At 31.6% G+C, this 72,089-nt stretch overlaps 1 protein-coding gene and 1 long non-coding RNA gene across 2 annotated transcripts; one reads left to right on the top strand and one right to left on the bottom strand.

The window, feature by feature from the left end:
- Positions 1-8,874: 8,874 nt before the first annotated feature.
- On the bottom strand, positions 8,875-17,341 carry LOC139528199 (uncharacterized). The gene is made up of 2 exons (XR_011665543.1): positions 17,104-17,341; positions 8,875-9,693 (listed from the first exon to the last, which is right to left on the bottom strand). It is a non-coding gene; the product is annotated as an uncharacterized lncRNA (long non-coding RNA).
- A 13,579-nt stretch (positions 17,342-30,920) lies between these two features.
- Positions 30,921-57,244, top strand: LOC139528203 (uncharacterized). Its single transcript, XM_071324079.1, has 6 exons — positions 30,921-31,020; positions 34,600-36,707; positions 45,139-45,269; positions 46,009-46,105; positions 47,459-47,623; positions 56,678-57,244. The coding sequence occupies exons 2-6, from the start codon at positions 34,604-34,606 to the stop codon at positions 56,905-56,907; spliced, it is 2,727 nt and encodes a 908-aa protein (XP_071180180.1). The 5' UTR covers positions 30,921-31,020; positions 34,600-34,603; the 3' UTR covers positions 56,908-57,244.
- The last annotated feature ends 14,845 nt before the right edge of the window (positions 57,245-72,089 follow it).

The raw sequence follows: 72,089 nt of genomic DNA, 5'->3' as shown, positions 1-72,089 counted from the left end.
ACCATTTCAATTTTCATTTTCTCCATCTCTAGCCTTTCCCTCATTTCAAGTTCTGCCTATTTTAATTTAAGTTCATCTTGTTTTAATTTAAATTCATCTTTTTTTTCTTTCTCTTTCTTTAAATTATCAATCCCTCCAGGTCTGGCGTTTTCAAAAATTTACCGGCATCAAATGCCATTTCGTAGAATTTTGTTGGCTAAATCTAACAAAAAATACTGAAGAAATTTTAATAAAATATTTACGTTTCCTCGGAGTAGCCCCCAATTTCTGTTACGGCCAGAATCACCTTTAAATTGTAGCCAACAAATGTAAAAGACACAAATCAATAATAAAATTAATCAAGATTTATCATACACAAGTTTACAAGAAGTAAGTACTAGTATGATGTTGTTTGTAAAATAAAAGTATCAATCCAAATGCTAAGAATATTAATGTTTATCAAATGTCTGAAAGTTTAACTTTAGTGGCTGTATATATATATATATATATAGTTGTCACGGAAATCTCTAGAACACTGTAGAAAGGAAAGTTTTAGAACCATGTTAGAAGTTTAAATAACGCATCTTTTATTAGACATGTTACGAAAAGGTATATTCATGACGCTGAGGTTGACAATTTACACTTTAAATGTGGGGACTATGTCAAAACACAAAAGAGATTAGCTATGTATACATTGGATATTATTTTAAAACTGTATTTATTCTTTAGAAACAATTTATTATAAATATTTCGTATGGAACGATTATTCACTAACATTTGAATCATAAGAAACATAAGAAATAGATATTCATACATTCTTTAATATTTCAAAGTTTAAGAATCTCTATAAATGCGAAAAGTTGAGGAGGGGGAGGTGGACAGGTAGATGTGGTAGATGTGCAGAGCAGCGGAGACACGGGTACATACTTGTGTTAATTCTTACGAAAATGTGTCATCTCTAATAGATCCTTAATAGACCTTACAAATAACGTATGATGAAATTTGAAAAGGCAGAACTAGCAACTTGGCCCCAAAAAAGGCAGGATGAACTAATTAAAAAGGACGGACCAAAAAGAGTGATAAATAAAAAGGTGGACATTGAGAGATTACAAAAATAAAACCAAATGCAGAACAAAATTTTTCATCTTATTCGCCATTCCAAACCCAAATAAAAATCAAATGGTAATCTCTTAGTCTGAGTGAACATGTTTTGCATATTAGTTTAAATTGTCTTTGAACTAGCGTGCAGTATATGCGAGTACTTTTGTTTTACTTCGGCACTTTGTAATAGTATGTTTGTTGTTTATAAGCCTCGTGTCGAGCTTATGAATTAAGCCACTTAGATCTTATTTTAATTTGTAGTTTGTCCTAATGTTGAACTGTGACATTGAGCGCTCACAAACATGTTTAACCCTGTCATAGTTTTAATTTGACCAGGTTTAGAGTTAGATTTCCCCCAGAACTTTTGTCATCTTATCGGATAAAATTTATCCATTTCGATCGCCCCTCGTTACCCCCACTCAATCCTACACGCGTACACCTTTCACGTCTTAAAATCTCCAGCATGATAGCAAAAAAGCAATTGTAATATTCGATGTTACACTATGATGTTCTAGATAATGTGATTTAAATTTACCAAGAAGCACATGATTTAAAGTTACCTGTTTAAATCTATAATCAAGGTTTTGACACCTTCCCCACATTTAAAATCTAATTTGTCAACCTTAGTGTCGAAAATATACCTTTTCGTAACATGTCTAATAAGATCATTCTGAAATCGCTATGTAAGTCAAATTGAAAGTTCCAATCATTCCATCAGTATCGTATCTATGATTGTTCCAGTGATTTCTAAACTGCACAGTTATAAGAGTTTTTTGTAAACAGCTATCAGGCCCCACAAAACAAACTAGACCAACATAAATAAATATAATAATAACAATATCATAACATTGGGTACCACACATATATCTCTTGAAAGCGTTGCCCGTTGGCGGACTTTTTTTGCGTATTGCTGTTGACGCGAGCTCTGTGGCCTTTTGTGACCTCAGAATGTGATTGCAGTCGCATTCCAATGAAGTAATGACATATTGTTCCGTCTGTGAATGTTCAAGTCGCCGATTCGGAACACACTTTCTGCTCATCGAAAAACAGTTGGATTAACTCCATTTTCTACGGTGCCAATCTTCACGTTCAAAACACACACAATCTAATCATGCAACAATATCAATAATCAGTGAAAGTCATAAATAGTTCGATTTTCTGTAGAGTAGAACAAACCAGACACTGTTGAATTGGACAATGTTTTGTTATATCTTTTCACAGAAATATTTTGATATTTTATAATTAGATATTTGATAACTTTTAGCGATTTATTATTGTTGATCATAACAGATGCTTTTTGGTGTCCCGGTCCTCGGTCACGATATTAAAACGCGGGCCTCAAATAAATAAACTAATACTAATATATTTTAAATCGAATATAGGTGCAATAAATGTGACTTTTTTCGTCTTTGAAAGCAAAATCAATGTACAAAATTAATTGAAGGATAAACTGTTAAGAAGAGACGGATACAGATATCTGATGATACGGAACCGCTGATTTTAACTGGTTGAACTGGTGATTTTGCCATATTTAAAAAAACTAAAGTTGCTTCATTTAAGTTTTGTACATTAAGCAATTTCCAGTTCACAATTAATGTTCCTTCATCCAAGCATATCTTGGATGTGCAGGATGCAGGTCATTCTTAGAATATGAGCCTGAGGCTCGAAAGTAATAAATTAGCTTAACTTCTCTATGAGGGGTGAAGCTTACATGTAATATCTCTGTTTAAAGAAACAAACTATAACCACCAGACCATAGCTGGCCAGTGACCTTGACCCTAGTATATAAGCACCTGTTCCATAATAACTTGTCATAATTTAAAGCAAGTTTGTGTCGACCAAATATAAAACCCATTGGAAAAAGGGTGGGTCTGACTGATAATCCCTAGGGTGGGAATTAATTACTTTCGAGCCTCAGGCTCATATTCTAAGAATGACCTTCATCCTGCACATCCAAGATATGCTTGGATGAAGGAACATTCTTATTCATATTTCGCCTTCGGTCTCAAGTAATAAATTAGCTTGTTTAAAGTGTAGACACAAACTAAAAACAATTTTTATATAAATGCCAAAATTTAATAAAGCATAGAAATCACAAGATCATCCAGTAACTACAACTGAAGAAAAGTGTTTTAGTACTGATATTATTCACTTTCCCTTTTATAGAACTTATAAAAAGTTTTACCATATGTTCAGACTAAGCTGTTGCCATAATGTCTTTAATAGAACATCCTGAAGCTAAATGCACTTATGAAGAGGTTCCTCTAAATGAGTAAACCTTAAAACCTCGGCTAAAATTAGAACTCTCTCTAACTATCTAAACTTTACGAAAAGACTTAGATGAATTCTCTCACATATTTTGTACACAAAACATGATAAATCATTGTCTTAACAACACAAAGTTTTGGTTTATCAAAACCCTTGATCACCTCAGTAGGGAGACTAACTAACAGATCTAGTATTTTTCAAAAACTCATGTACATGTATATGAAAAAATAAAGTGCCATGTCTCTGAATGAAAGACATAGAATGTAAATCTACAGCTGATAAAGATTGTACTTTGGCAGTTGTAGTCAAGGCAAATAAAGACACAAGTATAAAAGACAGTCTTCAATGTAAAATCCTCTAATGAATATAAAGAACTTAAAAAGATAGCACTAAATTCATCTCCACAGTGAAGGAGTATCTAACTCTTCAATTGCAGATTCAAGCTTAAGCAACCTTTCACATATGCATGTAGTAAACAAACAAATTTAGTAACATCTAGCTACTTCTTAAATGATCAAGGCTGTTTCAACATAAAACAAGTAAAATTCACATTAAACATGCTGAATATGAAAAGCTTGTGTTTTACAAAAAAAAATTAATAATCAATAACATCCTTTTTAGATGGTGATAAGGAATTGGTTCTCTTTGAACACACCAAATAATGAAATTTCTCAAAAAATATTGATAATGCTTGATCATAGATGCATGATCTCCAAAAGAAATGTGTAAATATATTTTACAAATGATTCTGAAATCTCCTGTTTATATTAAAGTGATTTCTGAATATAATACACACGTTTTTACCCTACCGCACAATCAACCATTCAGGTGTTGGTTCACTTATATTTTTTACAATACACAGTTAAATCAAATCTCTTCCTGACGGAAAGGCATTCTTCAGTATGTAACATTGTTACTAACTTTTATGTTTAGCAGAACTTTTAACTGTCAAATAAATTAAAATTGGTCTTAGCAAAGAAAACCAACTCTGAGCAGACCAAAAGGAATAATCAAAAGAGCCTTCTGAACTTTATCACTAATATATCCCCAACAATGAAAAAGATGGGAAAATATATATAAGGTCTTAAATCTGACCATGAAAAGTACAAACATCTCTGAAAGGAGCTTGTTGGTCAAAAGACAACGAATCAATTATCTACAGATTTGAAAATGAAAACGTGATAACAACAAAACAAATATATCTTCTTTCAATTGCCATCCTGTTGAATCTGTAAATTTTTTAGACAAATGATAAGCTTCAAAATTTTCTTACCAAGAATATAAAGAGCTGTGATAAAAATGTTCTTTCTTAAACACCAAGCCCAAATAATGAAATATTTGTAGTAAGCATGTTTTAAAAGTGACAAAGAGGTTATACCTCCTATTGCATAATAAATGCTGCTGAAATTGTATTTTCTGATTGTAAAACTCTCTGTGACTAAAAATTTCTCTCCAAAAGAAAAATATAGCCAACAATTCTAAGAAATCTATATGAAATGAGCGCATGTTCTTAAAGAAGCTCCATCTACCAACAGAAAAATTTTCTTCAAATTTGGATCCCAAATCCTTCTAATGAGGCATCTGGTCCAAACCAAAAACTTATTTGGATGGGTCTAAAAATCAATTCTTAATTTCTGATTTAAATTGTTAAAAATTTCACCTATAGATTGATGATAATAAACACTGTAACAACTATACAGTGTTTCAACATTATTTCTCGCCATGTTTCTGCAACATTCCCACAGATACTGCATTAAAAGCATGTGCCACAAGACCAAAATATGATGCAAATCATCTATAATACAGTTACACAATTCTATTTAAGAAGAATTTCCCAAGGGAGATAATTTTACCATTTTTCATCTGTCAGAAAAAACTTAAATAGCTCAGTATCAATAATGAGACAAAGGAAAACAATGTGCTTCCAAGGAATGAGTACCAACTTCTCAAAATTTATTCCGAAGCACAGCTTATCAAGCATTTGCACCACTTCTTCTGTATTCACAATACAATCATCTAAATTCTGATCCATAATAAAAGAATCATCAATGTATAAACTATTGCATGTATATACTTCAAGTGACATTATTTCATAAAAATACATAGACAGGGTGTAAAACCTTTGTAAAAACTCGTGATGCAGAAGCCAATCCAAAACAAAGAACATAAATATCATATCAATGTCCTTTCCACATGAATCAGGAAATTGTGATATAATCATAAATGATACTTAAATATGCATCTGTGAGATCTAAAGATGTTAGCTCTCTCTCTCTATATATATATATATATAGAGATAATCATCCCTAAGAATTACATCTAAACAAAAGATAAATGGTCCTGCTCCAAATGCTGATTAGCCACAAGCTAAGTTTGTTTGAATTTTTCAAATAGGTTACAGGCCTTGAAGACCCATCTTTCTTAGGAACTAAGAAAATATAGGAAATAAACTGATTTTCCAATGATCGATCAACCTCTTAAATAGCTCCCTTAGCTATCAATTTTTGGACTTCTGAAATTATTTCATCCTTATGAAAGGTGAAATGTATTTTATTCAAATATGTGGTACATCATTAAAAATAATTCTATAACCATTTCTTATTAAATCTAATATCAATAGATCATTAGTAACATTTTCCAAATCATAATATTTAAGTTATCTACTGTATATAGCAACTGGTTGAGAAATGTGACCTCTTTGAGATTCTCTGTTCCCTTTTGGGAAACCTCTCCCTCTCAATGAAGGGAATTGCCTACTAGTATACGCCCTGTTAACCAACAGAGCCTCCGCAGTTAAAAGACTGATATTGCCTTTCCCATGACAGCTGGGAGTAAAATAATTGCTAGACCTGGAACCTCTTCCAAGGAATCTAGAATTTGCTTTAGAATCTTTGTATAATCACCAAGTTTGCTTCATGCAATCATAACTAAAAACATAATAAATCAACTATCACATCAGAATTACAAATAAGTTTTATCATCTAGATATTTCTGAGCATCTCCTATGCGTTTAAATAGAAACCCATGGTCAAACAAACAAATAGAATTTTACAATAAAATCCTCAACAATAGGGGTGATGATCAACCCCTTAATAAAGTATCTCTGGGTTTCCTGCATCTTTGAAACCACATAGTGGGCCTGTCTAGGCAGTGCCATTTCAATCTTGTTATTTATCCTAGACACACTAGGATTTTCACAGTTTTCAGGGTGATAGTATTACTCCTCTATGAACTTGATATTTTCCTGATTTGATATTTACTGACATGGTAGTAATATTAACAGTCACAGAAAGTCCAGAAGAAAACTTAGACACAGTTTTCTGCCTTTTTAAACAATTTTGGGATTTTCCAAGCAAAATCATGATTAAACTGTTCAACAAACAGGATGGGATAATGGACCATTAATCTCACTAAGAGAAGCCTTAAAGGCTTCTGAAAACCTTAATGCAGGATCAAAAGACGTATCAAAATTCAGTTCCGGCTGGACTATCGTCAGCCATGGCACAAACTCCAAAAAGGAGGTACATGAACAGTATCATTACAGTAGTTCAGATCAAAATTAGAACTAAATCTTCATTAAAGTAAGCCTCTAATGGCAAAATTCGAATAAAGCAGCAGGTTTCTCTACAAACTCTGCTTGAGTTAAAGGCAGAGAAACTGTCTCAAACCTCATGATTCATACATGTTCTTTACTACATTAATAAAAATGAGTCAATGCATCAATATATGCTTATCATAAATCTCAACAGCACTATCTTAAGAAAAATTCACAAATCAAGGAGATTTTGAAGCTATACAAGTAGCACTAGATTTTAAAAACTTACTTTTGACTCGTTCTGTTGCTTTGTCAATTATTTCCAATTGCAATGCCATTATGATCTTTTATAAAACTACTAGGTTTTATAACTGTTTAAGAAGAGGATTTATTCAAAATACCTCTTGTTTTCCTATTAAATTTATCATCTTTAATTTCTAAAACAACTCAGAGGTGATGAAAATTATAGCCATCACCCTTGTAAGTGTAAACATAATTCTATACATCTTGCACAAGCAATACATTTGCTTAATCAAATTCAGCTATTGTAATAAAATAATGTGTACCTGTGCAGGTAAAACACGTGTAAATTCTGAAGAGTACTCACGACCTTCAGGTGAATAGAAATACTTTTAAATATCTACCTGTTTAACAAACAGGAGTATGAATTAAGTAACAAATGTGTTGTACATCGTACTAAGGCAAAAACTTAATGAATATATAAAATTGTCATACATCGTAGACAATAAAAAATTTAATTAATTTCCATCGACACTTGTCATACATCGTAGACAAGAAATTTTTAAATTCATTTCCATCAACACTTGTCATACATCGTAGACAATTGAGGAATTATTATTTCTAATTAACAAAATAACATTAGAACTTGTCGTACATCGTAGACAAGTTAAACGTAACTTTAGTAACTTTCCCCTAAATCTTAGATAAAAATAAAATAACTAAAAAGAATACAAGTGAAGTGTTCACTTCACACCCTCTAGAAAAATAATGACAAGTTATTATGGAACAGGTGCTTATATACTAGGGTCAAGGTCACTGGCCAGCTATGGTCTGGTGGTTATAGTTTGTTTCTTTAAACAGAGATATTACATGTAAGCTTCACCCCTCATAGAGAAGTTAAGCTAATTTATTACTTGAGACCGAAGGCGAAACCATGAAAACTAACTTATGAATATCCAATAATATGCCAAAAATAGTGATCCTATACATGTCTTGCATGTACATGTAGTTTATACTGTAGCATCTGAGAAACATTTGGAAATAGATCAAACCACAAAAACTAAGCATTGTTCAATGAACCATGACATTTTCATTGGGGTCAAAGTCTGATGTAAGTCTTGCAATTAGACATATTCACCTTACACTCATTTCATAAACCAAATATAGTTGACCTACTTTTCCTACTGCTTGTAGTATTTTTAAACATGTGTGAGAAACAAACTTGACAAATTACATGTAACTGAAGTAACCTTAATCACTGATCCATGAAATGAAGTCAGGATCAGGCCAACCCTGCCTGACAGACACTGAGACATGTACACCTTTCAAAATACCATAATAATTAATCCAGTAACTCAATTAATATACATACGTTATACATTTAAGACTTCAAGTGTATTTCACTGTGACTGTTCAAACAGTAATATTTTTTTGTAAACAGTTACATGTACATGTAGTGTACCATGAAAACTAGGTGAAGTGCAATGGACAAATCAATAACAGAAACTTCATAACATAAGGAACATGAGGAAGTATCCAGGCATTTCAGCTTCTAAAATGTATCTGGTAAAGCTTAAATACAAAACGGTACGCTGTAGCCACTGCCAGATTGTAATACATATTTCTTGGCTTGCATGCATGTACTTCAACTTTTGTTGCAGGAGGGATAATAAAATTATACTTTAATGTACGTGCATGTTTTATTTGTTTCAAAAACCATGAACACTTGGCCACTAACATGACTAATCATGCTAATTAAGATTTTTATTTAATTCTAATTCAGACTTTAATAATTTAAGTACAGCAAGCAGTCATTTGACTCTAAACAATTGACACGGACTGCACGAGACCCTCATAGTTGGTTAAGATCTTTTTACACACCCTGGACATGCTGGCGGTAGTTAACAATTGCAATGCCAACATAAACTTCAGATGTGATATACATGTACTGTTTTGTTAATTTCACTGAAACTAGAAATTCACATTATCCATATTGTTATTATATTAAAATGACTGATTATCCACTAATTAAAAGTATTCATGAATTCAGATATGATGCACTATTATTAGTAGTATTCACTGAAACTATGCATTTTCATTATTCCAAATTGCTATTTCAAATGAATAGTTATCCTGGGTATTCATGGAATTCAGAAATAATGTACATGTATGATTGCACTATTAATATTCACTGCAACTACGAAATTTTGTTATTCCAAATTCACAATTGATCATGATAATCCAAGGTAATTAGTCCTCCAGTAATGTGGTCCTCCTTTAATACAATTTGTAATTTTCCTATTTGTACAAGGCACAATTTTCTTCATGTCCAATTTAATCAGAACATCACATTATCATCATGGAATAATGCTGCACGCCATATTCATAATTTCCAAAAACAATAGATAACTAGCATTAAATAATGAATTAATCCATTGTTTCACAATTTGCAGCTATACAGCGACTCAGTGACATCTATATTTTCTATGCATCAAAGTGCACATGTACTAGCAGGTGTCATTCTATTAAAGTGGGAATCATGGTCAAACCAATACATATTCAGTATGATTCTACAAAATAAAATATACATTTAGACTCAAGTGCAGTAAATGTTTAACTAATAATAAATATATAATACTACATGTATATACATTGTGCAATAATAAGAAAGTTAATTACAATAACTGTATTTACCTAGATAAAACTAGCACTTCTCATTTGATTGACCAAAAAATTCTAGCACTTATACAATTCTATTTTCAAGTCCCTATTAACAAGAAAAATAAATCTTTTAAGGGGGTCTAAATTCTATATAGTGTTGTCTTTTTTCCTGCATTAATGTCATTAATGATTTGTTAAGTGTGATTGTGTACTTTCATTGAAGGGTTACTGTCTCATTGAGGCTCACACCATACTTTTGTTCATCAATTCTTTAAAGTCAGACATCATGGACATAGTTATTCCTCTCTAAAACACAACAGGTTATTTCTTTTGTTTATTTTAATTATGTTTATGATTTAATATGAAATATATTGATACTACAAACATGACAAAGAAAAGTTTAAGGAACGAAAAAATAAAATAAATAAATGCCCTGTTACTATATACATGTAGATGATATTGACTTTACCTTTGTCCAGTGCATATAACATGTATAATGAATAAACCTTTGTGATGTAAAAATATTGTTACAAGACTTAACCATCCCAGATAATGTTTTAAATCCTTGAGTTTAATAATTTTTACATCTTTTGTGTTACCCTGAATACTTTTTACTTATTCATTTGTTGTAACAGCTTGCATTAAATAATGCTTTGCAGCTCACTTTTTTATTTAATTTAGTTATTTACCCAATTTTATTTTAATAAATCAATATTCACATTACTTTTAAAATTTGCATTTTAATATCCAAAATAATATATATATATCCTGCTGTTTCATATTTTTCTTAAATTATAATTTGTTTTGAAAAAGTTATCAAAATTTTGAAGAGGACAATTTTAATCATGATAATTTGTGAACATTATTATAAAATTGTATCATTATACCAATGACAGATTAAATATCATCCCCCAGGGCAATAAACTATTGTGTCTTAATTTGTATATTAGCTAGATCATGTATATAAGAATTTCTGATTATTACCTATCGCATATCCAGTGTTAACATCCTGATTATTACCTATTTTAATGTCACATTTGCATGGTCATATTCAGTAAATACAAATATTTTAATTGTTAATTTTGAATTTGAAGTAAAAAAAAATGTTTTAGACTAAATTAGTAGATACAACACATACAATGCAGTTAACACAGTAAATTTTATGAGAACTTACTGGATAATACTATATCTATAAAAAATATTTTGAGCTTCATAAAATACTTTAAAAAAGTTTATACCATGTTAACATAAAAAAATATGCATACAGATAGATTTTTTTGTTATGTTTTCCTGACATATTGAATGTTTACATAAAATAATTATGATTATGTAAAAAATGCAAAAAATCTGCAGTCGTATGTGAATGCACATGATCAAAGAAGATGTGGGATATATCAATGATGCATCAACCCAACAGTTTAATAGGCAACAATAAAGTAACCAAAACACAATTGAATGCGTGTCGAAAAATATATATGAATTATGATTAGAAGGTCCTTAATCATTGCGGAATAAATATAATGACCATTGAATGGTACTACTTGTAAGTTAGATAACATGTATGGCACAAATGAATTTTAAAAAACAATGCTAACAGGGCACAATTTATATAAAAATTTCACATGAAAATATATAGTTTGGGTTCAAAGTATTAACAAATTATAGTGATTTAATATAAATTCTATGTTAAATCTAAAAAGAATAAAATTATGATGCTAGCTTTGCTCTTTTAATATGTGTTTTTTAAACAATATAGTACATGATAAAACAATTACTAATTGAATTAGCACAATTTGTTTAATCAACTGTGTTTAAATGGCAACTGTTTATGACTCTGTGCCTTGTTTCAGGAACATTAATTTAATAATATTGTTTTATTTTGATGATTAATGCTATTTTAAACCATTTTAAAAATATTTATTCAATTTCAATGCCTGGCATATGCATGCTATTATCAAATATATTAATGTTTTGTTGTCCATGATTTGAGAATTATTTAAAATCTAAATGAAAATGGACGCTTGCTAAATAAGTCACTATTTAATCTTAAAGTTAATAATTTTCTTAACATTTTATGATCAAATCATATGTGTTTGTACTATGCATGTTTTTTTTTATCGAAATCGTGACGTCACAATGCATTCTAAATAGAACAAAAACTATCAGCTGATAAAGCAAAACTAGGGAAATACTAGTAATCCAGCATAAGCATGATAAGAAATACATTTATATGGATACGTACATGTAAAGATCGGTTGGTTGTTGGTTATAAAATGTCCAGTGACATTAACAGGGGTTAAGAAATTTTGTTAAAGCTCACTAGCCCAGGGCTCATTGGTAGCAGGATTTTACTAGCCCTCTTGAAAGAATTAATAGCCCAACAAAACTGACCTACTAGCCCGAGTATGCCGTTTCCTGCAATAAACAAGAACTCTATAAACTTGACAATTTTTATCCACTTGTACAGTGGATTGATTTGCAAATTGGATACCCAAAACTTACAGCAACAAATATCCCATTAGCAGATATTATATTCAATTCGCTAATTGAATACTCATTAAATATACTGTAATAATGACTTGCTCAAATCTCGAGATGGTACAAGTCTTGACCACTTCTATACATGGTAATATAAAAGCATGCCTGGCATAAAAGGATTGGAGTAATTTTTATCAGATACATCATCATTTTTGTGTAAAAGAAATATCAGCTGGTTACATTTTATGATCATACTTGTTTTCAGTTTTAAAAATTCGATTTATTAAAATAAATCAAATGACCATAAATATATATGTGAATAAATATCACCATCCATACTTTGTGTCTCTTATTTAGTTGTATAAACGAAGTACAGTAATATCCATGGTAAGCTAATTGTGCGCTATTAATACTCCAAACTGAGCACAGTCGCTAAACTGAAATTGTATTTGTTGTAAATTCTATTTCATTTGAATATCAATGAAGATAATCATAATCATAATGATGAAATATTATTGCATCAAGTTTAAGTTTTCTGAAGACTGTCAATGTATAGGTCATGGTTCTAGAGGCTTCTTCACAGTATGTAAAAACAACAAAATGGCTACCATAACATGCGCACATTTTACAAATTTATATCTGACAAAAGTCAGGTGTCTGCTGTTAAAAGGGGTTCACATTTATAATTCAATAAATTATTCAGAAGGAGGTACAATCTGGTTACATTATATTTCTCTGGTTGCATAAGCAATGTACAATACCCCTGTACAGAAAAATCGATATTGAAAGTACGGGATCCTGCAAAATCAGTTCAAATTCTGAGATTCCCAGATGACGTAGTCGAATCTGATTGGCTAAGATATAATAGTGATAAGGGGATTTTCCACTTTATATTTTGGAAACGCCAAGAAATTTTTGTTACTAGTCCGTCGGGCATATTGGGTTACACGTTTTGGTTGCCCGAGGCCTCAATGTTGTAGTCCCGGGCGTCGGGCTAGTGGATTTTTTAACCCCTGGACAAGTATTTCATGCAAATTTATGACCCGAGTTAGCAATACATTAACATACAATATGTACACTACATGATGTATAGGTCAGCATGGTCAGTGGCAGATCCAGAACTTTTCATAAGGGACAGGGCCCCTGACTGCCCTTAGGGGCACGGATCCAGTCATGCTTGAGTGATTCCCTATATAATCGACCAAATTATTCCCACAAAAAAGGGGAAGATATAGAGTAACCTTATGTATTCCACTCAGGGTGATGTATGCAAAATAATTAAGGGAATAAATGACATACACAAGATAATAGCGGGGGGGGGGGGGGGGGGGTACGGTGTCCTTCATGACTTTCAATGATTTATTATGAAGCACAACTTTAACATTGAAGCTTAAAGGTGGCTCAAAGCTTATATTTTCCCTGGAACATGCAACTATGCACGAGTGTGGCAATATAGAACGTCGATTCATAGCTATATATAGCCTATCGGAGTATCTCAATATAGATTCCGTAGGATCAGTGGCGGATCCAGACATTCTAAAAAAGGGGGGGGGGTCCAACCCAGAACGAAACAGGGGGAGGGGGGGGGTCCAACTATATGTCCCCATTTAAATGCATTGAGCGGCCAAAACAAAGGAGGTTCGAACTCTTGGAACCCCCCCCCCCTTTTGGATCCGCCAATGAGAACACATTGTAAGGTCTGTAAGCCGACAAATGTGGGTTACACTAATGTCCTGACAATGTCCTGACAATGTCCTGACAAAGTCCTGACAGAAATGTAAATGCTTAATACTTTTTTGTTATTTAAAGGATTTACTTGAAATTTGGAATCAAGCACGATGAGAACTTATATTTAATAAATAGAATTAAAAAAATAAAAAAAAATTAATTTAATACTTAGAAAATTTGACCTGACCAACTTGACCTCGAAAATACTATTGTCCTGACCGATATGAAACGGCTAAAAAATAATTTGTTATTGACAGGATAGACTTCAAATTCGATACCAAGGAAGATTAAAACATTTAATACAAAAATATAAGAAAAAAAAATTAAAAAAATAATTTTAAGAGTTAGAAAACTTGACCTGACCAACTACACATTTGCCGTGACTCATGTCCGGATCGATATAAAATGCTTCTATCTATTTTGTTATTGTAATGAATGAATTCAAATTGAGTAGTAAAGAAGATTGCAACATTTAACAAAGAAATTAAAAGAAATAAAAAGAAAAAAAATGTTGAAAAGACCAAAAAAACTTGACCTGACCAACATAGGCTATTCACCGAAAAAAGGCATGTATCTTTAAAAAATAGAATGACTATCTTAATTACTTAAATAAATGTCTTTAAGTTTGAAAACTATCATTATCTTATTAAATTTTTAAATGACTAAAAGAAATAAGTGAAAAATTATTACAAGGGTAAATAATATTGACCTGACCACTGTAGGACTTGATAAATTTTCTAACTTGTTAACCTCTTACCTTAAATTAGTGAAATTAAAATATCCGATCACAATAATATTAAAAACGACATTGAACACGAAAGATACAGTTGAAATGAAGGAAAGAAAAGTGTTAGGCCCAATCCCAGTTGCTGAATGTGTGTATTGTTTATTCATGTTAACATTCTCTTATTGCTCTATTAGTTAATCTGATTAGGGGCTTGTGATGATTAGATTAACCACCTATTTGTTAATCCAATTAATTAATTATGAACTTGAACTTGTGGAGTGTATGCTATTGCCAACTTGGTGGAATATTGTCATAAAGAAAAACTCAACACTCAAAGACGTACGAAGTTTATTGAAAAATACATGCGACCACATTTGATATCGTGTTTGGAAAAGGGCCATTTAACACCATTTTCTCAAAATACAACATCAAGTACAGACTTTGTTAGGATTTATGCAAGAAGAATTGAGTGTAGTTGTCAGTGTGGTAAACCAGATGTTTTTGAGAACATGATTGGATGTGAAGCGAAAAGAGGACGGATAAGCTGTACTAAGTGGGTTCATCAAACATGTTCAGGAGTTTCAGAAGATTGGTACTGTGATGAACATCGCGATGCTTGAACATTGTATTATATTATTGTATTGTAGTGAATTGTGTTGTGTTGTGTATTGTATTGTAATTGAAATTTGTATTGTTATAAACATTTGTATTGTAATTGAAATTTGTATTTGTCATTGAAATTTGTATTGTAATTGAAATGTGTTGTATTGTGTATTGTTTATTGTGTTGTAATGTGTATTGTATTGTAATTCAAATTTATATTGTGTATTCTGTATTTAAGTTTGTGTTGTATAGTGTATTGTGTTGTATTGTGTTGTATTGTATATTGTGTTGTATTATGTATTGTAATATAATTATTCTTTGTATTGTACTTGTTAACGGTATTGTGTATTTTATTGAAATTATTATTGTGTATTGTTTATTGTATTTCTTTGTGATTCCAATATAATCTTAATGTATATGCTTGTATACACATCCTTTTCAAACAAAACGAAGCCCATTTCCTGCTTTTATATGACATGTATAATCACTCAACAACTAGATAAAACAAAATTTATTGATTGTAAAGAAAACATTCCAAATTGTGATTATAGTAATTAATGTAGGTATGTTTTAATTTTATTGATTCTTGTCACCTTCCTTTGCCTTTATTTTAATACATTTTTTTTAACTTAGTTATTGCACCAAAAAGAAAAAGAAAACTTTCAATTAACTTAGTTATTAAAATCAGTAGGTAGCTAGCTAATCACTATACATTTTTATAGTTTTTAATTGAGGTTAATAATTCAATAATTAGTTTCATTAGTCAATCTGAATTATTAATCAAATTAAGTAGATTTGTGTTACAAAGGGGTAAACAATACTCACAGTCACTCAGCAACTCATATTTCCCCTATCTTTTCATTTAACAAAATTTATTTGCTTTGGATGTTGTATTTTATGAATAGGAAATATATAAATTCAATTACAATATAAGGTAAGAACTAAAAATGTTATTGTTTGTGTATTAAGTTTAAGGGGTTAAGTCAAGTATTTATTTCCTTTGAAATATTTTGTTTCCAATTTATTGCAGCAAGTACAAAAATAAAAACGTTACAATTTGACTTGGTTTCAATTAAAAACTCAATCATACCAACAATGTTGCAAGTATTAGCACTTTTATATCGGTCAGGACATTTACTGACAACAAAGTCGATGTTCATCAGGTCAAGTTTTTTTACCCTTTAAGTATTTTCCCCCTAATTTTTTTCAAATGAGTATTTACTCAATGTTACTTTCTTGTCTTATGTCAAATTTGAAGTCAATCCGACCGAATTTGAGAAATAAATTACCAGTTTTATATCGGTCAGGACATTTGTCACGGCTGGACGTGGTTGGTCAGGTCAAGTTTTCTAACTCTTAAAATATTTTTTTTCTTTTCTTCTTCTTATATTTTTGTAATAAATGATTTAATCTTCCTTGATATCGAATTTGAAGTCTATCCTGTCAATAATAAATTATTTTTTAGCCGTTTCATATCGGTCAGGACAATAGTATTTTCGAGGTCAAGTTGGTCAGGTCAAATTTTCTAAGTCTTAAATTATTTATTTTTTATTTTTTTTATTTTATTTATTAAATATAAGTTCTCATCGTGTTTGATTCCAAATTTCAAGTAAATCCTTCCAATAACAAAAAAGTATTAAGCATTTACATTTCTGTCAGGACTTTGTCAGGACATTGTCAGGACATTAGTGTAACCCGACAAATGTGCACATTTTCCCTTCAAAATTATGAATCCATGATTATTCGATAGACATGCTTTAAAATATTGATAATTTCTACTCACCGATTGTATTTTCCAGCTCAGATTATTGAACATGTGGTCTAACATCTGTAGTTACCTGTGTAAAAATATAGTTTGCCGACCTGAGGTCCCGGTTTTTTTGTTTTTTTGCCGACAAGAAATTAAAGTGGATAAATCGTTTACGGTGAAGAATTGTTTTCCGTTTTTAAAGAAACTTGACAGATTTTACTAATTATTTTTTTAATCATCGGAAATGTCCCTCTTGGTGTAATTCGAATTAAAACGGGTTTATTATGCTGTACAATATTGGTAACTTAGTCATAATAATTAAATTTATTTCAGGTATACCCTTGTACATTTTTCTATCGCGCAGAATTTATCAAATATGAATTTGAATGAATCCATTATCATCTTCTCATTCTTCTGCAATAATATTAAAACTCTATTTTAAACGAAAGCTTCTGGTTTTTAAAACCAGTTATGAACGAAAATGTTATAAAACAGATATTATAAAATAAAAAGTAAGGATATCAAAAGGATTATTTAAAGTCAAACGCACATGACTGTCAAAAATGAACGGACAATGCTACGGCAATAAATGGAAAACGACAAAAGACAAACAACGATCGCAAAATAAGTGAATAAACAGCAAAACAAGTTTACAATCGCACGATAGACGATAATAGTATAAGTAATGGACTATTTTACAACAAAATAAAATCTTGAGAGCCGGGTGAGACGTGATTTTTTTTTTACATTGATGGACTACCGTTACGCTAAACTATTTGTATTAAAACATTTACCGACTGTATCAACCTATGAAGTGTTTGTTTTAAACATTTAACGACTGTGTCAACCTTTTATAAGTTGTACTAAACATTTAATGACTGTGCCAACCTTTAGAAAGTTGTAACAAACATTTAACGACTGTCCCAACTCTAAAAACGTTGTGACAAACATTTTTTGGCTGCATCAACGTCTGAAAAGTTGACACAAACAAATCTTAACTGTCCCAACTATTAAAAGGTTGGGACGGACATTATGCAACTGCCACAACTATTAGAAAGACTGTAATAAATATATTTTGACTGTGACAACACCGTAAACCACTGCAACAGTTCTGAAATGACTGATGGTAGCATTTTTTGACTTTCACAACCCGTAGAAAAGTTGGGACAGACAAAAATGAACTGTTGCAACGAAATATGACAGATTTGACAGTCATTACTTGTCTTTTACAAAGTACAACGACTGTTACTGGTATGGACAGTTGTTTTTTCGTCCAGTAGTGTTAGGCTATATCTTTCATCATAAATTAGTTCAGTCAAAAATACCTCTTGATTTTAAAGATCAGTCTGTACCAATAATTTCTTATACCTATACCAAACAAATTGCAACTACAATTTTCAAATACAAACACGGTCTGCAGGATCTCAACATTAACGACTTCAAGTATAAACCTCATAATGGCGTGCCACGTCATTACCGGAGACCTTAGCATTGTCAATAGCACTTCCCTGCGAAATTTGTTATCCAAAGGTCCGAAATATCGTGGGTCTAAATCCATCAATTGGAAATACAACATCAAATGGATTCAGTAGAGGATTTTGCCAGGCAATGGGCTAAACGCCAGAAAAAAGCCGTAGATACTTTTTCCGAAAAGATTTAAGGCTGTGAGGTCGTTGATACAAATCCGAATTAAGATACTAAATAGGTCTATCAATACCCACGCTACGTCAATTTTTAAAAACCCAAATGTTGCAAAACACTTGTCCTACCTCTATAACAAATATGTTGTTGTCCCCGCAGATAAAGCCCCAAACAACATCATCGTTTTTGTGTTTGAATAGTATTACATAAACTGCTTGATAAATGAATTAGATATTGACAATTAACTTGGAAACTCAACATATACCCTCACGACACTTACCAAAGACGAAATCCGCGATAATCATAGGTCTGTTCTATTTATCTTTGGAATTGCAACCAAAGACGAAGAACTGGATCTTCCATCACTGTATTAGATACATAAACTACATAAGTATCCATTCAAACAACGGTATATTACTGGGTCTTCAAAGTGCTTTACAAAATCTCTTTCTAAATTATTAACATCTCTTTTATCAGCAATCAAAGCCGGGCTCCAACGTTATTGTGAAACTGCTTATTCTAGAGGTGGCGTGAATCAGATGTAGATGCTAAAAAATCCAAAAGTCGTTAGAGTACGTACAATCTAAGACTCTCTCATCTTGCAATAGTATTTAAACATTTGACTTTTCTACACTTTACACAAGTATTCCCTATTTTAAACTAAAAGACACATTGAAAGAGTTGGTATTACATTGTTTCATTAAAAAGAATGGCGAAAGTAGATACATGTATATTGTCTTGGTGAGGGATAAATTCTACTTTGTAAAGAATCAATCTGATTCAAATAAAAAATTCTCTGAAACTGACATTATCAAGATGCTTTGTTTCTTGATTAACAACATATTTGATTCGTTTGGAGGACGTGTTTTTCAACAGACTGTTGGAATTCCAATGCAAACCAATTGTGCCCCTCTTGTTGCCGACTTGTTTCTAAATTATTATTTGGCTGATAAGATAAGAAGTTAGCAATATCCTTTAACTTTACTTTCCGCTATATAGATGATGTTCGCTCACTAAATAATACAAAAGTTGGTGACAATGTTAAACGAATCTATCCCATCGAACTGGAGATAAAGGATACTACAGAAACGGTTAAGTCTGTCTCATATCCTGAGTAAACCACTAGAAATTGACAATGAGGGTCGGTTGAAAACAAAACTTTATAGCATATTTTTTTTCGTGAAACATCATATTATCAAATATTATGTTGAATTACCCTTAAAAGTCTTAATAAATTCAAGGTGCAAGATCATTTCTAAAGTAAAATTAACAATGGTTGCAAAATCTATGTTACTTACATTCCATAACTTTTTAAAAGTATAATGTGAGAGGAAAATAGTTTAACTAACATATTGTAGGAATTGGTAAGCATCTTGAAAATCGTAGAAAAGTAGCAAACGATCGGATGTGAAAATTTGTAAACATTGAAGCATAATGTTATTTCTTTGTTAGTCTTTTAAGCCAATTTTTAAACTTACGTCAGTTAATCTGATTGTTGAAATATTAATAAATTATTTCCTCACAATCTGATAAAAAAAAAATAATAGAGGAATGTATATTAACTTAAATTTTGCTGTATTTTATTATAGAAAGCAAAAAACTGTAAGGTGATTTCATTTATAGTATTCAAAGTTTCTAAAGATATTTTGCATTTAAATTGAGTTATTTAGTGATATTTTATTCCATTGCATTCAATGATGCCTTTTTATCTTTTTTATCCTCACAAAATGTGTCAATTTTTCAAAAGTTTCCACAACTTTGACTTTTAATATAGACCAATTAAGTTTGCTGAAATATTAAAAATTCTATTCAATTTGTCAAATTACTGTAAAAAGAGAATTTTACAAACAATACCAATTAAAGCCTGAATTAAACTGTTGTTCATGGCTCTTTTAAGTTACACCAATTTGATTCCTTGTTCGATGGACCCGCCTGCACCTTTTTTTTTCAACACAGAATTGTTTTTATTTTTTTTTATATTCCCGCTTCCCGCATCCGGAAATGTAATCATGTCCATTTCCCGCACCGTTTTTTTTTTGTAAATATTATAAAAAGATATCAACATTTGTTTTTAAAATCACAGTCTAACCTGTATATAAAAATATAAAAGCACCCCACCACACTGTGTAAATATCTGAGATTATTTGTTTCAGCATGAAACCTATTTATCCAAAGTTTATACTGGTTCGCCTGTCTAGATCAATGTGCATATTACATATTCATATATCAAAAATTTTTATAGAACAAGGTGATTATATAATAGCGGGATCCCAGTCTATCCAAAGTGGTGCCCCGAAAATTTATAACAGCGGAAATACCTGTCAAGAACAAAAAATTGGTTTCTTTCCCCCGTACTTATATTCCCTATCAAAAAATGTTCGTTGTTAGAATAAAGTACAAAGAACTTCTGAAAGATTTGCCTTGAACTGCAATCATATTGTATGCTGGCGAAACAAAACTATCCATGTTTATGCACCTGTCCTGATTGATTCAGGGGCCTGTCGTTCAGCAGTTATCGTTTGTTGATGTTGTTCATTGGTATTTTCCTGTTTGGATAAATAAATTAGATCGTTGGTTTTCCTGTTCGAATTGTGTACGCTAATAATTTTAGGGTCCTTTATAGCTTGCTGTTTGGTCTGTATCAAAGCCCTGTGTTTATTATTATCAGGTTGAGAACAACCCTCCCTCAGACAAGGGGTCATTTTACTGATGTAGAAAAGAAAATAGAAATACCAAGGATTTGTATAGTTCTTCTATACAAAACCTTTGAAAACTTAGAATTTTGTACTCTAAAAGAGGAGAGTTACATCATATTTTAAACAACTTTTTCTGAAAGAGGGGTCCACTTATTTTGAATAATATTAAACTGTTAAAGTAAATGTGTTAATTTAACATGGTTAAAGTCCAGAAATATAACAAAATTCTTGGACATGTTTTGACCGTTTAAAACCAGATAGATATATAGTTCTTTAAGAAAATATGAGCCCTTTTGTACAAACAAATATATTATAACTTATATTGATCCCTCATAAAACATGTAAAAGGGATATTTATAACATTAAGGAGTTACCCCCAAACTGATTATGACTTGGATTGAGAATTGTCTCATTGTCAGTCACACATACATAGACCAGATTTAATTATTTCTTGGTGAACAGGGAAAAAATACTTCAGAAATTAAATAAATGTCAAAGTACACATGGTACAAGTGATAAATCAAGTTTAAATATTGTCAAAACCTACTATTTTATGTTAACAAAAAAAAAATATAATCGCTCGCTTTTACTTTTCAAGCTTCACTTCAAAAAATTGCAAATTAAATATTTTTTTATTAAAATTTTCAAATCGCTCGCTCGCCCCAAATTTTGTCCAAAAATCCGTAGAACAAGAAATTAAATTGGTGTGGCCTTAAGTAAATTTGTTTTCTCTTACTTTTTAAATTTTGATTTTCTTTCTGAAACTAAACAAATATTCTCTATTATGGGATCCATACAATATATATAGAGATAATTCTGAAAAAATCATCTCAACGTTTTAATCAGGTACTATTGTTAAATGAATATTTAGCTTTTCAATTATTAAAACTAGTGTTTCTCAAACTGCTTTACATCCAATGATTTTTTTCCGATTAAGAAACTGTGTGGTTGAAGTTTTTTTGCAAAAGGTCACATTAAATACTTTATGATATCAAAATGTTCTGAAAAATAAACAAGCAAAATTTATTTTTGACCAGGTGTTTGGTAAAATCATAAGGTTTCCGGCTGAAACTAAGCACATACACAACAAGCAAAATGAATTGCATTTTTGTAAAGGGTTCATACTATTTACTATAAAATAAACATCCGCAAAATATTAGATGTTTTACAAAAAAAACAATTAAACACAAATGTAATTAACTATTCTAATTTTAGTAACAAGTAGTAAAAACTATAAATAGAAAAAGGAGCACAGTAAAAATTTGTTAAATTGTATAACTATATGAGATCAGTTTTAGAAAGGGCAGTGGCTACAAGATAATAAAAAAATCTTAAGTATGTTTTTTTTTGTTTTATCATTAAAGCAACAGAAATAGTGAAAGAATAACATGCTTTTAGCAGCCAATACGATCCAATTTTGTCAAAATAAGTTAAGACACATTGATGATGACTTATTCACTTGACCTCATTAGATCTGTATTCATTTCAACTTTTTGAACTTCAATTTGACCCCTTACATAGAGAGTGTTGGCGCATTTAGTGTGTGTGTTTGGAAATGTAAAGGAAATAATGGCAACATTGAAAGTTAAACAATGGGAAATCATTTGTATCGATCCACGAAAACTCATTCTTATACAGATAGAAACAATCATAAATATTTATTTTTAATCTTTTTTATGAAATCAAACACACTTAAAAAAATCCAATTGCACGAGGTCGCTTTCTACTTATATCTATATTTATGTTTATGTCAATAACATGATTATTTTATTATATAAAAATATGGTGTTTTTTTGCACCTTTTATAGTTTGGATAAATGTTTTACATGGTTATAAATTAAATATGAGAATTTGAGTCAAGTTTTTCGATTAAGGCAAACATGAATATAGTGTCATTATCTTAATCTCATGTGAAACTAAATATACATTTTTATGATATTAAGGTGATAGCTTATCCCAGCATAACGGCATGATGTTCACTACAAAGGATAACGACAATGACAGGTATTCCAGAAACTGTGCAGTTCTATTTACAGCAAGTTGGTGGTATAATGACTGTTTTCTTACTAGTTGAAATGGTCAGTAGAATGGATATAGAGGACGCGGAATATCTTGGTACCACTGGAGGAAAAAAGATGGTGGTATTAAGACATCAACAATGATGATACGGAAGTGAAATTGTATAATTATTTCACAATACATAAATTTTCCATCGATCATTTTATCAATATAAAGTGGAAGAAATCAATGCTCAATTTATTATATCATATTTCTGTAGATATGTGTCAAATGTCAAATGATTTTTACATGGTTGGTCTGATAATGTGGTGTCGATGGGAACTATGGCATACCAAGCAGAAATCATCATTTAACAGCTTCGTTGATTAAAAGTTTAAAGTTATGGTTTATTCCTTAAATTGCTTATTCACATTACTGGACTCAAGCTAGAAAACAGTTGTAGCGAACAATAAGCTAGCGAAAATTAAGAGATATAACTGAAAATCACAATTTCACATACGAATTGAAAATCACGTATTTTTCGAACTAGCGAATAATTACAGAGACCTAACGAACAGTAATGAAAATTCATGCAATCTTAAACAAAAAAAACAAAAATAACAAAAAAAAATTAAACAAAAATATAAGGACCCAATATTTTTTTCTCTCCGAACTAAAGAAATCTATTTAGCGTATTCAATCGACAGCTGGATTACAATAACCATAAGGTAACATATTTTACAAGACTTTAAAGGAGGTGCAGGTGAAAATTGGCGCATCGTTTAGAATAAATTCTAGAATGGTTTATGTTTTAAAATATGTAGTTACAGTTAGAAACCGACATTGACAAAATAGGATTAAGGGGTTTGGGATATTAAAGTTAATTCTTGCACCAATTCATATAGATTGTGATTGACAAACAACGTTAAAGGTGATGTAGGGAAAACATTAGTCTTAGATGCATGATTTTTCTATTAGTTGTTAGAAGCTTTGAACTAGCTGTCAGTTAATTGCGAGTACTCTTAAATCTGTACCTAGTGTCTTTTGGTTGTTGGGATGTACAAGTACCATGCCACGTCCCCTTTTATTTTTGTCCATCTGATGAGTTTAACCTTTTTCAACTGATTTTTATAGTTCGTTCTAATGTTATACTGTTATATCAATGTCCCAGGTTAGGGGGGGGCTTTGGATCCCGCTAACATGTTTAACCCCGCCACATTATGTATGTATGTGCCTTTCCCAAGTCAGGAGCCTGTAAATCAGTGCTTGTCGTTTGTTCATGTGTTGCATATTTGTTTTTCGTTCATTTTTTGGACACAAATATGGCCATTAGTTTTCTCGTTTGAATTGTTTTACACTGTCATTTCGGGGCCTTTTTAGCTGACTATGCGGTATGAGCTTTGCTCATTATTGGAAGCCGTACGGTGACCTATAGTTGTTAATTTTTGTGTCATTTTGGTCTATTGTGGAGAGTTGTCGTATTGGCAATACTATCACATCTTTTTTTTTATATATAATTAGTGTATTGTGTACGAAAACACCAGAATGGTTTGTAAAATTGAAAATGGAAATGGGGAGTGTGTCAAAGAGACAAGAACCCGACCATAGAACAAATTTTAAACAACATCAGAAGGTCACCAATAGGTCTTGAATGCAGCGAGAAATTCCCACACCGGAGGCGTCCTTCAGCTGGCCCCTAAACAAATATATATACTAGTTCAGTGATAATGAACGCCATACTAAACTCCCAAATTGTACACAAGAAACTAAAATTAAAAATAATAAGACAAACAAAGGCAAAAGGCTCCTGACTTGGGACAGACGCAAAAATGCGGCGGAGTTAAACATGTTTATGAGATCTCAACCCTCCCCTATACCTCTAGCCAATGTAGAAAAGTAAACGCATACCAATACGCACATTAAAATTCAGTTCAAGAGAAGTCCGAGTCTGATGTCAGAAGAGGTAACCAAAGAAGATAAACAAAATGACAATAATACATAAATAACAACAGACTACTAGCAATTAACTGACATGCCAGCTCCAGACTTCAATCAAACTGATTGAAAGATTATGTCTTCATCATATAAATATCAGGCACAATCTTTCCCGTTAGGGGTTTAGTATCATACCATCATAACATGTTCGAATATCTGATGTTATGCTAAAAAAAAATTGAGCATACAATAAATGGAGGCACGTTTAGTTGATTTTAGACCCATTTATAGAAGTTGTTTAAAAAAGAATGGCCAACCAAGATACAAGTATCTTGTCTTAGGAAGGGATAAATCCTACTTTGTAAAGGATCACTCTGATTCAAACAAAACATCCTCCGAACGTAACAAATATGTTGTCGCATCTTGATAATGTCAGTTTTAGAGAATTTTTTGTTTGAATCAAAGTGATCCTTCACAAAGTATGATTTACCCCTATCTGAGACAAGGTACTTGTATCTTCGTTGGTCATTCTGTTTTGTGAAACAAAGCAATACCAACTCTTGCAATTTGTCTTTTAGTTAAGAATAGGGAATACTTGTATAAAGTGTAGAAAAGTCAAATGTTTTAATACTATTACAAGATGAAAGAGAGTTAGATTGTACATACTCTAAAAGATCTTTGGATTTTTTAAGTATCCACATCTGAATCACACCTACTCCAGAATAGGCAGTTTTACAATAACTCTGAAGCCCGTCTTTGATTGCTGATAAAATAGATGTTAATAATTTAGAAAGAGGTTTCATGGAGCACTTGGAAGACCCAGCAAATTACCGTTGTTTTTAAGGACACCTATGCAGTTTAGGTATCCAATACAGTGCTGGAAGATCCAGTTCATCATCTTTGGTTGAAATTCCAAAGGAACATAGAACAGACCTACATGTATGATTATCCAGGATTTCCTCTTCGGTAAGTGTTGTGAGAGTATATGTTGGGTTTCCAAGTGAATTGTAAATACCGTATTCGTTTATCAAGCAGTTAATGTAATGAGTGTTACACCCCAAAACGATGTTTTTTGGAGCTTTATCTGCGGGGACAACAACATATTTGTCATGGAGGTAGGATAAGTGTTTTGCTACATTAGAGTCTTTAAAGATTAGCGTAGTATGGGCATTGATAGACCAATTCAGTTTCTTAATTCTGATTTGTATCAACGACCTCACTGCCTTAATCTATTCGGAAAGAGTGTCTACGTCTTCCTTCTCACGCTTAGCCCATTGCCTGGCATAATCCTCGACTGAATCTATCAAAATTTTAAAGTTGTATTTCCAATAGATGGATTTTGGCTCACGATATTTTGGACCTTTCGATAACACATTTCGGAGGGAAGTGTTATTAACAATTTTGAGGTCACCGGTAATAACGTGGTCAGCCGCATTATATGTGAATTGGGAACTAGCACAAATGCAATCAGGAGTTTTAGACTTGATGTCGTCAATACTGAGATCCTGCAAAACGTGTTTGTAATTGAAAATTGTAGTTGCAATAGGTTGTATGAAGTGTAGGTAAAAGAAATGAAATTGACAAAACGAAAGCATGCCTTAAGTTGGGCCCATTTTGACCCAGAGATAGATTATGTGGGCAACGACTAAATCGGTAATGTAGAATATACATCGCCTACTTGTTAAGAAAAAATACAGAATGACTTTTGTACATATGTCTTATGTTAGGCTGAGAAAACAGAATTAAGGAAACGGATATAAGGTGGGATGGCATAACTTCAATTGATTTTGAATTCATAAAGATTGTCATAGGCAACGAATTCATACGTGATGTGACAACTGTATATCTGTTAGGAAAGACTACATAATGACATAGGTTCGAAAATCTGAAATGAGGTTTAGTTTAATTAATTGAGAATACGAAAATGAATGGGTGAGGCATACCTTAAGTTGATTATGGACCCATATATATATATTGTTACAGACAGCGACTTTATCGGTAATATTGAAAGGATATCGGCGTGTCTGTGAAGAACAAAACTTAATAATGGTTTTTTTTTCAAAAAGCTGAAGTTTGGTGAAACAAAAATAAAATTGACAAAATGAAAATAGGGGGGGACGTACATAAAAGTAAATGTTTGACCAATTTATAGAGATTGTGATGGGCAACAACTACATACGTAATGTGGAGTATACACTGGCGTATCTTTTAGGAAAAACTCCAGAATGGTTCATATCTAAACATCTTATGTTAGGCTAAAATAGTTGAAATTTACCAAACAAAAAAAAACACTTTCAGGGCAACTAACACACTACATTCATTTAATTCAAACTGCAACAGGCAGATTTAGTGTTCATGTCTTCGCATACAATAACAGAACAGAGTGTCCGTACTGTACGACAACAAACTATCCATCTTTTCGATGTGAAAACAAACCGTCTCGACAAAATCAAGTGACATTAATATGTTATCGATTCAACAGAACTGCACATACAATAAAAGACAATAACACAGAGGAGAAGTTAATGTTGAACAACTTGCGTGTTTGAAAATTAAAACGTGACACTTCCGTCTCTGTAAACGGTCATACTTTTTTTCGCCATTACTAAAATAAAAAAGACAAACAGACAAACAATAATACACATGCCACAACATAGAAAACTAAAGAATAAACAACACGAAACCCACCAAAAACTAGGAGTGATCTCAGGTGATCCGGAATGGTTAGCAGATCCTGCTCCACATGTGGCACCCGTTGTGTAGCTTATGTGATAACAAATCCGGTAAATAGTCTAATTCGGTAGGTCACATACACAAATAATGCAATGAATACAACAAAACGATTGGTCAAATATGTAAATTTTGATAAAAACATATTACACAGTTGTTAACGATTCTTTTGTGTATTAGATACACCGTAATAGGGTTAGCCCGAATTGGTGTATCTTATTCACAGTAAGATACTTATATTGGCAGTGCAAAATGATGTTTTTCAATAACTTAAGAGGAGGGTCTTTCAGCGATATGGCATTTAAGGTATGATAAATGTTGGGTATCCTATTTAATTTTACGATATCTTGTCATGAATAGGCATACACAAATTTTTAAGTGACATCATAGGAAACTAGTTACACCTGACATCGATATCGATACATATGAACAGAAATAATATTCGATGAGTTATATGGTTGCAAGTTGTTTATAAGGTAATTTACTTCTCGGCGCAGGTCTCACTGGTGTTGCTTTAAAGTTTTATATATTTTTCTTGTTTTTATAAACTTCAAGTGTTATTATTATTGATCTGTGACTATCATCAAAAGTAGGCGAGACACTGAGTTCCGCAGAACCCTTAAACATTTTTTATATTGAGAATCAACATGATTGCCTTTCAAATCTCCAAGGTATTGTTGATTCATTTGTGGATACAAATCTCGTTAATTGAAGAAAAATTGTGTTTTCTAGAATTCTTAATTTAGTGATTTTGCCAAAGAAAAGTCATTTTAAACCTATTGGGAATTCATTTTTCTTTAAACAATGAAATTGGTGCTCTGTATTTACCCATGAAATCCTCTAGAATTGGTATACGACGAATAATAATGAATCAGCAGCACATCAGAAAACTGAAAGAAAGCATTTGATATCTGGCGAATATTTGATACTGGTGTTGAACAAGACGTTTACAAAAAATATGTATCAGTGGTCCTAATTTCATTTGTGATGGAATACAACTTTTGTCAAAATATATATTGTGTGTTAGTGTTACAAATAATTGATTAGTGTCATCCTACGGGTGGAATGTGAAAAGATTCAAGGGAGTAAAGCCTATTTCCTCATCTATTTGAAGAGACTATATTTCAGGACAATAAATTGAGAGGTTGCTTTCTTCATGAAAAAGTAAAAACTGAACAAATATTCATAGATTTGAATACATTAGTTTTCCTCATACCTTTGATTTAAAAAAATTGTTTCTTTTTTCGAGCGATAAAATGCAAATAGTGCAATCTTAAATCCTGAACGAGAACCAAAAACACCTTAAAACGATCGGTATGATTAACAACGGGCAATACATAAGACATCAACTGCATCTAATTTTAGAAACTTTTGCATTTCATAATCTTTTGAAAGTATAGACCTTTCTTAACAGCTTGACACTGGTTCAAAGAGTACTAAATTTTAGTTTAAGTGGTATGAGTGTCTTTCGCCATCTTGGATTGTGAAAAACAATGAATCTAAGGCCTAGATTGTCAATCAAGTCATCAATATTTTTACACGTATGAATTATTTTAGCTTAATTCTTAATGGATTTTGAATTGGCATTTTAAGGTAAGATAACTCTGAAATAGTGCATTTTCTAGAGGAATCTACATGGAATTTTGCTATTTTGAATTCTAGCCGGTGACTCTATCTTTTCATTTGATATTCTCAAAGTATTTACTAAAAGCTACCTTCTTATCTTTTATTTTACAATTCAATCATTTAGTTTAGCTTCTATTCACATAATGAAGTTTTTCCTGTATAACCAATACAAAATGTGTCATTTTGTCATAGCCCGTTGTTTGAGAAAAGAAAGTGAATAATATAGAAAAAGAATTTGAATTTATTTTGTAAATTGCTATAGCAGTAAAACGATAACAAAATATTAGTTTTTTTACCAAGTGGAATAACTTTACTTTGGCTTAAAGGAAGAGAAGCATTGAAGACTGCTGCTGACCAGGTTATACGATAAAACATGTTGGATAGAGTCATTTGTAGTTATCAAAATATGTAAGGACTATTAGCTATTTATATAACAGTTTTAAGACTAGAGCTGTTCATTTGGTCTAATTCAGTAGTATAACTACGTGTTATGGTAAATGTTAGATGGTAGCATTTCATGTTTAAGAATTTATTGTGGAGGTAAATTGATGTGAATATTCGGACGACTCCCCCCAAAAATAATATATGTATACCAAGCTTGAAAAGGACTGTTGATTTTACATTTCAATAGATGCAATAGAAATAGAGTTATCATAATGTATATGAAATGCTCTAAAAGGTTTATCTAGGTATGGAATTCCATCAACACGTAAAACTTTCCTCAGTATTTATCCATACTCGTGAAGTCATGGAATCGACATCCAGTCATGTTTAAAGGTTGTCATGACTTTCAGTAATTAAATATAATATTTTTTATGAAAACAGTCAAATATAAAAGTGCGTATACAACACCAAATATTAAGTTGATAAGATGAATTTCATTGAAGTTTTAAATTGCAGCATATTACATGACTGGGGTAAATAACACAAGTTAAAACACAGAGAGAAAATTGGAAAGTCAGCATATGAAATATACTAGACAATTGTATATTCGGGAATGCTACAAACATGGGGTCAATATCTATATTCAGTTACTCATAAATTTGTTTCATATTAATGTGCCTGTTTTTAATATTTGGACATTGAAGAACCTTTTATTTTTTTTCATAATTATCAAAAACAAATCTCTTTGTATTTTACCTCATACTAACAAGTATAATGTTTCACATACAAACTCACGTATTGATATTTATGTTTTTGAAATTTCATCTCTCTCAAAAAGGTGAAATAAATACTAATTAGTAGCTACTGTTATCACGAAACGTTACGTGGCAATATTCAGAGAATAGCTAATTTTTGAAGAAAAGACAAACAACAATAATTGGTGAGTATCTTACATTTTCTACTAGACAAATAAATATAGTTTATGATATAACAGCAACTCAAACCACTACACCCGTAGTATTCTCTAAAATTAGGAACACTATTGAGGATATCAATAGCATGCTTTGAAGTACGTGTACGTGTACGTGACTTCAAAATCAAAAATGTAACGATATTACCGAGGAAAATTTGAGAAAGGGGAGATTCAATATATAACTAATGACATGGTCAAATGTGACCCTTATCAACCTACAGAACGAAAAGAAAGCGATCGTCATATTTCAGACTTTGTACATGCAATAAATGTTATACGTATGACCAGTCCTGGCGGTTTTGTTTTGATCCATAAAATTTTAAATGGTATTGAGAAAAAAAGTTTCCGAACAGTTTATCTTAAATTTCCCCATAAAGTTTAAAAAGGGACTTATGGAATTTACTGACCCCATACATATGGTATTAGGTCACTAACACACCATGTTACTAATGATATATATATTCATTATTTTAATTGGCATGGCATAAGATAAAAATTAATACACGCACATATATATGTATATATAAGCAACATTACCTACCAATGATTTAATCTCATAAATCAATTTAATAGGCATTATACGCGTATAGTCATGCGTATACTCATATGGTCGGACCATATGATATACTCGTTTGGTTATAAACGGGCCGGACCATTTGCGTATTTGGACTATTTTATTGTAGGTATTTTTTTCAATATACATTACAAACGTTTCAATAATACAATACACTTTATCTAAAAAAAACAAAACAATGATGGTTACATGAAAATGTATTTATTCTATAATTCATGATCAAAGGCTACTCATAAATGAAATATTGAAATTCCACACGGTACATGCAATAGCATGCAATAGCATTTCTTGTCATTAACAAATCTTCGGAAGTTCTCTTTCCAAGTCGATATATTGCCAGTCACTCGTAATATCAAATCTGTAATGACCATCGATATAAAATGTGTTTACTATAGTTTTGACTAATGATAAAATTAACTGTCTGAAACTGCTTATTTTAATTTAGTTAAATCTTTTTATTATAATATTATAATAATATGACTTATATAGTATAGTCTTTTTATAATGACGTGACAACTAGAACGATCATAGTGATGATATCATATGGAAATTTCATACCTGTCAACCTATAAAATTGAAAATGCAGGTCATTGGAGAAAAAATCTCAGGTCATAACGCGTACGAACTTTTTTAAAGCTGAATTTATGTATTTATGGGACACGTCTTTATTTCAAATCCAATAGTTTCAAAAATATCTTCTCATGATGAATTACTATTTGTAAATAGGGTTAAATGTTTTTGCATTGACATATTAATGTTTAATATACTGCGTCATTTCAAGCCTAGCCATACCCCATATTAATATGTTTAAGATACTTCGTCAAATCAAGCCTAGCCATACTCCATATCCATATATTTAACATACTAAGTCATCGCAAGCCTAGCCAGACCCCTTAATAATATGTTTGATATACTACGTTATTTCAAGCCTAGCCATACCCCATATTAATATGTTTGATGCACTGCGTCATTTCAAGCCTAGCCAAACCCCATATTAATATGTTTGATATACTACGTCATTTCAAGCCTAGCCATACCCCATATTAATATGTTTAAGATACTGCGTCATTTCAAGCCTAGCCAGACCCCATATTAATATGTTTGATATACTACGTCATTTCAATCCTAGCCATACCCCATATTAATATGTTTAATATACTGCGTCATTTTCAATGGTCAAACTGAAAATAGCTATTGCTCGGCGATCTTGCAGATAAAAAACTCTAGGAATCTTTTTGGGATCTCTTTTTATACATGTTACAAAGTCAACTATAAGTATATGTTCATAACCATATGAGTATTTGGACCATACGCGTATGGTCCGACGTTGCACGTATGGTTGAGGCAATTTAAACACTCTGTTGCACTCTATTTTTAATACTTTTAAAACAATCTCTATATGGTACGATCAATATGACTGTTCTAGTTGTCGAAAAGGCTCGAAAGGGCGAGGATGTCAAAATGTTAAACAATTTGATAAGAGAAAATGGATGTGACTAATTTCCTCCTGCATAGGACACAGTTCCTGCTATACATTGATTAGTATCATTTCGATCATATAAAAATTGAGAAAAATTTAACACATCCTTTGACACAGATATTCAATTACGATCAATAAAGGCAACAGTAGTATACCGCTGTTCAAAATTCATAAATCGATAGAGAAAAAGAATCCGGGGTTACAAACTTAAACTGAGGAAAACAAATATCAACACAGACATCATAGCGTCCTTAAAACTTTTGAGGGGCTAGATTTACCAAAACACTTGAAACTCGTCATTTAAATGCATCATTGCAAGTAGTTATCTTCAATCAAGGAAGTCATAATAAAAACAGATGTCAGCGCTTGCATATCTAATATGTGTCCATCCTCAAACCCCTGTCTTTGTATCAGATTAATGTCCTATCCTATAGATATTGCGTCACAGACGATACAAATATATCTTGTGTGTCAAATCTATGTTCGTGTGCCCATGCCCGTGTGATCGGTTTGTTTGCAAATTTTAAAGCTTAATTAGACTGCAACAATTTCGTCCTTTGTTTCTAAGTGTATGTTCAGAGAATGGTTTACTTTAGTAGTATTCCCTGACTAACATTTTTTGTTAAGACTTCATCGTTTACTTAGGCAATGATGGTTTAAGGTTTGCTGATCAAAAGGTTGAAATTGGATAATTGTCTACGGGACAGAAGGACACATGATAAACATAAAACACTTTTGATCTTTTATAAATCTACTTATAGTGAATGCATTAACATTTTTAGTATAGACACTGATACTATTAAGTACAATGTTAGTGGACTGAGAAAAGAGACTGAACTTAACAATGATCACCATGAACTAGCCTGGTGAGATTGCTGCACTGCCCGAATTTTGTTTTTATGTTCATCAAAAAAGTAACGAAACTTTGTTAGCCAAATGGTTTAATAGATTTAAGTTTCGTGGCGTCACCTTAAAGGTATCCTGTATTATTAATTGTCCCATATGCAGGTACTGCTTGACTATTGCAACATATACACAGGAATATAAATATGTTCGGCTAATGAGGTAAATAAACACATCATAGATACCAGGACTAAATTTTATATATACGCCAGACGCGCGTTTCGTCTACAAAAGACTCATCAGTGACGCTCGAATCCAAAAAAGTTGAAAAAAGCCAAATAAAGTACGAAGTTGAAGAGCATTGAGATCCAAAATTCCTAAAAGTGTTGCCAAATACAGCTAAGGTAATCTATGCCTGAGGTATAAAAGCCTTAGTATATCAAAAAATTCTAAATTTTGTAAACAGTTAATTTATAGATACCGATTTTAAGATCCTTATACTACTTTCGAGACGAAGAACAACATCAGAAGCGCTATCTTTTAGATAACAAAAATTCATGATAATGTGTACAATATCATTACAATGAATAGGAATGTGTTTATGTGTAAACTTATGATACTTATTTTTAAAATATACATTGTATTCCAGCAAGATGCAACTATTCATTGTCATCAGTTGTTTGTGGAGTCTGATAGGATGCTTTGTCTTTGGAGAAGAAATATCTTTACGTGAAAAATGGAAGAGTCAAATCAAAGTTGGGTTAGCTGATGGGAAGCATCTTGTTGATATATTTAGCACCAAACCGAGGTCAAAAGTTTTAAACCAAATCAACTTGTTGACAAATTTTATTGGTACCGTAGATAGTCTTGCTGCTTTCATCCAGGAGTTCAATCCTAAAACAGAACAAAAAGCCTATAAGGAATTGAAAAAGACATTCACTGATATCAACAGAAAACTTGAGTTAACAACCGACAGGGGGTTTGGGAGAGATTTAAGAGAAATCTACTTCGAACTCAGAAACATTGAATTTAGTTTTTCAATCCTTAATCGATTCCTGGAGAAACTGGAAGAATTAAAATGTACAAGCCAAGATGAATGTGAGGCAGGCTTGCAGTGGACTATCAAGTTGTTTAAGAACGATTTTGACATCGTAGATTACTATAGGCACATCTTCCAGACAACTTTAAATGGAACCAGGTTTTCAAAGATGTCGTTACTTCAGCAAGTGAAGGAAACATCAGGTTGCAATGAAAAGACAATTCTGAAGTTTGGTACGAACTTACTTTTGAAACTATTTAAAGCTGAACAAATCATGGTTGTGTATGGTAAGCTAGGTAAAACGAACACGAATTCCATATCACAGATACGTAGTTGGACTCATGACATGTATGGATTCAGAAGCGCCTTACTAAGAGTTGTGCAAGAATGTTCCTCAAAGAAAGTTTGTCAAGCTAAATGCCAAAATGGTAAATGTGTTCACCTTTCAATGGAAAACCGTGATATGTGTTGTTGTCCACAATACTATGATGGAATAAGCTGTAAAATTCATAATCAAGTTATATTAGCAATGGACACAGTAGCAGTGATGTCAACCTTGAATCAAGTCCCTAAGGCAGGTGATATCATTGATCTTAAGTTAGCAACCAATTTGTTAATTGCATCCATGAAGTGTATTTCGTTTGCTTATGAAACTATTCAAACAGTAAACACTGAAGCTATACAGAAACATGTTTTAAGGACTTCTGATCTCGGATCATTTTATAATACATATCTTAGCATGACCTACCTGATAACAAGTGCGAGAACGATAATGAAATGTGATAAAATAGTAACACACAAATACAAAAAGGTTAAGATATCGCGAATTGCGTTTCATTTGCAAAAAGCATTGTACAAAATAGACTCATATCTCAATTATCGACGGGATGAAGATACATTCCAGCCTGAATCGTTGCTTGCTAGAGTTATCAAACGCAATAAGAATGAAGCGTGCACATCAGATTTCAAAACAAAGATAGATTACCTCTTGAGACAATTTCATATTGCGCAGGCAAATGGATTTTCTGTATTATTGCAAGTTCGCCATGTTTTAGACACATATTCTTCTACGGTTCTTAGCTTATTTGAAAAGCGCATAAAAGAGCAAATACAGTTTTCAACGGATACCACTTGTAGTGCAGAAATAGACCATTCTGCAAATGTTCATTGTGACCAATTCCATCTAGTAAAACATATGTACATTGAAAATAGGTGCATGAAAGGGTATGCTCGCAACGGCACTCGCTATATCAGATGCAAAAACATATCATCTGATTGTTTACCCTGCAATTGTAACACTACAGGATCAGTATCACCTATATGTAATTCAGAAACTGCACAGTGTCAATGTAAAGAGGATTTTCTTGGAAGGCATTGCGATATGGAAGAAAAGCAAGACTGTAAATTAAGTGGTTGGACATCATGGTCTGCTTGTAGCAAAGTATGTGGAGTTGGAGGGCGACAAGAACGCTCTAGACACATAATATTACCACAAAAGGGACGTGGAAAGAAATGTCAAGGTGAAAAGGTGGAAACCAGAATATGTTTTAAGCGATGTTGTAATGGTACATTTGAGTGTAAAGACAGTTCAAAATGTTTCATGGAAATTAAATGCCAACCTTGTAACTGTGACTACAAAAGATCAATCTCTGGCATATGTCAACCTATTAATGGTGCTTGTTCATGTAAATCAAAATATCAAGGAAGGCGTTGTCAAGGTATGTATTATGTTTTACACAGAAAAATAACTGTTTTTGTAAATAATTCAAAATGAAGAGCTCCATAATTGATTTTTGATTTTTGATTTTACATCATATAAAAAAGATGTGGTACAATTAACTACTGGACGAAAAAACAACTGTCCATACCAGTAACAGCCGTTCTAAGACTGATAATGTTTGTTAAAGTTGTAACAGTTGTTAAATTTCACTGCTGCAGTTATTTTGTAACTGTCCCAACTTTAAAAGTGTTTGTCTATAACATAAATCGACTGCAACAACGCAAGACATAACTGTCACAGTCATTAAAGGACTAACACAACTATATCAAAGTTGTAACAGTTGATTTACAACTGTCCCAACTCGAAAAGCGTTGCAACAGTCATAAATAAACTGATTAAACGCCTAAATGGTTGTCACAGTCGTAATAAAACTGATGCAACCATTTGAAAGTTGTAACAGTTATTTTATAACTGTCCCAACACGGAAAACGATGAAACAGTCATAAATAAACTGTTTAAACGCAGAAAAGGTTGTAACAGTTAAAATATGATAGCTACAACCATTGTATAGTCATAGCTAATTTATAAGCGTAGCAACTTCCAAACATTGATCTTCATGTACACTTTAAAGTCACGGATACAAAATGTCTGACGGTTAAATTATTTGTAAAACAATTTTACCGTGTGAAATATAGGTTTGTGACAAAGAGAAACAACTATCACTTCCATTTAATACATTAATTTTAGATACATATTGATTTAAAAAAACAATAGTATTCTGAATATTTGCCGCTGAACACATTTTTGTATTCCTCGGTTATTTAGTGAATGTGCTGAATTTATATTTTTTTTACACTCCCTCGCCTCTAATCTCTTCGAACAAATAAAATCGGAACCAGCACTAGATACCTGCAATTTTACTAGAGAATAGATAACTACTAACAGAAAAATCGAAAAACGTTACCCAATATATTTGTAACCAAATGTATCTTTATAACTGTATTTACAGTTGACAATTTTTCAATATTATCTAAATAACATAAAAATTATTTTCTTTTTAAATAAGTTAGGTGTGAAATCATTCATGCATACAAGGTTGTTTTCAATACCCGTAGTTTTACGAATCACACTACTTCATAATAACGGTCAATATACATGATATACTCTAAACCTAGCGGGGAACTCCTAATACACACACTTGTCAAACTTATCCCCATATTAAACTGTTTAATATTTTCTTGAGGGCTGATTTCAAACACCTATTCTGAGCTTTTATTTGGGGCTACATTTTTTTTTCTAGTAAGCTTATAAGTATTGCTGTATTAACCATTTTGATTTCTATACAAAAGTCATAAAAAACAAGAATGTGTCCAAAGTACACGGATGCCCCACTCGCACTATCATTTTTCATGTTCAATGGACCGTGAAATTGGGTAAAAAAATCTAATTTGGCATTAAAATTATAAAGATCATATCATATGGAACATGTGTACTAAGTTTCAAGTTGATTGGACTTCAACTTCATCAAAAACTACCTTGACCAAAAACTTTAACCTGAAACTCCCACTTTCATTTATTATGTTCAGTGGACCGTGAAATTGGGGTCAAAAGACTAATTTGGCTTTAAAATTAAAAAGATCATATCATAAGCAACAAGTGTACTAAGTTTCAAGTTGATTGGACTTCAGCTTCATCAAAAACTACCTTGACCAAAAACTTTAATCTGAAACTCCCACTTTTATTTTCTATGTTCAGTGGACCGTGAAATTGGAGTCAAAAGTCTAATTTGGCTTTAAATTAGAAAGATCATATCATAAGCAACAAGTGTACTAAGTTTTAAGTTGATTGGAATTCAGCTTCATCAAAAACTACCTTGACCAAAAACTTTAACCTGAACGGACGGACGGACGCACAGACCGACGCACAGACGAACCGAGGCACAGACCTAATTCAGACTTAATTTTAGTACAACAAGCAGTCATTTGACACTAAACAATTGACACGGACTGCACGAGACCCTCATGGGTGTTTAAGATCTTTTTACACACCCTGGACATGCTGGCAGTAGTTAACAATTGCAATGCCAACATAAACTTCGGATTCGATATACATTGTACGTGTACTGCTTTATAAATTTCACTGAAACTAGAAATTCACATTATCCATATTGTTATTATATTAAAATCACTGATTGTCCACTAATTAAAGGTATTTATGAATTCAGATATGATGCACTATTAGTATTAGTATTCACTGAAAATTCTGAAACTATGAATTTTCATTATTCCAATTTGCTATTTCAAATGAATAATTAGCCTGGGTATTCAAGGAATTCAGAAACAATGTACATGTATGATTGCACTATTAATATGCACTGTAACTACGAAATTTTGTTATTCCAAATTCACTACTGATATAGCAATTAATAATTATCATGATTGTCCAAGGTATTTAATCATCCAGTAATGTGGTCCTCCTTAAAGGAATACCCAGGCTAATTATTCATCTAAACGTTTCGAAACGATGTGAAAAATATCGTGCGCCACGTGGGCGCTTACATTTGTCACTCTATGTGCCATTTCTGGTCAATATGCGCTATAGGCGCAGGGCGCACGACCTTCCCGATCACTGTTTAATACAATTAGTAAGTTTCCTATTTTTACAAGGCACAATTTTCTTCTTGTCCAATTGAATCAGAATATCACATCATCATCATGGAATAATGCTGCACGCCCTATTCATCATGTCCATTTATATTTCCAAAAACAATAGATAACTAGCATAAAATAATGAATTAATCCATTGTTTCACAATTTGCCGCTCTAAGAGTGACTCGGTGACATCTATATTTCCTATGCAACAAAGTGCACATGTAGCAAGCTTCATATTCTAAGTGGGAATCATGGTCAAACCAATACATACTCAGTATGATTCTACAAAAAAATATACATGATATAGATGTAAACTGAAGTACAGTAAATTTTTAACTAATAATAAATATATACAAATGTAATACTACATGTATATACATTGTACAATAAGAAAGTCAATAACAATAACTGTATTTACCTAGATAAAATTAGCAATCCTCATTTGATTGACCAAAATTTTTTTAGCACTTATACAATTCTATTTTCAAGTCCCTATTAAGAAGAAAAATAAATCTTTTAAGGGGGTCTACATTCTATTTATCATGTATATATGGTGTTGTCTTTTTCCCTACATTAATGATTTTTTAAATGTGACTGTGTACTTTCATTGAAGGGTTACTGTTTTATTGAGGCTCACACCATATTTTATGTCATCAATTCTTTAAAGTCAGACATCATGGACATACATGTAGCTATTCCTCTCTTAAACACAACAAGTTATTTCTTTTGTTCATGTTAATATGAAACATATTGATACTACACAGTTAACATGACAAAGAAAAGTTTAAGGAATGAAAAAATAAATAAATAAATGCACTGTTACTATATAGATGCTATTGACTTTCCCTTTGTCCAGTGCACCTTTGTGATGTAAATATACTGTTCCAAGACATAACCCTCCTAGTTAATGTTTTAAATCCTTGGGTTTAATAAATTTTACATCTTTTGTGCTACCCTGTATACTTTTTACTTCTTACAGTTTGCATTAAATAATGCTTTGCAGCTCAGACAACACTTTCTTTATTTAATTTAGTCTTTTATCCAAGTTGTTTTTAAGAAATCAATATTCATATAACTTTTAAAATATGCATTTTTATATCCAAAATAATAGTATATCTTGTGGTTTCATATTTTTCCTAGATTATAATTTGTTTTGATAAAATTATCATTATTTTGAAGAGGACAATTATAATCATGATAATTTGTGAACATCATTATAAAAATCATCTTCAAAATACCTTTATAATATATTTAATGACAGATTAAATTTCATCCCCAAGGCAATAAATTATTGTGTCTTAATTTGTATATTAGCTACATCATGTATATAAGAATTTCTGATTATTTATAATACCTATCCAGTGTTAACATCCTGATTATTACCTATTTTAATGTCACATTTGCATGGTCATGTTCAGTAATTACAAATATTTTAATTATTTATTTTGAATTTGAATAAAAAGAAATGTTTAGACTAAATTAGTAGACATGTACATACAATGCAGTTAATCATGTTAACACTGAAAAGTTTATGACAACTTACTTGATAATACTTCATCTATAAAAAATATTTTGAGCTTTATAAAATACTTTAAAAAAGTTTATCCCATGTTAGCATAAAAAAAATATGGATACAGATAGATTTTTTTGTTATGTTTTCCTGACATATTGAATTTTAACATAAATTAAAATAATTATGTAGAAAATGCAAAACATCTGCAGTCAGATGTGAATGCACATGATCAAAGGAGATGAGGGATATAAATATATATATATCAATGATCCATCACCCAGGGTTCTCGCTAAGAATTTTTAATGGCGAGTCCAGGGACTCATCATTTTTAGGTTTGATGAGTCCAACAGCAAGAAGAAAATATTTTATTGCAATATAAAGTAATATTTTAGTCTCCATTTCCTAACAGAGCAATGAAATGAAATCAAATTCAGATCACTTTTAAACTTTTGCTATAAAATGATGATATTTAGTGTTTAACTGTGCTCAGTCTACAAAATGTATACAAAATATTTCAATCTTGATTCATCTGTGGACTCACCAGTTTTGAAAATGGTGAGGCCAGACAGATTTTGATGAGTCCAGGACTCATGGACTCACCTTAGTGAGAACCCTGCATCACCCCAACAGTTGGGCAACAACAAAGAGACCAAAACACAATCGAACAGTGTCAAAAAATATGACTCAAGATTAAAAAGTCCTTAAATCATTATGGAATAAAAGACCATTGTATGTTACTACTTTTCAGTAAGATAACATGTATGCATGGCATAAATGAATTTTGAAAAACCATGCTGACAGGGCACAATTTATATAAAAATTTCACATGAAAATATATAGTTTAGGTTCAAAGTATTTCAAATTATAGTGATTTAATATTGTAGGTTAAATCTAAAAAGAATAAAATTATGCTGCTAACTTTGCACTTTTAATGAGTTTTTTTATTTATTTTTAATTTAAAACAATGTAGCAATTAACATGATGAAATTCTTATAGATATTTTACATATTTTATTCAGTGTAATTTTTTAGAAAAGAGGCAACAACCTACATAATATAAAAAAGAAGATGTGCTATGATTGCCAATGAGCCAACTGTCCATGAGAGACCAAAATGACACTCATTGACGATCCAAGGGGGGGGGGGGGGGGGGGTTCTGGGGTTGGAACCCCCTTTTTTTGGCCGATCAATGCATTTGAATGGGGACATATAGTGGAACCCCCTCCTTTTTGTCCTGGGTTGGAACTTGGAACCCCCTGTTTAAAATGGCTGGATTTGCTCCTGACACAGACATTAACAACTACAGGTCACTGTACAGCCTTCAACAGTGAGCAAAGCCCATACCGCATAGTCAGCTATAAAAGGCCCCGATATGTCAATGTAAAACAATTGAAACGAGAATACTAATGGCCTTATTTATATAAAAAATGAACGAAAAAAAAATATAATGTAACAAATAAACAAACGATTAACACTTAAATACAGGCTCCTGACTTAGGACAGGCACATACATGTACATATATAATGTGGCCGGGTTAAACATATTGTTAATTTCTACTCACCGATTGTTATTTCCAGCTCAGATTATTGTACATGTGGTATAACATCTTTAGTTTCCTGTGTAAAAATAAAGTTTGCCGACCTCACCTGAGTTTTTTTTGCCGACAAAAAATTAAAGTGGATAAATCGTTTACGGTGAAGAATTGTATTCCGTTTTTAATGAAACTGTAGAGATTTGATTATTTATATTTTTAATCATCGGAAATGTCCCTCAGAGAGTAATTCGAATTAAAACTGTTTTATTATGCTGTGCAATATTGGTAACTTAGTCATAATCTTTAAATTTACTTCAGGTACACCCATGATGGTACATTTTCTATTTAGCAGAATTTATAAAAACTTTTTCAAGTATCTTTTGAATGAATCCATTATCATCTTCTCATTCTTCTGCAATAATTTTAAAACTCTATTTTAAATGAAAACTTCTGGTATTTAAAACCAGTTATGAACGAAAATGTTATAAACAGATATTATAATTTAAACGTAAGGATACCTAAAGGATTATTTAAAGTCAAACGCACATGTCAAAAATGAACGGACGATGTTACGGCAATAAACGGACAACGACAAAAGGCAAACAACGATCGCAAAATAAATAAATAAAAAGCATACCAAGTTAAAAACCGCAAAATAAATGATAATACTATAAGTTATGGACTATTTCACAACTATATCAAATCTTGAGAGCCGGGTGAGACGTGATTTTTTTTTACACGGATCGACTACCGTTACGCTAAAATATTTGTATTAAAACATTTAGCGACTGTATCAGCCTATGAAGTGTTAGTTTTAAACATCAAACGACTGTGTCAACCTTTAATAAGTTGCAATAAACATTTAATGACTGTGCCAACCTTTAGAAAGTTGTAACAAACACTTAACGACTGTCCCAACTCTGAAAACGTTGTGACAAACATTTTTTGACTGCATCAACGTCTGAAAAGTTGACACAAACAAATTTTAACTGTCCCAACTATTAAAAGGTTGGGACAGACATTATGCAACTGCCACAACTATTAGAAAGACTGTAGTAAATAGATTTTGACTGTGACAACACCTTAAACCACTGTGACAGTTCATAAATGACTGTTGGTAGCATTTTTTGACTTTCACAACCCGTAAAAAAGTTGGGACAAACATAAATGAACTGTTGCAACGAAATTTGACAGATTTGACAGTCATCACCAGTCTTTCACAGACTAAAACAGTCGTACAACGAGTGTTACTGGTATGGACAGTTGTTTTTTCGTCCAGTAGTGATTGCCAATGGGACAACTCTCCACAAGAGACCAACATGACACAGATATTAACAACTATAGGTCACCGTACGGCCTTTAACAGTTTGATATATCAAAGCGAAAATAGTTGATCGATGCTCAAATTTTGAAAAGAAGAGATAAATCAAGGTAACAAACAAAAGATTTTTGTGGGAATCAAATTAAATCCAAAATACACGAGACAGGGTGTGTCGACATGGTAGGTGACACTGGCTTTCTATTCATAAGCTTCCATGCAAACTAACACTCCGTCAAATCATCAATCATACGACTAAACTTGTATGTATATATATTAGACCGTGAAAACATGTGGCTGTTAAGTTCAAACACAGACACATCGTATAGGTCAACCAATTTATGAAGGAGATCGTGAATCTTATGTCATGTCGATTTCAACTATACATGTACCACCTTTTACGTTGTTAGAGCAGGTTTTGATAAGAGCACATCCTTGTTTACAACTCCTTTACACAACAAAATTTCTAAATTTTTGAATCAGGTTTCTGGATTGAAAGGATCAAATTTACTAATAATACTTGTTGTTGTGAACTTGCCTAGTATTTTCTTCTCAAGACACTTCTTTTCCTAGCAATTCAGATTTAGACTAAATGTCATAAACTCACCATGTTTAATTCCCAATTGTTACATAAGGGAATGCCCATACCAAATTATGCATATCACAGTTGATTACCTATTCGTTTTGTTGTATGATCTTTTGATTTTACCAGTGGTAAAGAATTTTTGTAAGAATATTTTGCATGGAGTTCAATATTTTTGTTAATTTACGTTATTTATAGTGGGTATGTATAAATTTCCTCCCTGTCCTGTCTGTGAATTGTAAGTCGTTTTCTATTTTGTATCGTCTAGACAAGTTACGCAAATTTACAACTGATTTGTATGTTTCTTTTCATGTAGTCCTGTTACATCACTATACAGGTAAGGTGCGCCAGAAACAAAATCTTTAACCCAATCATATTTGGAAAGTACCTTCCTAAGTCATGAGCCTATAATTGTTAGTTTGTCGTTCTAACGGTTTGTTGCTTTGTCTCATATTTAGTGTTCGTGTTCTTTCGTGCCGTTACACCTCCGTCAGATATTAGGGAGAGGATTAGAGCCTTCAGACATGTTTAGCCTAATTTTATATGCTCTAAAAGACCGAAAACATAACAAAAGATAAATTGACATCCAAAATGTTTTTTGGAAGAGTATGATTTGATTTACGTGTGATGGGATGGTTTTATTTAGCAACTGAGAAGATTTAATAAAATGACCGTTTAAATTTTTGTTGATTATACGCCCATATCACAGATAACAAGAATTATAATGTAACATATTGGCATTACATATTTAGATACGCAAATATATCCAATTATTAATTAAAATTCAAAATTATACATTGATATAAAATTAATTCATTTTTAAATCTTAGAATTGAAACCAAAGGATTGCTCGGGATTAGATAAAACGGTGTATACGAGTGGAGTTTATACAATCTTCCCGGACAGTGGTTCTAGCTTCAAAGTGTATTGTGACATGGACACTGATGGCGGTTATTGGACTGTAAGTATATTTAGAACTTAAAAATATACGGAAAATGTTGTCCATACACTAGTTGGATATTCGATCTTAGAGTATGTCATTTTTTCTCAAAGCAATGAGTTTTGAACGACAAAATAGAAAAACCGGATCGCTTTCAATTTGCTAAATCATTTCTGTTTTTTTTTTTAAATTTTAGTTCTTTCAGAATTAACATGTGAATAAAGCATATGAAATCGACATACATTCATTGAGCACTGCATTACAGCACCCAATAATTGCAAAGTAAAGACAAATTCTTCTATAAATAATTCGAAAATGATAGGGCAGATGCAAGGACATAATTGAGAAAGTGTTTCAATAATTATAATAAAGCGATAAAAGAAGAAAACATGGTACTTACAAATAAAGCAATGTCAAAGATTTGGCATATAAAACCCACACAAATTAGTTGGAAAGCATGTAAGAGTTAAATATGTGTTCATTAGAAGTATAGGAAGAAATATTTAGATAAAAATGCGCTGTACTAAAACGACAAGATATCGTTCATGTGTACTGGTATGATGCAAATTATAGTATTATTCGTTCGAATGGTTACAAACAAATGTAAAAAGCAAAATAAATATATCCTTTCGATGACACAGACATGAATTTTGTGATACATTTGTTTGTGTCCGTTTTTCCATTTGTAAAATATTGAATATTTTCAGATAAAAAAGACAATATAATTTACAACATAACTTAATAGACGTGTTGTTTGTAGGTTATTCAGCGTAGACTGAATGGAACAACTGATTTCTATCGTGGTTGGAAGGAATATGAAAATGGTTTTGGTCACCTGAATGCGGAACATTGGTTAGGTAATTTTTTTAATTCTTTGATATTCTAGGGTATCGACCTTTTAATGAACTCTCAAATTGTTACTGGCCAATTTTTGTTTTTAAAGTACTTTTTATTTTGGTGAAAAACACATTACATATGTTCTATTTTATTTTGATTTACGACATTAATTACCATTTGACTCGATCGTCTATATTAATCTGATTTGACTTTATGCGAATCTGCTTTTTTGTAAATCAGTTTGTCCTCAAAACGCAATATGTGTACAAGACATGTTTTAATCTTTAAATACCATAATATGTGTCTTATCTTTGATATTACCAATTGTATCTTATTACTGGTTGTGGTATTTTGACTGAGTGGGTCTGTATGGCAGATGATGCATGCATGGCATGAGACAAATACCATGTCGAAGCACCCGGTTACTTTCCGTTTATATGTCATATGATTCCCTCAGTTTTTATTTTTAACTTCGATTTGTTTTCTAAATGAGGTTTAATTTCTTTTGTATTTTGACCTTTGCTTTTTAATTCATTTTTGGTTACTGTTTTGGCATGGCATTGTATTTATACATCGAACTATTATGCTAGTGTGCTGTGGTAGTATTTTTACATATTCGCGTCTTTCATGTTTGATTATGTGCCTTATCTTTAGGGTATATATATATGCATTTTTGTTTTTCTTGGTTGATATATATTTTTATAGTAATTAAGATTATAATATAATATTCACTGCTGTATCTAAATCTTTAATATATTAACCTATTATGTCTGTTTGTTTTGCTAACACATTCCTGTCAATATAATCGAATTCTATACGACTGTCATGCAAGTGAAAGGTTTATCTAGCTATGTGTTTGAGCTTTCGATTTTGCCATTTAATAAGGGATTTCCGGTTTTTACCTTTTTTTGTACATGTTGTAGTTCTGTGTTTTGTTATTTTGTGTTTGTTAAAACTAAATTAAAACCAAAATGGACATATACCTTTGAAATTACGAATCGCAGTTCTTATATTTTTATGTCTTTGTTTTCAAGTTACATAGTTGCTGTTTACAATTTATTACAAAAATTGAAGTAATTTCATCGAAAGTTTTATGGAAGCATTTATGATTTAGTATATCTTAATGGAATGCCTGTGTTACAGATGATAGAGATCCTTTCCATGCATATGTATAAACTATCACCTATTCTTTTCTTACGTTTGTTTTACTGAATACGACTTATCAAATGATTTGTAGCTTTACACGATATTAGCAAATAGTAAGGCAGCTTAAAATGTTTTAGTGTTGCTATTACTGTTTCATAAGCTGCAGTTCGTTTTAATTCGCTCCAAAATGGTGTATATCTCATACATATTCTTATTGTTTTATTCAGGTAATGAAAAAATAAATCGTCTGACGTCAAGTGGCAATTATCGACTACGTATAAATTTAGGAGACTTCAGCGGAGACCATGCATATGCTGATTACAAACACTTTTTAGTTGGTGACGCTTCAAGTAGATACAAATTGACAGTCAGCGGTTATAGTGGAAATGCCGGTAATGTGGCTTAATTAAGCTTATACATCGAGCGCTTACCCGTTTAACGAATAAGGTTGCATCCTTTTGCGAATTGTCGCTGTTGTACATTATTAATTCAAGAATCTTCAGATACAAGCCATTTTCCATTTTCATTGGCGCATATAACATTTAGTTGGAAAATTTGTAGAAAAAACCCAATTAATTGAATAAACCAACCTTTGTATTTGAAAAATACATATATCCACGATGTACATTATGCATCTTGAACAAAATAAGACTGCAAAATATCTTCATACAATGCTGTATATGTATAACTGGCCTAAAAATTATTTAAGATTGTTTAGCAAAATCTCCCATTAGCACATTAACCCAAATTAATGATCCTTTTATTCTCAATCAATATTATCAGGTGTTCGATGGAAAGGTTTGCCACACTGCTTTACATAACAAAAATTTTGACATTCCTTGTTCAATTGGAATGAGGACAAACATCGCTATTATTCATAAAGTAAAATACTTGTCGCAATTATAAATAAACTTCGTACTTTATTTGGCCTTTTTACTTTTGTATTGCGAGAGCGTCGTTGATGAGTCTTTTGTAGAGATACCAGGCCTATACTATTACAGGGAATATATTGTATTTGTTGCATTTTGTTGAAAGATCTTGTCAAGACGAACATTTTAAGCACTTGTTGTTTAAAATCCAATGTAGGGTTTTGAAGTTATGAACAATGTAGGGTTTTGAAGTTATGAACAATGTAAAGTTGTCATTCTGTCCCCCTTTTTTCTCCGATATGGCCGCCACTGAAATTGTGTTGATTCGAGATTTTATAGGCATAGTTTGAGGCAAGTAACAAGCACTGTGCCCTAAAATACTCTAATCTAGCAGAACACATTTCACGCTTTAGGGAAAATTAATATTAAGGATGTTCGCTACTCTGTTAAAAAATAACAAGCTTGTTAAAAGACTATTATGAATTGACAGTATATAAATAATGAAACTAAAAAAGTAGAAAAAATGGAGGGTCCGTGTGCTCGTTTTAGAGATATAAGCCATTGAAAATTTGGCGGGAAATTATTCTCTCTAGATTTTTCATATATTTAACATTGGCACCTTATTGTTTAAAACACTATGAAAAAGTAACAAGATTTTTATAAAATTTTGAAATATGGCTTTTTAAACTTTATGTAATAAAATTATAAAAAGAAAAGTAGGGGTTAGTGGGCAAAATATTTTAATGACAATACATGGATAAAACCAGAGGATTCCGAAAAACTTGCAAAAAGTAAAAAAATGGAGGAGCAAACATCCTTAAGCAACATATGTTAGTCAAAGACTTGTTATCAGCATCAAACAACCTTGGATCGTCCATTCTGATATTACCGAAATGTATTGATAGCCATGTTGAAGCATAATTTTCTACTAAATGACCAACACAAGTACAGAATTGTACTAAATTCACTATATTATTTTGCCTGGTCTGTTTAAATCTGAAATCTTGGTATAACGAAGTAGAAAAAAAATCAATTCTTGGTTTCTAAATATGCTGGCGCTCTAATTTTTGCTAATAAATCTGAATGGCACCAATAAACTCAGACCTGAATTAACTTTGTTTTGTACCAAAAAACTACAAAATCTGTCATTTCTTTAAAATTGTGCAAGTTATCAAGATGAAAATTGAGATACAACATTGCGAAATATCACTAGATATGATTTTGATAAATGTATATGTTTGAAAGTAAAAATAGGCCGACATTTTGACATTTTTTTCCTCGTAAAATCACATTTTCACTCACTGCATGCTCATTTTTCTACCGATTTTAAAATCTTGATACTTAAATGTTTGTCTTGCATCCACCTTTTTATTTTATTGATTGTATTCTGTAAGGTTAGAGCTCTGACTGATTTATTTGTAGCAAGGATAATGATTTACAGCTGTGTATTTAAATTTTCGGGTACATTTGTTGAAATACATCATTTAATTTTGTTGCGATATTATTATATGTTGTACCAAGACATAATAACCTGATCTTATTAATATGTTAATTCACAAGAGAACACCTCACACAACTATTAGACACTATTTTCTGGCAGTACATCAGTATCTGACTGGCTAAAAAATCCTTTGCTCTTAATAATATTGAATACAGTGTTCAAAGTTAATCTTATTGTAGAAAAAACTAATACCAATTTTCAAGTCTAAGATTTGACTGTCATTTTGATACAACCAAAGACATCTTGCATTTGTTATAAGCACAATCAATGAGACTTCCAAGATGAACACCTTATTGTATACACAAATAAATAAAAGATAAAACTAATTCCTGAATCTTGCTTCATATTTTAATTAACAAGAAACCATCACCAAGTAAGACCTTTACACAATACATGTACATCATAACATGCAACCACATAATACAAAGTTAAGTACAATTACCAACTTGCAACAAGTAGGAACAAAGTCGTGAGTACCATCACCACAAAACATGCAACAAGTAAATACAAAGTTATGAGTACCATTACCATATAAAACATGCAACAAGTAAATACAAAGTTATGAGTACCATCACCACATAAAACATACAACAAGTAAATACAATGTTATGAGTACCATTACCACATAAAACATGCAACAAGTAAATACAATGTTATGAGTACCATCACCACATAAAACATGCAACAAGTTAATACAAAGTTATAAGTACCATGCCACTACATAACAAAACCAAGCAAATCCAAACTTATGAGTACCATCACCACAAAAAACATACAACAAGTTAATGCAAAGTTATGAGTACCATCAACACATAAAACAAACAACAAGTAAATACAAAGTTCAGAGTACCATCACCACATAAAACATGCAACAAGTAAATACAAAGTCATGAGTACCATACCACCACATAAAAAAACCAAGCAAATCCAAAGTTATGAGTACCATCAACACATAAAACATATAACAATAAAACATTCCAAATGCCCTACAACCAGCAAGATAAACTGGATTATATACATAGTAATAGACTGAAGTTATTGATGAATTCCTTTCTGTTATGCTGAAAAATGAATCAATAAATTCTTTGATGTGTTCTCTATGAAAAAAAACTGCTTCTCCCGCGCAAAATAATAAATTTATTCTGTGACCATTTTTAATTCAACTGGACTTTGAACTTCAGCTTTGTACTTGCACGAATAAAATCAGAAGTGTTTTGGTTGTATGTAAACTGATGAAAACTTTCAGAATCAAGTACACTCTGTTCCTATAACTTTAAGCCTGATTCCGCCAGTGACGCTAAGTTTACTAGAATGTGCAGGTTACATTTAAAACCATTTAATTTTGATATTTTTCCCCGTATTTCTTCAGAATTGTCAGAGATGTTCGGTATACATTCTTGTTTAATATTTTCCAGTGATGTTTTAAAATAAGTATTAACTATGTGTATGTCTGTCATTGTATTTTGTGTTGACAACAATAATTCATTTTTTTTTCAGTGTAATTTTCATGTACAGGTTTTTCCATATCTGTAATTACTAAATAAATAATTTCTAAAATGTTTTCTGTATCCCCACGCAACATTTCAACCAAACTGATACTGTACTGACCACTATCAGTTCCTATTTGCAGCCCCCCAAATTTACGACCATCCCTTTTTGTTCCATCTGTGTGTAGAGTGTTATTTTTGCTACTTAGCATTGTTTCTGTTGCCTGTAATTGTGCTATCATTTTTGCTTCTATTGACATAGTTTCTGCAAATGATTTTTTGGTAAACGATCAACCTTTAGCCCCCTATTTTTTCTAAAACAGTGCGTACATTTTTTTCAACGTTACATACTCCAACGTTCATGGATATAAGTGAAGCATATGCCTCCCTAATAGATTAGATTGTCCCCCATGAAATGTTTGAACTATTTGTGATTTCATTAAGTTTTCAATATTTTCTTTAAATATTTCATTTTCATTTTCCAAATATTTCATTCTGTTTACCATATCTGAATCCATCCTTATACCGGATTTATTTATTGAGTCATCAGTTTCATTACTATTTTTTTTTATGGGGTTTTTGTTCCGGTAATATCTCAGAAGTGCTGATTGTCCTTTTTACCTTCTTTTTATGTTATTATTTCTTTGTCTTAAATATTTCATTTCTTTTTCATGTTTTTTTTTATTTTCAAATGTTAGTAGTGAAATACGTGTTTGCTTACGTTTCAGTTTACATTTCTTGTTGATAATTCAGACATTTTTGATAGACTATCAGTGTATTTAGCTGTTACTTTTTTATTTATTTTTTTTATTTTAAATAACTTCAAGTTTGAACTTAATTTCTGTTGTCTTTTTTTTCTCCATTTTTTTCCCAGGTCAATAATGATATTAATTTGTTCGGCAAACTTATGAGAAGCGTTATTGATGTAGTTTTGAAATAATTGATTGTCAACCTTTTCTGAACTAGTCCTTTTTTCATTTGAGTCAAAATTATTACACAAGGTATTTCTTTTCTGAGGGGGGAATATATTGTTCTGTCAAGTAGGCACTGACATTTTGCCTATTTTGCAAAGAAATCTTTGACATTTTTTTGTAAACTGAATCAATATTGCGTTTTGACCCATCCGAGTCGGAGGTGTAATTTAAATGACATAAAAATTGAACCCACAATGCAACTGTTTTGTGTACTATACTATCATGTTGACTATGTTGCATTCTTACTTTCTCAATTCAACAATAAGACCATTTGTTACATTGATTTTATTTGGTATAGGAGATGGATTTTTCAACCAATCCAAACTGATACCCTCTTTTTCACATATGGGACCAACATCTTTGAAGGCAATCCTTTTTTCTTAAAAACCGCTTTCATTTTGTTTCGACTTTTTCTTAGAAATACCGACACATTTACACTACTATAATTAAGATTTTCTAAAATAATAGTCATGTTTTCCTTAAAAGAGAGTTCTACACTATCTTCAACTACCGTTTTCACACAATATCAAAACAGATATTATTGCCGTACATTCTGCTTTGACTTGTCTAAACTCCAATCATCTAAAAAAAAAAAAGCATCAAAATTTCATGAGTTTCAAATGTACAAATGTAATATTGGTGTGCTTCTTAGTAATTTTATTAATTGTTTGAAACGTTGACCATCAACATTTTAAAAATAAATAGTAACCTTTGAGTTGATTGCATTTCTGAAAAAGTTCTTTAAATTACATATCATTATATGCAACAATCGCAAGAGTCACCTATTAGTAGGCACTTATTTTTAAGATGCCTTAGATTTTAAGATTAAAGGAAAGTTACTTGGTTTTTTTAAACACCATAAATATATAGGATTAGGCATCAAAGTATTGTTCCATAGAGACCATAATCGTCCAGCGATGTCTTCAATGCATCTCACCACTGACCAGCAAAGTGCAAAAATCATATACTGAAAAAAACCCAGAGAGACCACAAAGAAACAGTTCTAGTTATCATGTTGAAAAGTTGTGTATATATATTTACACATTTATATATGACGTAATGAATCTGCATATTACAAAATACAGGAAAATTTAAAAATACAAGAGATGTTGAAAAGTACAGTATTTATTGCTCTCTTCTTTTCTTGAAATCAGTCTTTGCTTATTTTTCATGGAGTTTAATTTTGTATACATATATCTAAATGTTTTTGGTGAATATATGTACATGGTGTAAATAAACTCATCATAGATATCATGACTAAATTTTCTATGTACGCCATACGCGGGTTTCGTCTACAAAAGACTCATCAGTGACGCTCGAATCCAAAAATGTTAAAAAGGCCAAATAAAGTACGACGTTGAAGAGCATTGAGGACCAAAACTCCTAAAAGTTTTGCCAAATACAAAAACACGTGAAAAAAGTCATTGATTATAAATATGAAAATGTATTTAATTAATATATTTGAAGCCCATAATGTTTTCAGTATAATGCTGTCATTTACGGTTACCGACTAATTATGTCTAATTAATCTGATTACGAAATGCAAATTATATTAAATTTATAATAAACTGTAGCTAATCTTACTATGTAAAATACTAATCGGTATACATGCAATTGATGAGAAGAGAATGTATCATGTGTCTGTTAAATCCCTTCCAGGATAAGTACTTCCAAACTTCTTTCTCTTCTGTCGGTTGGGCCACAGGCACAGGAGATGGGGATCCTGAATTTAGATTTAAACAGTCTTTAACTATTTCTTATTTATGTAATTTATGACAATTGTGACTTGCTTTAATAAAATGAAAGGGTGGAGGTTCTTACAATTCATGAATGTCATGTACATTTACAATTGTATGGAAGTAAAACACTGGAAACATATTAAAAAAAACTTAAATTTCAATTAAAATAATCTCTGATATACGGTATAATATTTATACTAATCGATATTTACACGATCGCTGATTTCGTACGATGTCTGTTGACGCTGCTCTGCCATGTTGAGAGGCAGTTAAAATTACCTAAAAATAAATATGTTCCTTGTCAGAAATCGTTTTAAAATAACTTTAACTAGACTAAAATGCCATCGAGGAATTAAAAATTGTTGTCGTTTCCAAAAAATATAGATATTTCTACTTAAACATTATCTCTGAAGTTTTGTCAAATCCTTTTGCTGGTGAGCATAGATAGGAACCGGAAAGTGAACTCGATTTCGCAGTAGATGGGAATCTCCGCTTTAATTGGATAATAACTATATAAACGTATGACGTCAGGAACATATTTATTTTTGAATCCAAACTAGACATCTCCAGAAAAAAACGTGCCGCCCAGTTAAAAAAAAACGTTCACGTAAGTTTTCTTTCTACTCGATAAAATAAAAACGAAACGATGTTCAATAAAAACAAAGATAGTAAAAGAAATAAAAAAATAATAACAAAAAGAAATGCTACATATAAAAGATAAAAGATTAGCAATTAATTAACAACAATGGTCATTTTCCAGTGATATCAGTCACTTGAAACAAAATGGCGGCAAAATAACGTTAAACTGGCATCTCTATCTTTTGTAGACGAAACACGCGTCTGACGCAAATAAGAAAATCATTACTGGTATCCATGATGAGTTTATTTACAACCACTTGGTCACTATCACTGCTGGTGGACTTCTTATTCCCTATGGGTATCACAAGCCCAGTATTCAGCACTTATGTGTTGACATGAATTATCATTGACATGGTCATAATTATAAATTAAATGCGTAAAAAACTTGTGAAATAATAAATCTTTTCTACCTCAGGAATAGATTACCTGAGCTGTATTTGTCAAAACTTGTAGGAATTGTTTGTCCTCAATGCTCTTCAACTTCGCTCTTTATTTTGCCTTTTTTACTTATTTTACTCGATCGTTACTGATAAATAGAAACTTTTCTATCAAAATATATGAACGACACATTTGTGTATTAGGTTATTGAAATTGAAATTGCAAGTGCAATTATATAACCATGATAACATATTACGACTATTATCAATTAGATAGGAATAACATGTATTTGATAATATTCTTCCTCACAGATTACCTTCAATTTTTGCAAAAAATATAATTAAATACAACTACATTGTAATAATAATTAAATTAATTGTTACTCTAGAGGCATAACGATACTATTTGTATTTGTTTATTCTTTCTGTTTTTTCCCTGTAAAAGCGCATACAAGAATTTAGAACAAGTTTATCTGAAAAGTTTTAAGTCCTGTTCGTCTAAGGAAAACTTACAGTGGTGTTTGAACCAAAATAGTTTGAACGTGCATAAATACACGCTGTGCAAATGTGAATAAAAGTCGTTCGTCGGAAGCACATTTCTGGATTTACCTCAAAGAAATATAAAACATGTCAGTTGAGTGTCATGATGAACTCAGAAATAGGAAAAAAACAACTATAAGGATGAAATGCTTGCACGTTTATATATAAATCATTCATTAAACTTGTTCAATAATCAAAAAATAGTCAGCAAATAAAGATCTACAAATAAATCGACATGGCTGAAGTTCACAGTCGTTTCCTAATCAGAGCAATTGCTCTTTAATGATGATTTTTACCCATTTTGTGTGTTAACCTATTATCTTGTAACATATAAGAGATATAAAGACAATTTGATCAGTAAGACAAGACCTCTAATAAGAGTAATTAAACTTACAGTAAATTCTATTAAAAGAGATAAGAATATTTGGTATAATTTCAATTTAAACAACTATCCATCAGAGGTCAAATGAAGTTGATTAAAACACAATCATGAACTACCTTACGGCCTTAAGATTTAACGTCCTAGTTCATAAAATTACGAAAACAAATATGACAGACATGAACCAACAACAACCACTGAACTAGAGACCCCATTATGAAGGACAGACGTTTACAAAAATAGCGGGGTCAAACATGTTTGTGAGTCCTCAATACTCCCCTTAACATTGGATTTAAAAAAACAAAAAAACATAAGAACAAAGTGTAAAAATCGGTTGCAAAGAGCTTAACTTAACAAATCGGTACTAATAAAAAAAGAATAATTTCGTCTAACATCAAACAATAGATACAAAGGACCAGAATAAGAGTACTCGCAGTCTCTGAAAGCTAGTCCAGAGGTTATATCAACCAATGCATAAATTTTGACATCCAACATCCCATGTTCACAATAATGGAGAGTGTCCTTTATTGGAGATATAGACATCGGCTATGGAGCCTGCTTCTAGTTTTATTACTAATTTTGTATTTCCTACTTCTGTATTTTTATTTTATTTTGTTGGTATCGATAACCATTCCCCCAATATAAAACAACAATTAAAACAAACAAATATTTCCCATTTCCATTCTCATTTTTATAATGTAGGTTACCGGAAAATCAAATCACACATCAGAAACTATGAATCATATTATCTAAGCTTCAAAACAATCGACGAAATCCAAGTTTGGTAGTCACAGAAAAATTGAAGAATATGTTGTTATTTCTAAATATGAATCACAAATAAACTGATTGTGTCGACTACATTTGCTTGATTTTCACATATGGAATTAATGGAGCTTATGACATTTGTCCACAATGCTAAGTTAATTCTTTGTCATTTGAAGGTGATAGTCTGGCTTACCATAACGGTAGGACATTCAGTACAAAGGATGACAACAGAGGAAACTGCGCAGTGGATTATAAGGGAAGTTGGTGGTATGGAAGCTGTTATCATTCTAATCTAAACGGTCAATATAAAGGAAAAAATGCAGCAGGAATTTCGTGGTATCACTGGAAGGCAACATATAGCAGTATTAAAACATCAACCATGATGATACGCATGGGAAATGTGTAAAAGTATCACATGTTATTTTTGTGACAATATTAAAGCTTACTTTGTTTTAATGGTATCACATCTTCATCGAGCATCTGTTTTCGTGAATTGGAAGCATAAATAGGTTTTTGAACTGACAATAATTTCTAAATTAGAATTGAAAACTTTAAATTATTGTATACCTTTTTTTTGGTTAGAATGCTTTTAGCTTGCCTCGATAAAATTATTATTATTAAGTAAATTACCATTTGAAAGCCAGCGTTTGAAGCTAGTTTTATTTTTAATTTTTTACTGCAACTTGGTTTTGAGTGTAAAGGCAAATGGAATATCTATCCAGAATAAACAATGAATCATTTTGTTTTGCGTTTTCTCTGCTGTTATTGAGCAATTTGTATGAACTTACGGCTATACCCAAATATCAAATGAATCTATGTATCCTGCTTTCTTTACAAAATTGGTTATAACATATTTTTCTTATATTCAACAACACTATTAATATTTAACGTGGCAGAACAATTAACTACAACAAATAAACTCATCATAGATACCAGGATTAAATTTTGTATTTACGCCAGACGCGCGTTTTGTCCACAAAAGACTCATCAGTGACACTCGAAATGTTAAAAAGGCCAAATAAAGAATGAATTTGGAGAGTATTGAGGACCAAAATTCCGAAATGTTTTGCCAAATACAGCTAAGGTTTTCTCTTCCTGAGGTAGAAAAGTCTTAGTATTTCAAAAGTTCAAACGTTTTGTAAACATTTAATTTATAAATATGAACATATCAATGATAATTCATGTCAGCACAGAAGTGCTGACTACTGGGCTGGTGGTGCCTCGTTGAATTAAAACTCCACCAGCAGTGGCTTCGAACCAGTGGTTGTAAATAAACTCATCATAGATACCCCAAATGATAATTGGTTACAAGTGTTTATACAGTTACATAGAGTTATTTCCACCTACAAAGATAGAATAATAAGAAGATGTGGTATGATTTTTAACGTAAAAACTCTCCATTACAAACCAAATGACGCAGAAGTTAACAACTATCGGTTACCGTACGGCCTTCAACAATTGCAAAAACCAATACCGCTTAGCTAACAATAAAAGGTACAAAAATGACTATGTGTATCAATTTAAAAGAGAAAACTACGGTCTGATCCATGTAAATAAAAAAAGAAAAGAAAAACAAATATGAAATACAGCAAAAACCACAATTTCTAGATTAAAGGCTCTGGTTATAGGTCGGCTACATACGGAATTGTATGTCTTTCTTCAAAGGAATCACCCGGTTGATAGGAAGCTTTAATGAAAAAGTAAAAAGTCACTATTTGTCATGATAAGACTGCCAGCTACAATTTGTTGAAACATTATTCAATAGCCTTTACATGAATTTATCAAGTGTTGGCTCTGAACCATTTTTTTTTTTATTTTTTTTTATTAAGTAAAGTTTGTAAGCGAAAACAAATAAGTCTTTCATGTATCTCAAACGTCATTATCGCTCAGTTTGTCATTCGAAACACATAACATAAAGTTCTGATGATTCATCCCTACTACAAAGGGACGTAACTTGAGACAAAATGAACAGTGACAAATTTTCATAATATTTATTATTAAAAAAAGCAGATACATAAGAAAATGCCTTTACCAAGTCAGGAATATGACAGTTGTTATCCATTCGTTTGATGTTTGAGCTTTTGATTTTGCCATTTGATTAGGGACTTTCCGTTTTGAACTTTCCTCGGTGTTCAGTATGTTTGTGGTTTAACTTCATACATAAGACTTGTTGGTTTACACCGTACTGGAAATAGTACTCCGACATTAGGATAATCGTTAATCGTGTAACAGGTATACAACGATTTTGTGTTGTCATCATATCAAAAAGAAGGTGTTGTATGATTTCCAAGGAGACAAGTCTTTACAAGAGATTAAATGACACAGACAAACATAGGTCACCGTACGGCCTTCAACAATGAGTTAAACCCATACCACATAGTCAGATGTATGAGCCCACACAATCATAAATGTCAAACAACAATGAACAATTCAAACGAGAAAACCAAATACCTACTCAATGTACTAAAATATGATAAACAATATGTAACACAGCAACAAACGACAACCACTGAATTACATGCTTCTGCCTTGGAACAGACACATACATACAAAATTTGGCGGGGTTAAACATGTAAGCTGATCCCAACCCTCCAATGTGACCAGTGTCAGTGGTTTAACAGTACAATATAAGAACTAACTATAAACATTAGTTGAAAACTAATCTGATGGATACAAATAGAAATACATCTAACAAAAACACTAAGTGGACGTGTCTAGGTACTTCTAACAACAGATCTGAGAGTACTTTCAGTTACTGACAGCTAGTTCAAAGTCATGTTGTGCTTATTAACATTCATGTAAACCTATTACACAATCCAATAAACTTATATTTTCATATGCAATAGAGGGAAATCCATTTTATCAATTGAGAGGAGAGTATTTACAAAAATATCCTCATACTCATTTGCTATAGAAAAAAAAAGTATTGTCAAACCAATAAATATCTATAAAAATTCAACACCTATACTGGAGCCCCCTTTCATAAATTTCACGAACTACTTACCAAAGTGATATATATTTTCATACAACGTAAGTTGGGTCATCACTTTTTATAGAGTTAATATAATGAATTACTTACGGATGCCGATAGTAGAGCAGGATTTGCTTACTCATGGATCACACCCAGTTATTGGTGTGATTTTTGTTGCTCAGTCTTTATATATATTAATTAATTTTCTATGTTGTGTTTTGTTTTTTCTGCTGTTTTCCTGCTTATCTCTTTCTTTTTTAACTATAGCGTTGTCATTTTTTTTTCAACTGGTGAGTTTGAATGTCACTTCGGTATATTTTGCCTTTCCTTTACAAAAGTGATTTTTTTTAATGAAACATAACAGGTCATTTCTTGGTATTCCAAATGTAATAGGGTTATTAGTTTTAATGTTACTGAAAAGTGATTTTTAACGATTATATCTAGATAAATGAGTTTTATATCAGCTTGTATTAATTGATCTGTATAAATAAACTAAATTGAAGGCTTTACATTGACCTATAATGGTTTACTTTTATAAATTGTTATTTGGATGGAGAGTTGTCTCATTGGCACTCACACCACATCTTCCTATATATATATATATATATATATATAAAGTACACGAACACTTATCCAACATAGTTATGAGGAAGAACGAATAATGCGTCCCAATGGATTTTTCAGTCATCATAAAGAATTGGTTGTACGATACGATGTATCGGTGTATTAAACCCGTATGAACATGTTTTCGCCATTTGAAATTTTTAGATACCATTCAAGTCGCCTGATCTACCATTTTACCTATTGTGTTATATTCCCGATTGTCACCTTTTGGCCTAGTATGCATTTGCATGGCAGGTGATATATGCATAGCGGGAGATGATTTCTCTCCTTATAGAATGGATGTGATTTCCTCAGAATTTGTCGATAAATTGCTGTTCCCTTATTGTGACCCTTTATATGAAACCATGTGCAATAACTTATTATTTATCTGTAAGATAACATAACTCTATGTAATGAGATGGTGGACGATCAAACTCATCGTAGTACTGTTATATTATACATTGCGTATTTTGAAGGTTTTGTGTTCTCGCTATTTGTGCAATATAATGGTTACAATAACAGAAAATGTTCAATATTTCTTTCAAATTTTATAAAAATAACATTTTATAAATTTTGGAAGTCCGAAACGTTTTTTCTAGATTTTCTTTCACTGTTATAAATAGTATTACACAAATTGAACATCTAAATGGAAACTGCGTCTGCCCTCATATACTTTCTTTTACTTTTATTGTATCAAAATATCATCAGGTATCTTATTATTTTCAAATGTTTAAGAAGAAAACTTTCGTACTAACTATTTTGCAAAACGTTTGACAATTAAAGGTACAATACGACAAACAAAATGTATGTAGCCAAATAATTCACAATACGTTGGATTGATAATGCACTAATAACAACCGAACGTTTGTACGTACGAACACTGACAATGATCCGGACAGCGCTATTCTTACGATATTTGAAAGAACGCTACACAGACGACACCCGACTGATGATCGAACAATAGCCCAATGCAAAATGGCAAAATAATTACGTTATATTTATAGATTATCGTTGAGATGACCAATGATAATCTGTTTATTGCCATTTTACCTATGACGACGTGTCAATTTCATGTCAATTTCGTTAGCAACGTCACGTGCCTGATTAGTTTCTAGCGATAATTTTCCATCTCAAGCAAGTAGCATAATATGAAAAATTATCAAAAGAAAAAGATTGGAGTAAAAATGCACAAAATAGCGATAATGAATGCTATATCCGGAATACGTCAGAGATTCCTGATTCAAATCAAAGTAATAACAAACACTGATATCATTCGATGACAGCACCACCCATTGTCAAGGAAAACAGTACTCCATAATCAATGAGAGACAGCGATAATGCAACAACACCCAAACAAATCATCTGTTGATAAGATTGCATACATCTACAAACATTTTTATTCGTTATACAGTGTACTGCATGATTTGCTACTCTATATCCCGTTAACGTGCTTTTCATAATAAACTCATTTTACCTTTAAGTGAATACAGAAATCTTAAAATACACATTTTTACTTTATATTTTTCAAAACTTTGTTTTAGAAGAATACATAAATGCCCTCTGACATTTGACTGTTCCATCTTGTATGACAGTCGCACAAAATTCCATTATATTGATAACAATATGTGTACAAATCAAACGGTCATGCAAAGTTAAATATGTCAAAAAGAGGGGCACAGTAGTTAAAAACAACTAAACAAAAATGACCACCGCACAAAAACAAATTGACGGAATGATTAAGTACCATGACACGCCAAACAGGACATTACCAAAAATGAACTAAACAGTAAAGATTAATAATTTATCAATACAAAAAAAATACACATAACACGTCATTGGGATGATAAGCAGTGTCAGTACCTATAATCTATACTGTAAGGCCATCATGTATTACGTGTGAAATCGATACGGAATATTAAACTTTCATAATTATACTCATTATCAGTCTTATCTAATGAAAATAATTCATAACTTACCAATGTTACCTGATTTTGTGCTGTAAAAGCTGATGGCGAAAACATTATCATTTCTAATCTTGAAACCCTCCCTTCGAATATGGAACGAAATTAAACTTATTAAAATGTCAGAAAAATTTCGAAACAAATAGAATTATCCCTATTTAAAGGTCGTTTCTATCATCCAATGGATAACCAAGTGCACCAAAATCTGGTTTCAGCAATATCATGTTGGCATTTCAACACGACCTTACACATGTTAAAAGAAAAAAAAGTTCGATTGCAATATACGTATTTGTACTTATATTTGCTCGAATTATCATTTTAAACGGTTACATGTAAATGATGTAATACGCCTCCTTCATTTAAGGTGAATTATTAGATATACTCTGAAATTAGCAATAATTGATGGATGTTTTAGCTAATTATGAGAAGCAAAATGAGTCATATTTATTGATGGAGGTATCAGCCAAAGCTAATTTGCCAAAGCTTCAATAAGTTCTCGATTTGCGATTTATTAGGTTCAATTATACTATTTTCTATAAGTAATTATGATATATAGAAAATTGGAATCATGTGAGAACAAGAAAATTACATTCTGTTAAATTCTAGTAATAATAAGAACTTTTATTTATGACTTCACATTGATTTTTTTTACGACTCAGCAAGTTAAGATTAAAAGCTTTCGCATGTTTTTTTTTAATATAGCCGTGTGTAAGGTGGTTGCATTACAGTTCTCATCTTGTAATATTCTCATCTAAAGGGGATACTCCTTTGTAAAAATGATACAAAATGAAGAGCAATCGACAGACCAAATGACCGTCTGAATCTCTAGGATATATTGAATTCATGATCCTCAGGAAAGGATCGTTATCGATCGCTTGATAAGCCAATTGTTTTGTCTTTGTCAGTTGAAGGGAACATGTTTGCATTTATCAACGATTTGTTTTAACAACGTTTAAGAAAAGTAGCAAGGAAACTTTATATACAAAATTTGGCGGCTCCATAATGACACGCGAATTACTTTTCCCTAAATCCACTTTACTAATAATAACATTCCCTTGATTCAGCTAAACATTAGATGTCAAGATAGGAAAACATGCCCCACTAACTTGAAACCGTGATTCGTCAAATTTTAGATAGGATCCCTATAACCATGTTATTACAGGATGTCAGTATCCTCTAACTTGAAACGGTGATTTCGTCCAATATTAGATATCGTTTCATTGTCGTTGAAGATAGAGAGATTAACAACTATTTGAAAAAAGGACCATACTATCGTTCTCCATCTAAAATAGATTGGAAACAGTGTCGGCAGGTCAGAAAAGACGCTCTTTCATAATATTGTAAATAGTGTAATCGGGGAAAATCTGATAAAAAAAGTCTTGATTATTACATATGAATGTTGTGAATATTCATTTATAACATTTTGAAAATAATTCAGAAATAAATAAATACCGTATAAAACACCTACTCATAGAATAAGAAACAAACTTCAAAAACTTTCAAAGCGGTTTGTGTTTGTACCGGCCGACAAGGCAGCCAGCAATGTGTTGGTGGTATGCCGTAGATACTACACAATCGTTCGTACGAATAAAATGTTTAATTCATCTACACTTTAGTCCTAGCTCTCCACGGAGAGTCATATAGTAAATTCATGTTGCCCTCATTGTAGATTTTTTTCATGAGTATGCCAGATGCAGCACAGGTAGAGTCTTCATATTACCCAAAAATTATTCAGCATATTTGATGTTGAAAGTGACACGTTTCAAACAGATCTTGACAATTTAAAAGCATATATATTTATTCATCGCATAAACTTTTGGGTGATTGGGTTCATTATAACAAGCCGATAAGGCAAACGAGTTCAAACGGCAGGAATTTAATGATTTTAGTTTAGGGCAGAGAAAGAGATGCGCAGAGTATCTGATGGCCATCCACCACAGCTCTGAAGTATTTCAAATTTAAATTTGAACATTTGAAAAAATCAGATGATGATGTGTATATCAAATCAACCATTACTGCTAGATAGTCTGTGTTAACATGTAAAAAGATTTTTTATATGATTTTGAATACTGATGTAGTTTCTCAAATCTAGACGATTGAGATAATTATTGCCATATATAAAAACAAGGGTGATTCATCCAGCCCATAAGTGTATAGAGGTATTACACACTAGTGTGCTCACATGGTAAACTTGTCACAGCAGTCTTTATTAATAGGTTAACAAATTAATAAGAAACTACTTTGTTATTTATAGATACCAGGAAACTGTTTGGTATTGTTTGTACGGTCTTTGGAAAAAAATTATGCTCTATGTAAAAGATTAGGAACATATCTATTCCAGTAGGGGTAGACTACGCCTTAAGTTATTCGAATCAGAATCCTTAATTGATTCTATACTTTTTCATTCATGTGTACTACGCTTTTTGTTTGACAAAATGAACAGTCCTTGATTTGGAGATGAAGCTTCTATTTGTTTTTCTCAAAAAACTAACAATGTTAAATAAAAAGTGGTAATAATACTAATAATGTTTGTTTTTTTTTTCTAAAAAAAAAACCAAACATTATTAGTATTATTACAACTTTTTATTTCCCATTGATTATTAAGTACTGAAATTTAAAATAAAATGTATATTCAACAACTAAATAAAAAGTTGTACAATTTAGGTTATTAAATATTAAATGGGTATAATCCTGCATGCGGTTGTAGTTCTGTGACTGCTATTAAAGTATTCTCAGATTTGGCTTTATTCAATATATCCTCTAGATCATATCAGTAGTCAAACCTACCGATGGGATCTTTCCATGTCTTGATTTGGACAACGGTTGTTTTATTTCGTTGGACACTTAATTCGTGGATAAAGTCATCCACGAAAACCACGAAAATGGGTACCCCACGAATAAAGGTACTCTCACAGTAGACCAATTAAGTTTAGCGAAATATTAACAAAAGTGCACATGCTAAAGTGTCTTGCCTTCTTTTCTAATAATTTTTCAATACACCGCATATGGTTGACCTATTGCTTATAGTTAATAAGAAACAGACTTAACCAAGAAAACTATCAATGGCCAATCTGCATAATATTAGAAAGGGTTTAGTTACACTGTATCCTTTTCGTCCTCAAATGTGAAAGTAGGGGTTTAAATAGTCGTAATTTTCTGAAACTACTTTAGTATAATATAATGCTCTATAGTTCAAAAGGACCCAAATGCAAACAAACTGAATTTTAATTTGCTATTCTATTTTTAGAAATATGTAGTTATTACTATACATAGAAAAAGAAGAACGATAAACAATTGTTGAATCTTATATCGTCATGATTCAGTATAAAAGGGGCACTGTCTATATATACATAATAATGAAAAAAAATCTAAAGTTTTTTGTTCAATTATTTATGAAAGAGAAATAGGCAAATAATAATTTGCTTTTAGCAGCCAGTATGGTTCCGTTTTGTCAAATTAGGCTTACAATCATTGATGATGAACTATTCATTTGCAAGTGAATAAAACGACTTTATTGATTACGTATTCATGTGCACTTCAATTTAACTCCTTACATAAAGATAAAGTGTGCTTGTTAGGTCATTTAAAGGAACAAGAAAATTGTTCTTATACAGGTAAGGACGATGATCAACATATTTTACAAATCTATGATTCAAAATTAAACAGATCTAGAAAAATCAAATTGCACGAGTTCGTATTCTATTGATCTCTATATTTATGTTTATATCGCTTATATAACTATCGGAGGTCTTTGAAGGTCAATCCAATAGTTAATTCGACGGAGTCAAGACTAAAATACACACGAAAGGATGCTACATACGATTGGGTCCATGCCCTGTAAATTGTTTATCCAATACTTTTTTATAATAAGGATAAATGTTTCGCATGGTTATGAATAAAAGATGCGAATTGGAATCAAATAGGCAAATATAAATTTGCTCCTTTAAGAAATTTCTTATTAGATACACATTACTATAAAAACGCTTCGTATTTTATGTTTTAATTTTCATCGATTCAGGACATATATATTAGAAGTATAATGTCATTGTCCAAATCTCATGTGAAGCTAAATATACTTTTTTTAATGATATTAAGGTGACAGCTTGTCCCAGCATAATGGCATGATGTTCACTACAAAGGATAACGACAATGACAGAGCTTCCATAAACTGCGCAACACTTGATGGAAGTTGGTGGCATGACAACTGTTATCATTCTAATTTAAATGGTCAGTTTAAAGGAGCGGGACCGTATGGAATATCTTGGTACTACTGGGGGAAATATGGAAATATTAAGACATCAACAATGATGATACGGAAGAGAACATTGTAGAATTATCTCACTATAAATAAATATTTCATCGATCATTGTATCATATAGTTGAAGAAATTAATGCTCCATTTATTACATCATATGTATGCTGATATGATTCAAAGGTCGAATGATTCATCGTTATAACATGGTTGGTCTGGTAATGTTTTTTTACATGGGAAGATTATCTCATCAGAAATTATCGTTCAACAGGTGTTTGATTTACAGTATTAAATGATGATTTATTTCTTTAATTGCATATAACTTACTCAAGCTAGCAAACAAATGTAGCGAAAAATAAAGATGTATAACTCACAATATAACATAATACAATCGCGTTATTTTCGAGCTAGTGAATAATTACAGAGACCTAGCGAACAATAATGAGGAAACATTCAATCTAAAACAAAACCGACAAAATTATTTAAAACAAAAAGTACTCAGTATTAAGTTCTCTCCGAACAAAAGAAATCCATAAAAAGCCTTCAAATAACAGCTGGATAACACTAATCATACCTTAACACATCGATACAATGATATCCAAGGGACGTATCGTTTAGAAAAAGTTCCAGATTGGTTTATGTTTAAAAATCTGAAGTCAATGTAAAAATCTAAGTAAAAATTTAAATATGATGTAGGGAAGACATTGGGGAAGACAATTGGTGTATTGTGCAGGTAAAACTCCAGAATCTAGGCTAAAACAAGATTAAATAAGATAAACGATAAGTCAGGGGGCGGGGTAGGGGGTTAAAACATAGCTTATTTTTTACTATTCTTTAGAGATTGTGATGGACAACGACAATATAAGTAATATGAACAGACACCAGCTTACCTGTTAGGATAAATCCAGAATTGTTTAGGCTCGAAAATCTAAAAGTGGAAAATATGTAGTTTAGGTTAAAAGAAAATTTGTTAAAACGAAGGCATGCCTTAGGTTGGGCCGAATTGGACCCAGGGACTGTTGGTGAAAAGGGCAACGAATATTTATGTAATGTAGAACATACAGCGACATACTTGTTTGAAAAAAAAACCAACATAATGATTGTTTTCGAAAATTTTAAGTTGGACTGAAAAGAGATAGAGTGGTGTCCCTTTGTAAATGGACGTGTGAGTTTTTGTGCAGCGGAAAATTAATTTAAACTCCTTATATTGGATATTTCTGGTGCCAATTTTTTCAAGATTTTCATATATTTGTTCTTCAAAAGGATTTAGAAAACAAAGATAATGACATTTTGCACAGTATATGCATAATTTGACTTTGTTTATGTGTCCTGTTGTGACATCCTGATTTCAACTCACTGAAAAATGTCGAGGGTAAGCAGACAATTATCCATACATTTTTACACCAAAGGTTTCAAAGGGATAAAACACGATGAAATTTTAAGGGAAATAAGTAATCAAATACATATAAACAATGTTGGATCTATACAAATTACAGAAAAAGAATTTATTGTGTCTCTTAAAGACGTAGAGTCAAAAGATACGTTGGTAGTAAATGGTATAACATTAAGGAACAGGTCAGTTATCTTTTTAGATGTAGTAAAGTCAATAACACATGTTACCAGAAAAGATGCTCCGTACGAGCTTGACGATCGTTATATTGTTGCACAAATGATTCGATTTGGTCAAATTGTTCCCGGCTCTGTCAAAAGAGGTTATATAAAAGGGACCGAAATAGAAAATGGGGCACGGTATATTGATATATTGAACTGCGATCCTGTTCTTCCTCTCAGAACTAGCCTAGGCCGCTTTGAAGTTCGCCTATTTGCTGACAATAACCGTACACCATGCTTTCATTGTAAGTTGATCAGTCATTCATCATATCAATGTAAAGATCGTCCAAAAATTATAAATGAGCGAAGGTGCTATAACTGTGCTGCTATTGTTCATTTAGCTAATGATTGTCCGAATGAAGCGTATTGCTCTTACTGCAACATAAATGGGCATTCTAGACGAGACTGTGAAAGTTTTAAGCAAGACCAGGAAAATCAAGGTTATAGTAAGCATGGTCCGGAAATAATTGAGGGTAGACAAGAAACCAAATTAGATGCACACTCAGATACACATTCAGTTTGTGATAACGACACCTTTTCCGAAAGTGGGAAAAATGACATTACAGATACGCTAAATGTCCTTATAGGCGCGTCCAATTGTACAAGACTTGGCGAAACCGATGAAAATTTATTGAATACTTCAAAATCAGGTGCAAATTTTGAAAATTTCACACAAATTTTAGACATTGCTGTTGAGAAAACAGATAATTTCAAAGTGGATAAAGTTGCTATTTGTCTCGGTACAAATAATATAAGTGAACATAAAGATGACAGTGACCAAATAAATTTACTTGTGACAAAAGCAAAGTTAAAAGTCTATTGTTTGGAAACAAAATTAAAGATCATCACGTGTCTTTAAACGTTACATCAGAAGTAAACAAAATTACCTTTTCAAATTTCTACAATGAGTATAAAAATAGCATCATTAAACGTAAATGGATTAAGACATGTTAATAAACGTACCTTAGTTTTTAATTGGATTGTTTCACACAACATAGATCTTGTCTGTTTACAAGAGACACATTGTACACATGACCAAACTTGGCTTTGGAGCAAAGAATGGAAAGAATACGGGGATGGTGAAAGTTTCTGGAATTGTGGTACAAACGAATCAAGAGGTGTGGGAATTTTATTAAATAAAGATTTTACGCTTAGCTTTGATGTCTCAATGATAGATGATAAAGGTAGAATGCAAATTGGTGAATTTAAAACTAACACTGCGGTTTACCATATATTTAATTTGTATACCCCAAATAAGGGTTCTGAAAGGAAACATTTTTTTGAAAACCTGAAAAAATTTAAAAATGAATTGTATTCAGATGATGGCACAGATCATTATAATATTTTTTTAGGAGATTTTAATTGTGCGATAGATAGAAAACTAGATAGGTCCCCTTCACACAGGCTTAAACGAGTTGAAAAGTCTTCTATTGAATTTTGATTTAGATGATATATGGCGATCTAAATTTCCAACAAATAGACGGTATAGTTTTCAAAGAGGCAATTCAAAATCACGAATAGATTATATTTTTTGTACGAAATCCCTTAGCTGCAAAATTTTTAACACACGTATAATCACATTTCCATTTAGTGATCATGACATAGTTACTTCAAAAATAAAATTAGATGATATTGAAAGAGGACCGGGAATGTGGATCATGAATCTAAATACAATTAAGACTGATGAATTTTCAAATGCATTTAAAACGTTTTGGGAAAATTGGGTTAAAAGCAAAAACCGATTCAATAGCATTCAAGAGTGGTGGGATGTTACAAAATCAAAAATTAAATTTTTGACCATGGAAATTAGTCAAAAACTAAACCGTTTATCAAAACAAGATAATGTCATTGCTTTAGAAAAACAGCTTGAAAAATTGAAACTTCAATTAAACGAATCAAATGAATCATGTGACAAAATTTTAGAATTAGAAAATAAAATTAAGGAATTGCATACTAAAATAACAGTCTCCGCAAAAATAAGATCACGAACTAAATGGGCCGAAGACGGGGAGAAGTCGACAAAATACTTTTTAGCTCACCTGGACCGAAGGGCCAAGTGAGCTTTTCCAATCACTTGGCGTCCGTCGTTTTCGTCGTTAACTTTTACAAAAATCTTCTCCTCTGAAACTACTGGGCCAAATTAAACCAAACTTAGCCACAATCATCATTGGGGTATCTAGTTTAAAAAAATGTGTGGCGTGACCTGGCCAACCAACCAAGATGGCCGCCATGGCTAAAAATAGAACATAGGGGTAAAATGCAGTTTTTGGCTTATAACTCAAAAACCAAAGCATTTAGAGCAAATCTGACGGCATAAAATTGTTTATCAGGTCAAGATCTATCTGGCCTCAAATTTTCAGATGAATCCGACAACCCGTTATTGGGTTGCTGCCCCTGAACTGGTAATTTTGGGGGATTTTTGCTGTTTTTGGCTATTATCTTGAATATTATTATAGATAGAGATAAACTGTAAACAGCAATAATGTTCAGCAAAGTAAGATTTACAAATAAGTCAAGATGACCAAAATGGTCAGTTGACCCCTTTAGGAGTTATTGACCTTTATAGTCAATTTTTAACTATTTTTCGTAAATCTTAGTAATCTTTTACAAAAAATCTTCTCCTCTGAAACTACTGGGCCAAATTAAACCAAACTTAGCCACAATCATCATTGGGGTATCTAGTTTAAAAAAATGTGTGGCGTGACCTGGCCAACCAACCAAGATGGCCGCCATGGCTAAAAATAGAACATAGGGGTAAAATGCAGTTTTTGGCTTATAACTCAAAAACCAAAGCATTTAGAGCAAATCTGACGGCATAAAATTGTTTATCAGGTCAAGATCTATCTGGCCTCAAATTTTCAGATGAATTCGACAACCCGTTATTGGGTTGCTGCCCCTGAACTGGTAATTTTGGGGAATTTTTGCTGTTTTTGGCTATTATCTTGAATATTATTATAGATAGAGATAAACTGTAAACAGCAATAATGTTCAGCAAAGTAAGATTTACAAATAAGTCAGCATGACCAAAATGGTCAGTTGACCCCTGAAGGAGTTTTTGCCCTTTATAGTCAATTTTTAACCATTTTTTCGTAAATCTTAGTAATCTTTTACAAAAAATCTTCTCCTCTGAAACTACTGGGCCAAATTAAACTAAACTTGGCCACAATCATCATTGGGGTAACTTGTTTAAAAAATGTGTGGCGTGACCTGGCCAATCAACCAAAATGGCTGCCACGGCTAATAATAGAACATAGGGGTAAAATGCAGTTTTTGGCTTATAACTCAAAAACCGAAGCATTAAGAGAAAATCTGACAGGGTTTAATTGTTTATCAGGTCAAGATCTATTTGCCCTGATGTTTTCACATGGATCGGACAACCCGTTGTTAGGTTACTGTCCTGAATTGGTAATTTTAAGGAAATTTTGCAGTTTTTTGTTATTATCTTGAATATTATTATAGATAGAGATAAACTGTATACAGCAATAACGTTCAGCAAAATAAGATCTACAAATAAGTTTACATGACCAAAATAGTCAATTGACCCCTTAAGGAGTTATTGCCCTTTATAGTTTATTTTTAACATTTTTCATAAAGGAGTAGGTCCGGTAAGGGCCGATTTCGGCCTCAATTTTCAAGTTCATCAAACGAAATATTTTAGACACTTTTTAAACACATAAGTGTCTATTTCAATTGATTCGATTAGTTTATGTGAAAGATTTTAACTGATTAAGTCATTAAAAACGCTCCAATTCAAGCTTAAATATGAAAAATCTATCAAATATGCCAAAAGTCGTCGCTTTTTAGATGGTTTTTGTCAAAAATGAAAGTGGCCGCATCCGTGTTCATCCTCAACCTTTATATATATTATGTATTATCATTAAATACAACCAACATTTCAATATTATGGATGAACACGAAAGCGGCCATTTTTATTAAAGACGGAAACTGTATGAAATTTAACTAAAATGCTAAAATTGTGAAGATTTCAGTAATTTAGCATGACTTAATGATGCTAGTACTCGATATATGTGCATTGTATTGTAAAAAAACAGCCCATATTTATGTAGCAGAAGCATTCTACGTTTGCATAAATATCTAAACGAAATCATTTTCACAATTTTCTAAAACTGCTATATTTTGGGGCCAAAAAGGGGTCTTACTGAACCTACTCCTTTTTGTAAATTTTTAGA

The sequence above is a fragment of the Mytilus edulis genome, chromosome 6, assembly GCF_963676685.1.
Source record: "Mytilus edulis chromosome 6, xbMytEdul2.2, whole genome shotgun sequence".
In the NCBI taxonomy this organism is placed as follows: Eukaryota; Metazoa; Mollusca; class Bivalvia; order Mytilida; family Mytilidae; genus Mytilus; species Mytilus edulis.
Note: the sequence above shows the minus strand (reverse complement) of the source record. Positions and strands in the feature narration are given on the sequence as shown.

Bases quoted from the DNA above. Each gene is read 5' to 3' on its own strand.
- LOC139528203 (XM_071324079.1), top strand. From the start codon at position 34,604: ATGCAACTATTCATTGTCATCAGTTGTTTGTGGAGTCTGATAGGATGC. The intron at 45,270-46,008 runs GTAAGTATATTT...TGTTGTTTGTAG, and splicing joins CTGATGGCGGTTATTGGACT to GTTATTCAGCGTAGACTGAA. The intron at 46,106-47,458 runs GTAATTTTTTTA...TGTTTTATTCAG, and splicing joins GAATGCGGAACATTGGTTAG to GTAATGAAAAAATAAATCGT.